General features: G+C 54.1%; 1 protein-coding gene across 5 annotated transcripts; it reads left to right on the forward strand.

Annotated features, from left to right (window-relative positions):
• Positions 1-6,068: 6,068 nt before the first annotated feature.
• GOLGA3 (golgin A3) lies at positions 6,069-49,603 on the forward strand. Of its 5 annotated transcripts, none has more exons than XM_053901848.1 (24): positions 6,069-6,230; positions 11,962-12,250; positions 15,069-15,347; positions 17,928-18,040; positions 21,071-21,732; positions 22,113-22,224; positions 23,835-24,141; positions 26,093-26,295; positions 29,142-29,279; positions 30,641-30,802; positions 31,066-31,434; positions 32,413-32,490; positions 33,244-33,507; positions 34,574-34,668; positions 35,353-35,569; positions 37,604-37,747; positions 38,347-38,544; positions 39,382-39,498; positions 41,769-41,908; positions 42,453-42,585; positions 42,875-42,997; positions 43,761-43,925; positions 44,745-44,908; positions 45,814-49,603. In XM_053901848.1, the coding sequence occupies exons 2-24, from the start codon at positions 12,142-12,144 to the stop codon at positions 46,031-46,033; spliced, it is 4,512 nt and encodes a 1,503-aa protein (XP_053757823.1). In that variant the 5' UTR covers positions 6,069-6,230; positions 11,962-12,141; the 3' UTR covers positions 46,034-49,603. The 5 variants fall into 5 exon arrangements, with proteins under 5 accessions (XP_053757823.1, XP_053757821.1, XP_053757825.1 ...); XM_053901846.1 differs by lacking the exon at positions 6,069-6,230 and adding an exon at positions 6,255-6,384; XM_053901850.1 differs by lacking the exon at positions 6,069-6,230 and adding an exon at positions 6,255-6,384 and having other exon boundaries at positions 15,069-15,227.
• The last annotated feature ends 2,076 nt before the right edge of the window (positions 49,604-51,679 follow it).

Genomic DNA, 51,679 nt, shown 5'->3' on the forward strand with positions numbered 1-51,679 from the left:
CAAGAATCCAGCAGAGCTGACGGGGTCAGAGTCACGGGCCCAGATGTGAGAGCAGCAGAGGGATGTTGGCAGATTGCACCCCGGGAAGCGACCAAACCAAAGAGGAGGTGGAGAAGGTTGGCATGCAGCCCGCAGAGAGGAGGCCCCGAGAAGCCCAGCTCTGAACCCAGACGGCCGTGAGGAACACCAGCAGCAGGAAGCCAGCCTCCAGGCTGGAGGGAGAAAATGAATTGGGGGCTGACCGGATTTAGAAAGCCCAGCATAGATCTGGCTTCAAGTGTGGCTGGATGCAGGAAACAGAACGCCACGCGGGAACCCTCGTCTCCCTCTGTTTATGGCAGCAGCTCAGACCTCAGCCTCCAGCAAGCAGAAGCGGGTGAACTTCCCCACTGGTTCAAATGGAAACCCACCCCTGACCTAATCACTGTGGGCCAGACCAGAGCCTCTCGCCCACCTGGCAGTCAGCACTCCATAGGCAGGTGGGGTGGCCTCAGGCAAGAGAAGGGGAGCATCGAGGCTTGTCACCGGGAAGGACTGGATGCTGGACAGCAGCTCTGGGGCTTAGACCCAGCAGGCCAGACCTCAGCCTGCCCAAGCCTGTCCCTAATGGGAATCGGGCTGGGTGGGTCTCAGTTACTCCCCCTGGAGATGCCAGCTTGTTGGGTTGGGGGGGGGGGGGGAGGTACATGGAGGAGCCCAGGCACACTTGTGCTGATATTCACGGCTCCCTACAGAATTAATTCCAAGGTCCCTGATGCACTAGAGTCTAGCCCAGTCGGGCCTGTGTCGCTCTGTCCTCACAGGGCGTTAGCAAAAGCACAGCACAGCTAAGCCATGTGCATTCCCTTCCTGCTGTCAGCCCCTGTCCCAGCTATTGAGAGGAGCATGAGGGGGACTCCATTCTGAAGGGCGGCCAGCCACACCACGAGCCTCAGTGACCTACAGAAGAGCTGCCTCGCCAGCTCCCAGGAGATAATCGTTCTGGCCTCGGCAATGTCGTGAGCTAGTAACCTAAACACAGCCATTTAAAAATCATACCAGTTTGGAATTCATAAGATCTGTTAGAAACAAAGGTAATGAGCGCTCAGGACTCCCCCCTTCCCAGTGGATTTCCTCTGCCTGACCATCGTGTCTCTTGTGGGTGTTTGCATCGGTGTATCTGCATGGCGTAGGTTCTCTGCAATGGTGCACATCCCTGCCCGCCTGCCCATTTGTGGACCTCACATTGGTAGCTGGAAATTTGCCCTGTTGGGAGAGGATTCACACCGTGGAAACTGGTAAATGCTACAAATCAAGGTCATGTCATTTTTGTTAGAACACCAGCACACCGCTGCACCCAACCAGTGTAACTGTGAGAACTAATATAGTTGTTTAAAGCCACTATGTTTTGGGGTGGCTTGTTACACAGCAAAGAATAACAATCTCGTGGCCCAGGAAGGCCTGGCGCTGGGTGGCCCCGCCCCACCCCCAGAAAATCTCCCCTTCTGCCCACCCCACCTACAGGGCCTTCCTATACCCAGACCCTCTAAGAGGGACCCTGGCTGCAGAGCGCAGACGGTGACCTCTTCCCATCCCTCAGTTCAGATGCACTTCTCAGAGGGTGCTCCCTGGACACCCCACCGCACGCAGCCCTCTGGCCGGCCGTTCTGGTATTAGCCTGCTGGGTGTCCTTCCTGGTCCCTGCATTACCGAAAAGTAAACGTTTGCTTACTGTCTGTCTCCCCCTCCGAGAGTCCAGGGCAGGGATCTTCCCGTCTTTTTCACCGTTGTATACTTGGCCAAAACATGTGACGTGGGCAAGCATCTGATGGTTGCCGGCTGCCTGGTAGACTGGTGGTTGAGTGCACGGTCAAAGACAAAGACATCACTTTACTGGGCATCTTCCCTGAGGCACGGGGCACGCTCCTTACTGTCTCTCTGTTAAGCCTTGTGTGTGCACTTCTCATTTTTTCTTATGTGTTTGTCTTCTTCTGAAGACGGTGAGCTTGAAACCCACCAGTGTCTTCCCACTTCTCTGGCAGACCCTATGCAGCTTGCTCCCTCAGCCCCGACACAGACCCCCTCCCACTCTGGATGCGCCGATTCCTCTCCGGGGAAAGCTCTTCTCCAGACCCTTCCATGCCTGCCTCCTTGTCATGCAAGTTCGGCTCAACTATGAACATGCGGCTCTCCTTGCTGTTCCCTCGCCCGAAATACTTCCCACGGTGACCTGCGTGTCTCCTTACTTCATTCATGTGTTTGCTCAAACTCATCTGGGGGCCTTCCTAAACCATCCATCTAGAAATAGCATGCCTCCACACTGTCCCTTCACCTTGCCCTTTTCTGAACTCCTCACTTCCTGTCTTGTATTTCTGTTGTCCGGTTCTCTGATAGGACGTAAGTGCCCGTGAGAGCGGGGATTGTGTACAGTGTCTAGAATAGCGCTTGGAATACAGTAGGCCACTTATTAAGTGAATGAACGAACGAATGAATGAATGACGTGATTAAATGGCAGCCCCTCCCACTGACACACACCGTTTCCTTCACAGGAATTGTGCTATGAAGGGCTGGTCCTCCCCACACAAATAAAGCTGGGCTGGAGCAGGGATCCTGTCTCTCCTCCCCAGCTAACCCCTACGCTTAGAACATTGACCAGCACACTCAGGCACTAGACTGTATCCATCGGCGGCTGGATGACAAAATACGGTATACCCAGACAGTCCAATAGTATTCATCCGTAAAAAGGAGCAAAGCTCTGATGCATGCTGAAACATGAATAAACCTCAAAACCTTATGCTAAGTAAAAGAGAAGGCAGTCACAAAAAGTCACATATCGTGCGATTCTTTTTATATCAAATGCTCAGAATAGGCCAATCCATAGAGACAGAAAGTGGTTAGTTGTTGTCAGGGAAAGGAGGATTGGGGGGGAGGGACTGCATGTATATGGACTAGAGGGATCCTTTGGGGGTTATGGAAATGTTTTATAACTGCATTGCAGTAAATTCAATTTTATTTAAAATTTAATAGGGGCGCCGGGGTGGCTCAGTCGGTTGAGCGTCCAGCTTTGGCTCAGGTCACGATCTCATGGTTTGTGAGTTCGAGCCCTGCATCGGGCTCTGTGCTGACAGCTCGGAGCCTGGGGCCTGTTTCAGATTCTGTGTCTCCCTCTCTCTCTGCTCCTCCCCTGCTTGTGCGCGCTCTCTCTCTCTCAAAAATAAATAAACATTAAAATAAAATAAAATTTAGTAAATGTAACTGTAAACTTAAAAATTGAATTGTATACATAAAATGGGTAAATTATATTGTAAGTAAATAGTACCTTAATAAAACTTAAAATTTTTTACTTAGATTAGCATTTTTTTCCCCTGCGCAGATATGCCAGCTATATAGGCTCATTTGTATTTACATTTCGTGTCGTTACATGTTACTTGCTGATTTGTTTCTCCAGTTTCCCCCATTGGCTGCACCTTGCATAGCTGTAGTATAATCTCAAAACCAGGAAACATGTTAGCCCAAAGTTTGTACGCCTCAGGATGCAGAACTGCTCTCACCACAAAGACCTCTCACCACAAAGACCTCTCCCCTGCCTCGCTTTAGCCACCCCCACCCCCACCATTCCTTGGCAACCACTAATCTGCTTTCCATCTCTATAGTCATTATCATTTCACAAATGTTATGGATGCGAAAGCATGTAATAAAGTATACTTCTTTTGAGATTTTTTCCACTCAGCATGATGCCTTGGTGATTCATCTAAGTGGTCGCAATGTATCAGTCAGTAGTCCTTTTTTATTGAGGAAGAGGCCCCATGATTGGATGCACCACAATTTAACCATTTATCCATTGTAGGATTGGTTGAATTTTGGTTGTTTCCAGTTTGAGCTTTGATTACAAATAAAACTGTGGTGAACAATAGTGTCCAGGTTTTTGTGTGGACTTAAGTTTCCTTTGTCTGAGCTAAATATCCAGGAGTGCAGTTGCTGGGTCACACAATTAAGTTATAAGGAAAATTGCCAAACTGTATTACAGAGTGTCTGTACCATTTTATAGTCCCACCAGCAATTATAGTGTATGGTGTATAGCGTGTAGTTTCTCCACATCATTGCCAGCATTTGGTACTGCTACTATTTGTTTTAGCCGCTTTGATAGATGTGTGTAGTCTTGAGGCGGTGTTAATTTGCATTTTATAATGGCTAGTGATGTTGAACATCTTTCACAAGTTTATTTACCATCTATATATCCTTGTTGGTGAAATGCTGCTTCATATATTGGCCTACCTTCTAACTGCATTTTTTTTTTTTAAGTTTTGGGAATTCTAATATATTCTAGGTACCAGTCCTTTATCAAATACATGGTTTGCAAATATTTTTAATTATCTGTAGTTTGTTTTTTCATCCTTTTAGTGGGATTTTTCTCAAAACGAATGTTTTTAATTTGGGTGAAATTCAATTTATTCTTTTTGTTCTTTTGTGGATTGTGCTTTTATGGTATCATGTCTAAGAACTCTTCACCAAGCCCTTAGTCCTGAAGTTTTTCTTCTGTTTTCTTATAAAAGTTTTATAGTTTCACACATTTCTGCATGTAAGTCCATGATCATTTTGAGTTAAATTTTGCATTTGCAGATGACATGATGGTCTATGTAGAAGATTCCGAGGAATTTATAGAAAAAAAAAAAAACCCTCCTAGAACTAAAAAGTGAGTTCAGCAAGTTCTCAGGATACAAGATCAACACACACAGAATTTAATCACATTCTATACACTAACAATGTGCATGTGGAAACTAAACTTTAAAGCAATACCATTTACAATTACTACAAAGAAAATTAAGCACTTCGGCATAAATTTAACAAAATACATACAGGAGCTGTATGCTGAAAATTACAAAATGTTGATGGAAGATATCAGAAAAGACCTAAAAAAACATAGAGATATACCATGTTCATGGATTGAAAGCCTCAACATAGTTCCACAGCTGGGGAACCTGGCTGGCTCAGTGGGTAGAGCGTGTGACTCTTAATCTCAAGGTTGTGATTTCAAGCCCCACATTGGGTGTGAAGCCTACTTAAAGAAGAAACATAGCAAAGATGTCAATTCTCCCCTAATTGATCTATAATTTCAATGCATTTCCTATCAAAATCCCAAGATGGATTTTTATAGACATAGACAAGTTTATACTAAAATTTATGTGGAAGGGTATGATTTCCCAAATACCTAGAACAACCATGAAAAAGAGCAAATCAGGAGGATTCCCCTACCCAGTATCAGGGCTTGCTGTAAGACTAGTGGTGGAGACCGTCATGTAGGCAGAGGGATCAACAGAGATCAACGGAAAAGAGCAGAGAACCCAGAAACACCCACAAAAGCAGCTAATTGATTTTTGACAAGTGTGCAAAAGCAAGTTTTAAAAAAAAATATTTATTTTTGAGAGAGAGAGTGCAAGCAGTGGAGGGGCAGAGAGAGAGGGAGACACAGAATCTGAAACAGGCTCCAGGCTCTAAGCTGTCCCACAGAACTGGATGCAGGGCTCAAAACCCATGAACCATGAGATCATGACCTGAGCCGAAGCCTGACACTTAACGGACTGAGCCACCCAGGCATCCCTGCAAAAGCAAGTTAATGGACGAGAGAGATTTTTTTTTCTTCAATAAACGATGCTGAAACAAAGTTTTGGGTTTTTTTTTTTTTCAATAAACGGTGCTGAAACAATTTTCCCAGAGGCAAAATGAATGAATGAATGAATGAATGAATGAATAGGAGAAAACCTTCATTTATACACCAACGATGTTTGTTTTGAACGGGTAAGACATTGCTATGGCTCCAAAGCAGGAGTCACTTGCATTGGCACCTGAAAGACAAATAAGTACTTGCGCGTGGGAGGTGGGGGTTCGCCCTTCGTGGGCTCTGCGGAGAGCAGCCTCAGCGCCCACCCCACCTGGCGGCTGGGCCCTTTGCCCCGCTTGGGCCTCCTAGCCACGCCCCCAGCGGGGCCGGGGCGGGGTGAGGGTGACCACGCCCGCAGCCTGACAGATTGGGCGGGACAGGGCGGGGACCGGAGTCTTGGCCACGCCACTTCCGTCGGAAGTTCGTTTGTCTAGCTTCCGGTCGGAGGTTGTCTTGCAAATCCCGAACGTGTGTTTCCACAAGGGAGACAGCCCCAAACTCACTTTCTGAAACCTGCCTCGCGTCGGTTGTGAGTGGGCTCGAGTCCGACGCTGCGGTCGGGGCAGCCGGGCCCGAGGGCAGCTGTTGGCAAGTACGGGACGGTGTGTCTTCCGGAACGGAGGCGGCGGGCACAGGCTGTTTCCGGAGGGTCCTAGCCCGTCGCTGCGCCGCGCCCCGCCCCTCGCGCGGCCACGTCTCCGTCGGAGCAGCCCGGCTGGCGGCCGCCTAGGCTTCCGCAGCGCCGGGTGAGGGTCGCGGGGAGGCGCCCGGCCCGGGAGCCCGGCCCGGGAAGGGCGCAGGAGCGCCGGGGGGCCGCGGCACGGTCGGGCGGAGGCCAGGCGGCGGGCGAGGGGTGACGGGGCCCGGGCGGCCGCGGAGGGTGACCGCGGCTCCACCTGGAGCGGCTCCGCCCCGCGTTGGTCCTGCAACTCACCGTTGGTAGCCTCGGGGCCTGGAAGCCGGCCTGTGCGGCTGTTAGCGGTACTGGCTTCGGAGATGGGCGCACAGCAAGCCGTTCGGAAGCGCTGTCTGCGCGTAACGGGGCGAGATCTAGTGGAGCTACCCACAGCTGCCCAGCAGCTGCACCAGAGTGTCAGCCTCTGGCCTTTTGCAGTTCTGCCAGGATGACAGACGTGACACGGGGTCGGGACATTCGTGCGGAGTTGGGTTTAGAGTCCGCGTAGCTGCTTGCCTCTCCTTCCGCCTCGATTCCATTTAGCTTCTGGGTGCCTAGAGGGGCTTCACCCTTGCAGTGAGATTTCCTAGAGGAGCCGGGCCAGGCACGGTCACTAGTGTGGAGCAGGTGAACAGCTCGGCCTCATCCAACAGATAGTTGCTGAGTGTGAGTCGTGTGACAGGCACTGTTGATTGCAGGTTCTGGGACACGTGGGTGGAGTTGTGCGGGATCCCTGCCCTCCCTGAACTCACATTCTAGTGGAGCGACGGGGACAGTAAATGAAGAAGTAGTATGGGGTGCTGCTTGGCGTGGGTCTGTGGGAAGGCCCGTGGGGAGTGGTGACTTTTGGGCCAAGGCCTCTATGACCAGCAGCCAGTCAGGGAAAACTGTGGGATGAGAGTGTTTCAGGCAGAGTGAGCAGCAGTGTGATGACCCTGAGGGACGACGAGTGACTTTGGTAAAGAAGTAGTGTGTCAAGGGCGTAAGGAAAGAGGAGGAAAGTGGCGGGGTCGAGGATGCAGTGTAGGGAGGAGCCGGATGGTACGCGGCTTCCTAGTTCATGGTAAGAGGTTTGGGTTCTTGACAGTGTGATTGAAAACTGAGACCTAGTGAAGCATGTACAGGTGACTCATGCGTTTGATTTTTTTTTTTTAATTGTTCCTTTACTATTGCCAGCATAACCCTTTCCTGGAGAAGTAGCTTTCAGTTAACATACCTCGAATGGCAAGAAAAGAGAAGAAAACTCATCTGACATTACTCAGATTCAAAAGTAGCTTTTTTTTCTTTTCTTTTTCTTTTTTTTTTTTTTTTTGGCCAGTTGCCTTTAGCGGTGTGCATTCTGCTAAGTGTGAGAATATCTTCTAATTGACTTTACTATCAATTTTGACGAGCAACAACTGAAGGGAAAAGAACACATAACAGCTACCATTTATTGAGGGCATGGGACAGACCCTGTGCCTTGTTGCATTTAATCCTGGCAAAACTTTGTATTCTGTTTCTCATCATGTTCCTGATGAGGAAACTGGCTAAGAGTGGTTATGAAACATGCCCATGACCTTACTGCCGGGGGTGGAGGAGTCAGGACTGATGCGGGAGCCTACGCTTTACGTGGCATTGCTGTACAGGGACAGAGGCCTGCCGGCTTTTCACTTTGTGTGTCAGTCCCTGTTTACTTGTGTACTTGTGGTTACTAGCGTGGCCTCAACTAGATGCTGTCTTCTTAAGGAAATCCTGTTTTATGTTTGGCCTTGCTGTTTGTTTCCAATTGCCAGTAGAAACAAACAAGGTGGGGTAGATGGAGCTGTTCGCGTGTATATCGCAATCATGGGAAGTTGAAGTCCTAGAAGTGCCTGAGACGATTTTCTTGGCATGAAGTCCTTTGATGCAGATGGCGTGAATTTAGAGTTATGAGCATTTTGTGAAGTTGTGATAACTGTCTCTTCCCTCCAGGAAACACAGCAGAATGCAGGTAGTCAAAAATGGTAATGTGATAAAACTGATATTAAAAAAATTTTTTTTTTAATCACGAATTGGGGGGCACCTGGGTGGCTCAGTCGGTTAAGCATCCAGCTCTTAAAATGTATGTGTATGTATGTATGTATGTGAAAAAAAAATTTTAATGTTTATTTTTTAATGCTTTTTTATTTATTTTTTGAAGGAGAGAGAGAGAGAGAGAGACAGAGCTTGAGCGGGGGAGGAGCAGAGAGAGAAGGAGACAGAATCCGAAGCAGGCTCCAGGCTCTGAGCTGTCAGCACAGAGCCCGATGCGAGGCTCAAACTCAACAAACCGTGAGATTAGACCTGAGCCTAAGTCAGACGCTTAACCAACTGAGCCACCCAGGCGCCCCCCTATATATATATTTTAATGTTTGTTTATTTTTGAGAGGGAGACAGAGAGCAAGCAGGGAAGGGGCAGAGAGAGAGGGAGACACAGAATCCAAAGCAGACTCCAGGCTCTGAGCTGTCGGCGCAGAGCCTGACATGGAGCTCGAGGTCACCACCCTTGAGATAATGACCTGAGCTGAAGTAGCATCCGACTGCTGATCTCAGCTTAGGTCTTGACCCTGAGGTCATGCGTTTGATCCCCATGTTGGGCTCCACACTGGGCATGAAGCCTACTTAAAAAAAAAATCACGAATTGGAATTCATGTTCCTAATAACCGCTTCCTTGGGATGTGCCCCTAGAAGTCTGACCCTTCTCTCTGCCCTGTTTTTGTGAGCACTGAGGTAGTGAGACCCTGACCGACTGAGTCCTGCTAAGTAAAGTATACTGGAGCCTGAGGACAGACACAGATGCCAGCTTATTACCTACAGGGAGATGTCACTTCAGCGGAGGCTGCTCTGGGCCTTCAGTGAGTTGTGCTGTCCGGCTCCAGGAGGAGCTGCGTGTGCATGGGAGCCATGTTTATGAGTTGCCAGAACGTGTCACAGTCCCAGGGTCTCATGCTGTGGAGGGCTGCGTCGTCCACCTCTGGAGCGGCGTAGGACCTCTTGGGACTCAGCAGGGTTTTTGTTTAGCAAGAAGTTCACATAAAGGGCGTTAAGTGAGTGGAGTACGTGATGGCACTGGGCTCAGACAGCCTGGCGCGTTCGTCTCCGCGTTTGCTTCATCAGTGGAACGAGCATCTCAGCAGACCTCCTCTTGCCCGGGTCCGGCATCGTCACGGCCTCAGGCCATTCTCCTCAGCAGCTGCTGGGCTGCCCCTGTGCCTTCCCTGCTCTGCCGGGCCGTGTTGTGTGTCCAGCAGATGAGGGAAGTCCGGCTAGCTGCCTGCTTGGGTTCTCACCCAGGGGACATTGCTTATCTGGGGTGTGGCCACTACCTGCTGCTCTCCCAGGGGCATTCTTTGTCTCACTGGAACGGTAGCTTCCGAGGGGTTTCAGTTGGAATAGTCAGAGTTGTTCTGTATTTGAAGAGGCAGTGTTGATGCTCAGGATGCAAACACTGTATTGTTCTGGAACCACTAGCTTGGTTGCTAAGGGGTGGAACTTGGCAGCGCCAAAGATTGAAGTTACTAGCCCGTGTCGAGCGTCACTCGGAGTGGGGGATGTTCGAGGGGGAAGGGCCGACTGGGAGCGGTCGTTTCTGCTTCCGGGGCTCTTGCTGCGTGGAGGAGATGCACACACGCCCTTCTGCAGTGAGCTTGCACACGGGGTGTCTTGGTGGCAGAAGGGAGTGGGCCAGGCACTTTACCTGAGGCCCCGCAGGACTTCGGAGCAATGTGTAATGGTGGATGTGGAAGGGCCCTTGGGCATTTGCCTGGTGGTCAAGGGGACGGGGCCCCCACGGCAGAGGGGCCAGCTTCTGCCTGAGCAGCACTCACCTGTCATTGTTGCCCTTGCAGGCACCACGGGGCGGGGGCAAAGACATTGCAGAGCAAAATGCAAACGTTTTCTTCTGTTAAGGAACTTGCGAAGAGGGCCAGCACGTACAGCGTGCCCTGGCAGTGACCTCTGATCCCACGTTCCACTGTATGTGTTGGTACCCATTCTTGCAGCGGCGAGCCTGTGATGAAGGGGACGGCCTGGCTGGCCTTTTGCTGACGTGCCTCGCCTTGCTTCGTGGGCGTCTTACCTAAGGATCAGCTGTCTGCAGTAGCCAGGGGAAGGCCTGGTGGACAGTATTTGCCATGGAGCCAGGACCCTGTGGAACAGTGATTTTTGGAGGGGCCTGTAGGATGTGCAGGGACAGGTGTGGAGCCTCCAAGAGCTCGTGTGTCTATCCCCCTGCCCTGGGAGGTCTTTGAGGGTGAAAGAGGGTACTGATTACTGCAGAGACAAAAACAGCATTGAGAACTCATTGCAGACAGGATCGTCGGCCAGCCTCAGTAGCTCCCTTCATTTCTGTGATCCGGAATTTGGTTCAGTCTTCAAATATGTGCACAAACGAGCCACGGAGCCACACTGGCAGCCAGCGCTTTTCAGTTAGCTGGTTGGTACGCATTCTATCAGTGGTCCTTTCTAGTACAACCCTCGTGCTGGTTCTACGCGTGGCGCTAGACTGACCTTTTCATCTTCTTACCGCGCGATTACTCAGCCATAGCATCTTTGGCCTGTAGGTGCCAGACGGCAGAGTGGAACGTGTCGTTCTTAGAGCTGCTAGCCAGACACTCGTGGGTTTACACGGGGGATGCTGCCGTCACTAGTCACTCGATGCCTGGGTGTGCCAGGCTGTGTCGACCACCAGTGAGTGGGTGCCTCTTCCTGGGGGACGGCAGGAGAGGACTGTGGCAAGAGAGGCACACCTGCCTTCTGCTGTCGAGTCAGCACCAGCCCCTCCATGTGTGGGCCACTGCTCAGGCTCTTGTCTGAGATGTCTGTGTGGGATTTGGAAGCTGGAGAGGGAAGTCACGTCACTTTTTGTCCTGAAACTTGTGAGACTCAGAACAGTATGTAGGATGACGTGAAACTTACCATGTAGGGAGTAAATGCCAGCATCTCTGCAGAATGGATAGTGGCTCACACCTTCCCTGCTGACGAGGAACAGGTTATGAATATCCTCAGTACACTTCAAAAATGGTAACCAGTTGCCAAACCTGGGGCAAAGTTTTGCCCCCTTGAACTTAGCCTAGCAGGTTGAGCTAAAAGCTAATCCTGACAGAAATGAAGGACGAAACTGATCACCTGCCCCGAGATGCCTTCTCTGGACCCCGATTCCACGTCCTCATCTCTCTGTGCTTCCCCTGACACAGCCTAGGGTTGCCATGTTCCGTGAACTCCGCCACCATGCCAGGCCTGGGAGGGGAGCTTGCCCCGTGAGTGCTCGGGCCCACGGGTCCAGGGCAGAAGTCACTGGCCACGCGTGGCTATTTAACTCAGATTTCTTAAATTTAAACAAGTAGCTTAATTCCTCAGCCTCCCAAGGCCTGTCCCTGCGAGGGGCTATACGTGGGGCTCAGGTCCGGTTACAGAGTGGCTCTGCCCTGGCGCCAGCTGGTTCCCTTCGGGAATGGGCCCCGGTGTGGTGGGTCAGCACTTTACCCTCAAACCTAGCATATTGTAGGTACTCAGGAGTTATCTGTTGAATGAATAAACCTGTTTATTACATGGATGTGAATCGGGAGCCAAATGTTAGTCTTGCAATTGTTACTTCAAATCTGACAAATGAGGTTTCATGATGCCTTCTTTCTCTTTTCCCTCCTGTCAGGTATCATGATGTTATTGGGTTTGATTTCAAGCCACTTATGAGACTGGACGTCTTCCCAAAATGGACGGCCTAGTGCGGGTCTTCCCAGGAGCCCCGGGCTGCTGCTAATGGCCGAGACCGAACCCGCCCGCAGCCCGCTTGCAGCCCCCGAGTGTCGGTCCAGCCTGTGCCGTCCTGACCATGGACAGAGTGCCGGCCGGACCCAGCAGTGGCACCCCAGCTCACCCCGAGGCCCTCCCAGAGCCCCCAGGGTCACCGGTGCCACCTGACCAGTGGGCTGACGCCCCGTGTAAGTCGCCGGTTACTCTGTGCTGCTGACGCTTTGCCTTTAGACAGGAGGCGGCGGATCACCTTGCATTTTGGAACAAGACTGTGGTGCTTCAGACCGTAATGAACTTTTCGTCCAGAGTTTGTTTTTACTGATCCTGTGAGCGCTTTTTCTTAGTTGATGCCAACTTTAAATCACGTGCCGGGCGTGTCAGACCGAGAGCTGCCCGCTCTCTGCTCCGGCAGACGCGCCAGCACCGGTCTCCGTAAGGGTTCTGTAGTGGTACCTGCCTGGCATCTACCTTTAGGATACACAAACGGTGCGGGAGTGATCCAAGGTTATTGGATCACATTGGCAGGTTAGCTAATGGGTTCTTCATTCATCAGAAGTACAGGGTGAATAATTTACTCGGTTGTGAGGCCCCTTCCTGTTTAGGGGGGTCAGTGCAATGTGTCAGTGCAAAGTTGTAGGTATTGATGTACTCATTCGCTAGGAGAAATTGCATTTTCCTCTTGCAAAATGATGTTCGGGCACCCGCTCCTTCAACAGCAGGCAAGGCTGCTAACAGCAGGGGCCCGAGACCAAGGATCCAACGGTGGGACAGACAGGGAGCCGGCTCTTAGATCCGTCACTGAGACAGTGAACCCTCGAGCAGGGCCTTGTTCGATCTCGTTTCACTTTCTTCTCGTGTAAGTGGAAGATTACTGGTGCCTGCACCCTTGGGTGGTCACGAGGGCTGAAAGAAATGGTACACAGGTCCTCAGACACAGTAGGAAGTGCTAGTGGCCCTTGTTTGTTATTGTTTCATCATCTTTGTTATCTATCTGCAGTTTGGCTTGTGTTTGGGAACAATGGTCTTTTTTTGGCCTTTTAGATTTTTCTTTTTTAATGTTTGTTTATTTTTGAGAGAAAGAGAACATGGGAGAGGGGCAGAGAGGGGGCACGGAGGATCCAAAGTGGGCTCTGCACTGACAGCAGAGAGCCCAACAGGGGGCTTGAACTCACAAACCAAAAGATCGTGACCTGAGCTGAAGTCGGATGCTTAACCGACTGAACCCTCCAGGCGCCCCTCTGTTAGGTTTTTTTAAAAGTGTTGGGGCGCCTGGGTGGCTCAGTCGGTTAAGCGTCCGACTTCAGCTCAGGTCACGATCTCACGGTCTGTGAGTTCGAGCCCCGCGTCGGGCTCTGGGCTGATGGCTCAGAGCCTGGAGCCTGCTTCCGATTCTGTGTCTCCCTCTCTCTCTGCCCCTCCCCCGTTCATGCTCTGTCTCTCTCTGTCTCAAAAATAAATAAACATTAAAAAAAAAATAAAAGTGCAATATAATGCTTAAAAAACTACTTTGTCATATAAACAGGAAGATGTAGAGACTCTTCCAGGTCTGTAAGCTCCTCAGAATGATAATCTAGTATCTGAAATGCAGGCTCCCCTTCCCCCTCACCCAGCATGGACCCAAAGGGTTGTTTGAGTAAGAATTGAGGTCAGGTCAGGATTGTGGTCCGGTCTCCTCACTGTTGCTTTGAGCCTGTGGTGCCCCATTTGTATTCTGTTTTTCCTCTTGGGGAGGCATGACAGTGAGTAGCTGTATTGGTTGGGCCTCACATTTCAAGTATCAGAAACCCATTTTGAATTTGCTTGGGTAAAGGGGAGTTCCCTGGATTCATACCGGGTACATCGTGGGATCCAAGTGATGTGGATCCCCATAGGAGGCTGAGGCCTTGCTGCACTTAGGTACCTTTGGAACCACACCCAGAGACCCCTGGATCCTCCTTCCCTCCCTCCAGGCGCCATCTTGGTTCTTGACTGCCGACTGGCTCCCCCACCAGGGTGAGGGGGCAAGGAAGGTAAAAATCATTTAATTGTAAGAAGTCTTTTTTTTTTTTTCCTTTTGACAAGGAAATAGATTTTAGTTAGTGTATGACAAATCCACATGTAATAATGTTAGCGGTGAAACTGAGCTTGCTATGTGCATGTATGGTCATCACTGGTTAAACTTGGGTGTTTATCTAACAACTGTCGATCAAACAGTAGCACAGTCTCTTTGTCCTCAGATTCTGACTCTGTGCTCAGCTTTGCCATAAGTGTTCTGATCAGTTAATCTACGTCTTTACCTTAGATTTCTCGTTTTGGAGGATACGCTTATGCTTTGAAATGACTTTGGAATTATTCCTTTGTAAATGTGAGGCATGACTAATCAGCCCTGTGTCACCGGTGTCTGTTAGAAACATTATCAGCTGTGTTTTCAGCATTTATTTTCCTTTGCTGTTTTTTAAAAGCAGACTTCCATAAGATTTCTCATTGGTCTTGTTTAAAAAATTTTTTTTCAAGTTTATTTATTTATTTGGAGAGAGAGAGAGAGAGAGAGAGAAAACGAGTGGGGAGGGGAGGGGCAGAGAAAGAGGGGGAGACACAGAATCCGAAGCAGGCTCCAGGCTCCGAGCTGTCAGCACAGAGCCCGACACGGGGCTCAAACCCACAAACCATGAGATCATAACCTGAGCCAAAGTCAGATGGTTAACCGACTGAGCCACCCAGGTGTCCCTCATTGTTTACATGAGAAGGAAGATTACTACTTAAATTCCACAAGCACTGGGCGGAGGGTGAGGGTGGTCCACGGATGAGGGTGTCTGGCCCTGGCAGGCGAGCAGCTGTCCGATCCCCACACCCACGTGAGGAGAGCCCGGCCTGCTCTGCCGCCAGAGTGAACGGTCTCTTAGGACATTGGAGATGGCTCGTGCTCGCACGTCTGGAGTCTCTTCTGTCCCGTCTTCTCTGCATGTCTGAAATGCAGCTGCGTCTCGTGGTTGACACTGTGATGGCTCAGCACACTCTCTCTTGCAGGTGCCAGTGTCGAGGCCCATAGAGCCGCAGATGGAGGGCGAGGCCTGGATGGACCTGGCAAGGGGGACACCTGTCAGAACGGGCCGACGCCACTCTTCCCAGACCCTGCATCGCCTCTTGGTCCCGCCACGAGCCCACTGGGTCCCGAGGCCTCTGCAGGTGTGGCTGATTTCCATGACAACCTAAGGAAGTCTCAGGGGACTGGTGCTGAGGGCAGTGTTAGAAAAGAAGCTTTGCAGTCCCTCAGACTCAGTCTTCCTATGCAAGAAACACAACTGTGTAAGCATCCGTTCCCGCCGGCTCCTCCCTGCCCTCCCCTTCCTCCTGCGGCGCCCCCGTCGCTCCCCACCCTCCAGACACGCTCACTGCTCGTCCCTCTGTCTTCACCGGTCTGTCGCTGTGGTGGGTTGTGCGTGTTGCGTGCAGCTCCATTTTGGAGAGAAGCGGCGTTCCCTCGTGGTCACGCTGAGGGTGCGGCTCAGGGTCTGGGCTCGAGGGACTGTGCACGGCATGTCTTACGCTGGACGGTGAGCAGACAGTGGGGAGTTAAACTTCAAAATCTTTCTTCTATGAATCATTTTAATGAGCGCTTACCCCTGGGGACCCAGGGGCAAACAGGTCACAAACTGGCAGACTGTGAACCCTAGAAACGTCCAGGCCTCTTTCCAACACGTTTTTCCTCCACAGACATACATAATTTTACATAAAGGGATCGTACCACACACGCTGTTTTTCCTCTCCTTCCCCTTCAGTACCTCGTTCCCTCCCCTCCAAGTAAGCCACATTCTCACATGACCCTTCACGGGCCTCTAAACAGCCAGGTTTCGGGTGTTTTTGGTCGTTTTTTACAAAGGGAGTCAATTGTAGCATCCTGTGTTTTCCGTAGTGCTATGTGGAGGTCGCCCCAGGTTGTCTGATGCGACTCCATGTTCTTGCTTTTGAGGCTGGTCGGGGCCCCGTGCGTGGCCGGGTGGGTCTCCACTTCTGTTCGTTGGCCGGAACCCCTGGCGCTGGCAAGAGCGCCCTGGCGCCCGTGGGCACGGTGTCGCCGCTGTAGTTTCTGTAGGCTCTGTCCCAGGAGTGCAATTCCTGGTCAGAGGTGGGGGCGTCTTTACCTCCGTCATGCAGAGGCCTGTGGCCGCTGAGATGTGACCGTGAGATGACGTGGCCCCCCCTGCACGCACAGGCCCTACTGTCACTCTCGCCACCGGCTGGGCGGCTGTGCCCGGAGGCGCTGTGCTCCTTATGCTTCCCTGATCACTTGGGCACTCTTCACCTGCTGGCCATTGGGTCGTTTCTCTGAATTGTCTGCTGATTTGTTTAGCCCATTTTTCTTTTGGATTGTTTGCCCTTTTCTCCACAGACGTTATTCTGCTAGGGCTGCAGCGTCTTTATACAAATTCTGTACATTTAGGGCAGGCGCCTGGCTGACTCAGTCTGCAAAGTGTGCAACTCTTGATCTTGGGATTGTGAGTTCCAGCCCCACGTTGGCCATAGAGCTTACTTAAAATAAATTTTAACTGTCAACACTAAAGTCCAGAGATGCCATATAAAAGTGTGGATTCTTGACCGTAGGGATTTGTGAGCCCTAATGCCAGGTGCTCACTTGGTGAGTGTGTACCCGACCCTCAGTCTGCTGACTTGGGGGCTCCCTGCTTGAGGCCATAGACACCTAGGGTTTTCCCACATGGACCCCTGAGCCTTGTGAAAACTACTAGATCTTTTCGGTGATAAGCACACACATTAGTGGTAACTCGGTGAGTTCCTAGCGATGCTCTTGGCCTGTGCTCAGGTCTGAGGGATTATGGAAGACAACGGCTGCTGATCTCCTCAGAATCCACATCTGAAGATGATGCGGTCTATAAAGTGGTTAAATTGTGACATTTTCCTGCTCTCAGCGCAGCAGCCGACCCTGCCTGTGTGCGTGGCGGCGTGCTGTGTACACGTCTACACGTCTGCTGTGTGTGAAAGAACCCTGGGGCCATTGTGCCTTTTGCTTTCTATTCAGCCCTTTTATTACCCAAAATACAGATTGGGGTTTTGAGATATTTTAAAATCTGTTGTTGGCCCCAAAAGTTGTCATTTCCCCTTCTGTCCTCGAGCACGGCCCCTGCCCTGGAGCCGCCTCTGTCAGGAAACTGAGGTAACCAGCCCCAGGCCTCGCGGGGACACCTGCGTGGCCTTCACTTTCAGGTGAGTCCCGAATGCGTCCCTGTGACAGTGCTTTTCCCTAGTGAGTAACCTCCGAGCACTGCTTGTATGAGAACCTTCTGATTTTGCAAAGCTGTACTGTAACATGACTCACTGTAGGGACTGAGACGAGCTGTGGGTCAGATTGTGTCCCTAGATGGAACCATGTGAAGAAGGCGTGTCTGGTGACCGTGGCCACATGCCAGGGTGGCTCACGTCCCCCGTCCCTGGGCCCCCTCCGTCGGCACTGCTCTCTGTGTGCGCCTATGTTTAGTCACAAGCGTGGTCGGAGCCAAGTGGGAGCTGAGGGTCCCTGAACCTCAGAACATCGGCTCTGGCACTGACTTCAGATTTACTTCTCTTGTTACTACAAGTCCACGGGTGACCTGTGTCCGTTTTCCCAGCTGGACACCTCTAGGGAACTGTGAGCACAGACCCTGTGCTCGACCGGTGAGTCTTTGACCGGGCACGTCTGGTCTGCGGTCGGTGTCCGAAGCTCACGATTGTCTCCATCTGGAAATAGCTCTTTCAAACTGGACGGCTGTGTGTTGTTTGGAGCTAAATCATATTTAATTGGTAGTTGAATGGGAAGAGCCAAGCCACTGTTCTGGTTTGTCCTCTGTGCCCTCGTGCGTCACGAGTCACTAAGTGGTCGTTCCTCCACGGCAGGTTCAACAGAGGCTTCCCTGCCCCTGGAGAAGGAGGAGCAGGTCCGGCTTCAGGCTCGGAGACGGCTCGAAGAACAGCTCAAACAGTACCGGGTGAAGCGCCAGCAGGAAAGAGTGAGTCTCCTTGTGTGTGTGTGTGTGAGAGCATGAGCGGGGGAGGAGCAGAGGGAGACAGAGAATCCTAAGTAGGCTCTGTGCCCAGCACAGAGCCTGACGCGGGGCTCTATCCCACGACCCTGGGATCATCCACACTCCCCTTCTCAAGGGCCTGTCCACACTCTATCTTCTAGAGGCCTGTGTGGTTTCATGCAACATTAGGTGATTAATATGTCAGGAGTTCAGTGTAGGATTCTAAATGTGAAATTTAGCATCACTCTTTGTCTTAAAAAATTATATAATATACACATAACACGGGTGGTTTAAAAGTTTTTTTTTTTTTTTTTGACACACACACACACACACACACACACACGAGTGAAGGGGGAGGGGCAGAGAGGGAGAGAGAGACTCCCAAGCAGGCTCCAGGCTCTGAGCTGTCAGCACAGAGCCCAACATGCGGTTTGAGCCACAAACTGTGAGATCATGACCTGAGCCGAAACCAAGGATCAGATGGCTGAACCGGCTGAGCCACCCAGGTGCCTCATAACTGGTGGTTTAAATGGAAGGATACTTTTGGGGGCTTCTGGCTGGCTCAGTCAGAAGAGCATGTGATTCTTGATCTCAGGGTCATGAGTTTGAGTCCCATGTTGGGTGTAGAGATTACTTAAATAAATAATAACTTTACATGGAAGGATACTTTCTTAGCCCTCAGTAACATACCCGCTCTCAAAGTGATGGAAACAGGCACTGTGTCTGTCACACGCTGGTCTGACCAAGTTATGATCCCTGCTTGCTCAGAAGCGAGGAAGGCAGGGTGGCCGCAAGATGCTGGGGCAGGGCCAGCTGGGGCAGAATGCAGCCTGGGGAGGCGCGGTCCGGTGTGAGGACCGGAGTCTCAGTCAGTCCCCACGGCCTGGCGCCGCACGGCTGTCACCGAAGCTTAGAGCTGAACGTCTGGCTGCACTGGGGTCCGCGGCTGCCTGTGTGAGTGCAGAGGCCCGTGTGTGCGGCGTGTGACGTGCTCACGGCCAGTCAGCACCACCTGTCTGCGTATCCATGACTGCAGGAGAGGTGTTTTGAGGTTGGTTCAGACTGGGAGAATCTGCCAGACCTCATCGTGGGTTATGGGGGGAGGTCCACGTGAAGGGGCCTAGGATCATCTCAGTAGCTGCTGAAAAGGTGTTTGTGAAAAGTCAAAATACGCAAAACAGGTGAACAAAAACTACTGGAGGAGAAACAGAAGGGTATTTCTTTAGGAATATTTCGTTTACGTGAGGAGCGTAGTTCAGACGTCATCCTCACATGGCGTAGATGATGAGAAGCTCTCCATGCTGCCTTCCTCCCTGTGTCCTGAGTGCAGAGTGGGGGCCGCCTCGCCCTATGCAGTAGTCTACCCGCATTTCCTTAACCAACCTCGTGGTCAGCATTCCGGTTGTTGCTACATTTTTGAAATTGCAAACAATGCCGCAGTGAACGTTTTGCGTCTTGGTTATATTCTCGTGGGCAAATCGTTGACTTTCACATTATCGGGAGAAGGCTTTATGTATTTGTTAGTTGGATATTCAGTGTGCTCTGGCTAGGCTGGACTGGTTTATACCCCCGTTAGCAGGGATGAGACTGTGAGTGTTGGCCATCCTTGGCAACGTTAAAACAACAAACACTGAGCTTTTGTCCTCCGACGGGTGAAAACAACAGTACCTCCTGTCGGGGAGCACCTTTTACGTGTTAGTTGTTTGCGTGTTTGTGTCAGTCTTTGTTCATTTTTCTTTTTTTTTTTTAAAGTTCATTTATTTTTGAGAGAGTGAGAAAGCATGGGTGGGGGAGGGGCAGAGAGAGAGGAGTGAGAGAGAATCCCAAGCAGGCTCCACATTGCCAGCACAGGGCCCGACACGGGCTCGAGCCCGCGAGCTGTGAGATTAAGACCTGAGCGGAGGTTGTATGCTTAACCGACTGAACCGCCAGGCGCCCCGTCTTTTTTAGCTATTTTTGCTCACTAGTTGGTATTCTTCTCGTCACATCCCAGGATCATTTTGAGATGGTTCCCTTTCTCCTCCTTGACCCCCTGCCCTGTTGGGATAGCACTGACTTTGTGGAGTAAACCTAGGATTGGCTACGTCTCTAAGAGAAAGTCATTTTGAAATAGCATCAAGGAACACTATCTTCTGTCATCCTTTGTCTCATTCAAAGCCGTTAGGGAAGTTCTAGCTGAAGTAATAATGTAAGAAAAAGAAATAAGAGATATAAATATTGAAAAAGAGGAGAAATGTTATTTGCAGGTATTGATAATGCCTTGGAAAACTCTAGAGAATCAAGTGAAAAAAATTATAATATATTAAAATATTATAAAATAAGGGCACCTGGGTGGTTCAGTAGGTTGAGCATCTGACTTCGGCTCAGGTCATGATCTCACAGTTGGTGAGTTCGAGCCCCGTGTCGGGATCTGTGCTGACAGCGTGTGCTTTCTCTCTCTCTCTCTCTCTCTCTCTCTCTCTCTCCCCCCCCCTTCTCAAAAATAAAATAAACCTTAAAATGTATTTTAAATTATTAAAATAATGAGGGTTCAGAAAATCGTCAGTTGAAAATACAAGTATAAAAAATCGACAGTTAGCCTAATACGGCTAGTTATAAAATTAGTGGGAAAAGCGAATATTTACGGCAACAGCATGATGAAATACCTAAGAATTACATTGAAACGGCAATGGTTTGGAGTCTCAAGCGGTCCGGCGCGAGCAGGCGTGCATACCTGGAAGCGCGGCTCCTCAGCCCCTGAGTGATCGTACGTCTCAGGTGGCTGTGACCCAGCAGGGCCGCTTTGGATGTGGACGTGGTTGAGCCTGTCGAGAAGAGTGCGTGCGCGGGGCTGACGGGACAGCTTTGTGAGGCCCTGCCTGCCGGACACGTGGGAATGCCGTGCGGTCCTGGTCGTGCGGGGCGCGTGCCCGGGGCTGGCGCGGGGAGGGTGGCCGGTGCAGCCTTTCGGGCCGCGAGGTTTGAACGCTGCCGTCACTCGTAGACGTGATTTCTGTACTTTGGTTTCCTCCCCAGTGCAGTCAGCCTGCGGCCAGAGCACGACTGTCCAGCACGCTCGACCCGGAGCTCATGCTGAACCCGGAGGCCCTGCCCCGTGCCAGCCCGGTGGCTCTGACAAAGGAGTACTCCTTCCTGCGCACCAGTGTCCCCCGAGGGCCGAAGGTGGGCAGCCTGGGGCTCCTGGCGCATCCCAAGGGGAAAAGAAGTTCCAAACCAAGCAAAATCCGGTCTCTGGCCGATTACAAAACCGAAGACGACTCCAGTGCCGGGAGCTGTGGTGGGAACGCTCCGGCCGCAGACGCTGCCGGGGGCGCCCTGAAGCAGAGCCGGAGCAGCGTGACGTCAGTAGTGTCCGAGGTCAGCCCGTGTCCTGAGGCCGAGGACCACCTGGAGAACGCGTCCCTGACGGGCGACAACACGTCCGAGGCTGACGGGAACGAGAGCGACAGTTCCTCCCTCAGCAGCGTGTCTACCCGTGGGACGCGCGGGCTTCTGGTGGACCCCGTGGGCACTCGCGACGCTTCCTATGTGGTCAACGGCCGGGAGATCGCCGCCGCCGCCCTGGGCCAGTTCCCCTCCATCACGGATGTCCTCCAGGCCGCGGCGGCCGAGCACCAGGACCAGGGACGGGAGGTCAACGGGGAGACGCGGAGCCGGACAGACAGCATCTGCAGCAGGTGGGTGCTCCCTCCACCGCCAGAGCCGACCGGCGGTGCTGGGTTTCTCCTCGTCACGTCCTGAGTGTGTAACGTCTCTGTATACACAACTCTGTCGTTCCGTAAGACGCGGGAGCAGGTCAGGAACCGCGTCCAGTGTTGAGGGATGCTGTTTCCAGTACTTACGTAGACTCGTGTCTAAAGCTGCACGGATACTTCCCTGGGCTGACCAGCTCCCCAGAGGGTTTCTTGGGAGCGTTTGTAAGAGCGTCAGTGGTCCACTGAAACCTGCCAACTGTATTTATCACGTGGCGGGGACTGGAGCGGCGGTGTGGGGAGCCCAGAGACTCTGGATGCGTGAGGAGAGCTGGCGCCTGATGCTCTGTGCCTTTGTCCCCCAGCGTGTCCCTGGAGAGCTCCGCCGCGGAGAGCCACGACGCGGTGCTGCAGGCCCTGAAAGACAAGATGAGACTCGAGGGTCAGCTGGAGGCGTTGTCTTTAGAGGCCAGTCAGGTAACGGACGCTGGAGGCCGGCCAGGCGCCACGGCTTCGGGGCGCGTGTGCGCGCCTGCGGGCTGGGTGCTCAGTCCTCTGTGTCCTCACCCTTTGTCCGCCTGCGTGGCTCGGTGTCTCCCTGTATGTCGGTCCTGACTCTGGGATGCGGGCCCGACGGTCCCGTTGGCGGGTCTCGCCGTAAAAGACACTGGTGAAAGTGTCCTCTTTGCCCCTTGAACACTTTCTGCTGCGGGTTCTGCCTTTTCTGACGTGAGCTTTGCTGTATCTGTTCAGTCTACTCCTGAAAACCATTTCTGCCCCTTAATTTTCAGTTTTCCTTGGCAAGTGGGGTAAATCTGTTGAGTTGAATTCAGCCGTGTCCATTTGGTGTGGGGAGCAGGGGACACACGGGCACAGAGGCAGTGTCGCGGCAGCATGGGTGTCCTTCAGGAGCGCGTCCCAGCACAGGGTGTGGGGCAGCGGCTCGTGGCGGGAATAGCTTCCTCTCCAGCCTGGTGTGGTTTGTTGAATGACGTGGTCCAGGGACGCAGACCGACCCCTCTGTGCACGTAAACCTGGTGGTGGTCGCTGCGATTTCAAGGTGAATTGTGGTGGCACGTGGTTGTCACTGTCCCTGTAGAACCTCATCCAGCGCATTTCTGCTTCATTTGCACCTCCGGCCCGTGAGTGATGTAGGAACCTTTGGTTGTGTTTATTTTACTTTACCTTCTTGCCCTCCTAGGATACTGACTTGCTCTTGAGTTGTGTGGATTGTGGCGGGTGTGATCCTTTCTGGCCGCCCTGTTAAAATCCAAGTTGTTATTATTGCAGAATCTCATTGTGTTTGCTCACCTAACTGCATTTTTGGGGTATTTGTCATCCCGTTTGCTGAATTTGATGTTCGTCTTCCTCGTGTTGGTTCTCCCCTCACGCGTGTTGACGTGCGTTTGTCTGCCCGTCTTTGCACCTTGGGATTCCCGTCCACACGTCTCACAGATGGATTTTTGGGTGGGCGGGAGATGCTGATGGCAGACAGGGCACGTGCCTTCCCGCCGTCTCTCAGACGTTCTCTGCTGCCCGAAGGCCTCTGCTCGTGGAGGCCCCACCTCCCGCTCGTGTCCCTGCGGTGCCGCCACCCAGCGCCGGGCCGGGCCTCGGGCTGCCCCATGCCCAGCGGCTCCGGCTGGAGCCCCTCAGAGCCCCTCGTGCGCAGTAGCAGGGGGCCTTTCCCGGGAGGCACGGTCCCAGATCTGAATCTGACGGCACTTGTCGTGGGGCTCCCTCAGCATGCCTGGTGTTCTTTCTTGGGGTGTGTGCGTGTGCGCCGTGCTGCACTCGTTTCTTTTTTGAACAAATGTGTTTTCCAACGTCCTCACGGGCGAGCGGGTGCTCGCACAGCTCGCGCGCTGCTGCGCAGAGCGTGAGCGGCTCTGGTCACCCCTCCTGCCCCTCAGGCCTGTGTGGAGGACCGGCCTCCTCCCGGGAGAGCGGTTGGTGCGAGAGCAGCTGCGAGCCCAGGAGACACGGTGCTTCCCTCTGAGTCTCCCCGGTGCCTCTCGGTGGCGCTCTTAACGCACAGGTGGCAGTGACTCGTCTGAGAGTCGCTTTCCGGTCGGGGGTCTGTCCAGGCACTTAAAGAGAAGGCGGAGCTCCAGGCGCAGCTGGCCGCCCTGAGCACGAGGCTGCAGGCACAGGTGGAGCAGAGCCACAGCAGCCAGCAGAAGCAGGACTCGCTCAGTTCGGAGGTGGACACCTTGAAGCAGTCTTGCTGGGACCTGGAGCGAGCCATGACTGACCTGCAGAACATGCTGGAAGCCAAGAACGCCAGCCTGGCATCGTCCAACAGCGACCTGCAGCTGGCCGAGGAGCAGTACCAGCGACTCGTGGCCAAGGTGGAAGAGATGCAGAGGAGCATCCTCAGCAAGGACAACACAGGTGAGCGCGGCAGGTGGGGGGCGGAGCGGACTCAGGTCTTGGAGGCGAACCCTAGACCCTTGCTAGTTGGTAGTAACGTTGCTTACCTTGCTCCGCCTTCAAAGCCTGTCGTGCGGGGGCTGGCGCTGCTCGCTTTTTCCTCAGAACGGCAGGTTGTGCTTAAAAGATTGAAAACCGACGCTGCTGATGAGTAAACCTTTGTGTTTCCTACTTTAAGCGCAGCTTTTGGCGGTGGTGGATCCCTGTGGGAGTCCCCTCTGGAGGGAGAGACAAGTGGGACGCTGGTGTCGGAGGGACGTGGCGGCAGGCTGTGCACAGAGAACCTGTGGTAGCCCTGTCCTCGCGCCGTCTTCTCATCCTGGGGCGTGTGCCGCACACCCCGCTGGGTGCCCAGCACCGCCCGCGTGCTCGCAGCACCTCCGTGCTGGCTGACGGGAGGAGGAGGGGCAGGGCAGGGGGCAGCGGAGAGCCACGGTTGGCCCAGACCTCACAGCCTCTGGTGCAGGCCGGGCAGACGAGGTTCCCCTCGCAGAACAGAGGGGTGGCTTGGGGGGCTGCTCTGGAGGGCCACAAGGCCGTGAGACGGGGCTTCAGATGTGATGACAGAAAACAAAGAGTGACGGACTGCTGTGACAGAGACTTTTCTGGCACCAGAAAGAAGAAACTGCTTGGCTGAGAAACACGCCATAGACTGTTTTCAGTCTTCGGGCATTTCCTGATACGCAGTCCCTTAAGAAAATTATAAAATCCGGGAAGTGCTGAGCACCAAGATAATCGTTAAGTCTGGGTTGCGAGGCCTGATGACCAAAGCCCGTCGGGCAGCGGCACTGACCGCACTCACACAGGACCGCAGTGCGGTGTGGACGCCCTCGTGGAGCTGACGGCGTGTCTCCTGTGGTTCTCGCTGGGGTCGCCTTTCTGAGGTGCTGGCAGTCTGAACTCTGAAACACATCAGGCCCCAAGAATTTCAGACAAGAGGTCGTGGATCCTCTTAAACTGAGATGGTTTCTTGTCTGTTTTTTAATTTTTGGGAACTGTCTTTAGAATGGTAGGTGTTTTTCTTAATATTTGGCCACTTTGGTTTGCACTGTGATTTAGGTCATCCGTGACTTCCTGCCCCCTTTCCTCCCGCTCTGCCCTCATCAGTGGCAAGAGTTGACCACGTCAGTGAGCCAGGTTTTGGTGCAATTAGCACTTAGCACGATACCAGGTGCCGCCTGGGCACCCGCAGTGGCTTTGCGGGCACGCAGTTGGCCCTCGGTACCCACAGGTCTGTAGTTACGCGTTCACGGGCACACTCAGATTTGTCGGTAACCCTGGAGCAGGACAGTCCGTCGCAGGCAGGTGCAGCGCTGAGCACGGCTGGTGCCGCTTGACATTCACGCTTCCCGCTGAGGGGGTGAGGCGGTGCTCTGCTCTCCTGTGTGAGCGGGTGCCCTTGTCCGGTCTAGTGTCAGAGCCTCTGCGTCTTTGTGCTTTGTAGGGAGGTTTTGTATTTAAAGTGAAGTCCAAGCACTATCTTGTGCTCTTAAGTGTGAGACGTCTGTGACGTGTCTCGCGGAGGAAGTTCCGTGCGTTCGGTGAGCTTCCTTGGGGCGTGAATTACGGTGCCGTTGGCTGTGAGTTCAGTATCGATGGGCCAAAAGTACAGATTAGGTAAAGTGCCTTTGTACACAAGCTCACGAGACAAGGTTGTATATTGATCCGTTCACTCCTGTATTTCTCCGGGAGCCACGGTTCAGCATCCACAACTGCAGTGTGACCTCTGCAGAGACACTGAGTCTGCGTGGGGCGTCCGCGTGGAGAGACGGACACGGTGTGGGGCGTCCGCGTGGAGACACCGAGTCTGTGTGGGGCGTCCGCGGGGAGACACCGAGTCTGCGTGGGGCGTCGGTGCGGAGCTGCGGGCTCCTGAGGAGTGGGTGCCCTGAGCTGCTGTGCTTGCCTTCAGTGCACGACCTGCGACAGCAGATGACGGGCCTGCAGAGCCAGCTACAGCAGGTGCAGCTGGAGCGGACCACGCTGAGCAGCAAGTTGAAGGCGTCCCAGGCCGAGATCGCGTCTCTGCAGCACGTGCGGCAGTGGTACCAGCAGCAGCTCGCCCTGGCGCAGGAGGCCCGGGTCCGACTGCAGGGCGAGATGGCCCACATCCAGGTACGGCCCCGGACGTGTCTCGTGTGGGACCCTGGCCTTTTCCCTAAATTAAGTCCCTCTGTTTTCAGGTCTCACGGTTGCCTTTAGGGAAAGTCTGCTCGCCGCTCATTTAGCTTCTTCTCCAGCCTGCGGAGCAGCCGCCGTCCGTGACCTTCTGACACAAGGGGTCTTACGGCTTCTGCCGCATCATTTTTCGTTCTGTGACGAGCCCCCCCTGGGGGGCGCCTGTCGTGGTTTGAACCCAGCTCTCAGACCCACGTCTGCCCGGGTCTGGGGACTCTGGCACCAGCTCTGGGCCCTGGTCGCTGCCCTCCTGGGACGTGGTTTCTGACACACAAGGGGCACAGTGTGCATCCCCTTCCTGGTTGGAGCTGGTCTCTGCTCCAGCTCCTTGACCACCAGGTCTTCGCGGCGTGAGCTCTCCCACTGCCCTCCGTTTTGTTGGGGTGCAGGCGTGTCAGCCTCGGATTCTGGGGGGTGGGGAGGGCAGGTGTCTGTCCAGGCTGCAGAGGAATGCTGGTCTCTGCACTTTCCCTCAAGGCCCCTTGCTCTGGGCTCATCGTGCTCCAGAGGCGGTCAGGATGACAGGCAAGTGGCTGAAAGGCACTTTGCTCCAAGTCTTGGGACCTTGGACTAATTAGGTTGATTAGGAGGGTGCTGAGTGGTGCTTTGGTCAGCCTCTGTCTTCTTCTTGAATGCAGACATGGGTTTTGCTCTCTCTCCCTTTGGTTTTCTTTGTTCGGATGAAATATTATAGACTAACTAAAACTTTAATTCTCAGGTAGAAGATATAAAATACTAACTCCACTAAATGCTCTTTTAAAACATAAAACCTAGGGGCGCTGGGGTGGTTCAGTTGGTTGAGCGTCCGACTTTGGCTCAGGTCATGATCTCACAGTCCGTGAGTTTGAGCCCCGCGTCAGGCTCTGTGCTGACAGCTCGGAGCCTGGAGCCTGCTTTGGATTCTGTGTCTTCCTCTCTCTCTGCCCCTCCCCTGCTTCGCTATCTCAAAATAAATAAATAAACATAAAAAACAAAATCTAGGGGCACCTGGGTGGCTCAGCGGTTGAGCGTACAACTTCAGCTCTGGTCATGATGTCATGGTCTTTGAGTTTGAGCCCTGCATCAGGCTCCACACTCACCTGACCATGCAGAGCCTGCTTCGGATTCTTTCTCTCTCTCTCTCTCTCTCTCTCTCTCTCTCTCTCTCTCTTTCTGTCTGCCCCTCTCCAACTTGCACACTCTCTCTCCTTCTCCAAATGAGTAAATAAACTTAAAAAAATCTACAGGGGGCCACCTGGGTGGCTCAGTAATTTGAACGTCCAACTTCGGCTTAGGTCATGATCTCGTGGTTTATGGGTTTGAGCCCCACGTTGGGCTTTGTGCTGACAGCTTGGAGTCTGGAGCCTGCTTTGGATTCTGTGTCTCCCTCTCTCTCTGCCCGCTGCCCCCCCCCCCCACCCCCAACTCACACTCTGTCTCTCTCCTTCAAAAAGGAATAAACATTAAAAAAAAAATCTACAGTCTACAAATATATGAATTAGAAATGTTCTTAAATTTGTTACGTATGTTTCAAGGTAAAGGACCCCGCAGGTACATATTTGTTCTACTTCCAACATACTTGGAAATAAATCACCATGCACGTTAACGCAAGCTTGCAGTGATGGTGCCTTTACATGAGACACGAAACAGTTAAGGAAGCTACATTTGTGTGTCTTGCCCTGAGTCAGAAATGAAGTTGGAGGGCAGAGTGGAGGAGGGGCTCCGGGGAGGAGAGTCAGCTGTACCTGACTTTCTTAGGCACCTCCAGATTCCAGGATCCGCCTTCCTGATTGGGTGAGGGCGTTTTCTCCCTCTTTCCCTGGTAACACGGAAGTATTGCCAGGCACATTCAGGAGGCAGCACAGAGCAGAGTGGCTTTTATTCTTTCATTGCCTTAAAACACAAGTCCCAGCAGGGGCACCCGACCAGCTCGGCTGGAAGAGCATGTGACTGTTGATTTTGGAGTTACGTGTTGAGCCCCACGTGTGGTGTAGGGATGCCTTGAAATAAGGAAACTAACAAAACAAAACACAGTCCCAGCAAATGGTACCTTTTCCTGTTCTGGGTAGCTTCCATTGAGACCCCAAAATTCACAACTTGTGGTCACATGTGGCATCTCACAGTGTCAACGAGTGTTCACCTTGTATCTGGAAGTAATGTGCTCGAAGGTCCGGTCACAGAGCCGTGTCCCCTGGCTTCTCTTTACCGAGCCCCGTCTTGGGGCTGGCACGCTGTGCTGTAAAGCTGGGCACCTTCTCTGTAAGAGGTGGTGGGTCAAAGGAGGTCTAATAGTCTGTGACAGCCAGGGTCTGACCCCAGGCTGGATTGCTTCCTGGGAATGGCCAGGGTCAGCCTGGTGAGTATCTCGGGCAGTTAGGCACTGAGAGGCCAAGGCGTGAGATGTGGCCGGTCATAGTTGGACAGGTCATTTTTGGGGCAAATTCCAGCCGCTGCTGTCCCTGCCATCCAGGTGAGAGCCCTCACCTTGAGGGTCCTCAGATAATCCCTTCAGCAGGAACTTCTGTGTAGGTTTTGCTACAAAGTGCGTATGTAGCCTTGGGGGTATTGACCACTGGCCCCCGGGCTGCCAGCCTGCCCCTCTTCGGCACACACAGACAGCCCCAGTGTCAGGATGGGTGACAGGAGGGTGGGCAGTGAGCCCTGTGTAGTAGGGTCCTGGGGAACAGTTTCCCCTGCGGTTGTCACTGGATAGGACCCTCACTTTCATGGCCTCTGGGGTGGGCCGGGCTGTGCTTGTGTCTGGAATCTAGCCACTTTCTACCTTGTGGAATTTTTCTCTGAAGGTTGGACAGATGACCCAGGCAGGCCTCCTGGAGCACCTGAAACTTGAGAACGTGTCCCTGTCCCACCAGCTGACGGAAACCCAGCACAGATCCATCAAGGAGAAGGAGCGCATTGCCATTCAGCTCCAGGGCATCGAGGTGAGGGCCAGGCAGCTCTGGGGCTTGCTCTTTTCACGCTGCGACACTCGTCAAGGTTGAGAAAACTTACGGATGGGTGTGCGTAAACAGTAATACTCTATCCATTCAGATGTCTATTAAACTAACCTTTTGGACAAGTGACAGCGATTCAGGGTTCGGCAGTTCTGTTCCTCACGTCACTGGAAACTCATCCGTCTGTCTGATCTGAGTTGCCGGCGGTGACTTATCTTCCACTAACTGTGTGGGCCTGGAGCCCTGCACTCGGCCCCGCGGTTGGGAAGGTGCTGGCTAGCAGGTGGGCAGGAGGAGGGTAGTGCGTGTGTCTCTGAGATGCCGTGTCTCTGACAGCCTCGCAGTGGTAAGCATTTCCTGTCTCTGAGCACTCAGCTTGTGTTTCTGTTGGCCCCCCAGCAAGCACACGAGCGACTTAGGATGTGGCCAGTTGCACCTGCAGATTGTTTCCCGGGCAGTGGGGGCAGTAGCTCTGGCCTGTTCTCCTTAGCTGTGAGCCCCTGTACCATTCCTTACCCTCTCTGAGCCTTGTTCCCTTGATTTATGAGATGAGGACGGTGACACCTGCTCAGCAGGCTTGTTGGGAAGAAGGAAGGAAGGTGCACAAGGTCTGGGCAGCGTGTGGCCTGGCGCTTCTGTGCTGAGGATGTGGAAAGTCAGCGTCCCGTGACTGGCGCTCGCCCCTCTCCTGCTTCTCCGCACGTGCCCCCGTGTCCTCACGGGTGAGGCGGGTGACAGAAGAGAATCGCGTCATGGCAGGGGCCTGGTGCCAAAGACCTGGAAACATTTAAGTTAGAAGCTGACATTTTTCCTCGGGAAACACACGTAGGCGTTGGATCTTATCTGCGTGAGCAAATTGTAAAGAACTCCATCCGTACTTGTCCCCCAGCCTCGGTCTGGTTTTACCAGCTCAGTGACAGTGTTCCCAGTGGCACATCCCCAAAGCAGGGACACCTTGCAGCCTGTCTTCACGGCAGAGGCAGCCATGGGGGTGTCGTTCAGCACTCTATCCCATTTCTTTTTCTTTTTCTTTTTCTTTTTTTTTTCTTTAAGCTTTAAGTCATCTCAACACCCAACCCAGGGCTCAAACGCACAACCCTGGGGTCAAGAGTCAGCCGGGCACCCCGGTTCGTCCCATTTTTTAAACCTGGGTTGCCTGCTGGCTTCTCCCTCAGCCGGTCCCAAGGGTCAGCAGAGTGGACTGGACGGCCGGAGGTCACCGGCCTTTGGCCCCTCTGGCCCCGGGCTCCTCTGCCTGCGGGTTGGGGACGTGATGGTGACAGACAAGGGCCTCTCCCCAGGGTGGCGGGTCTTCCTGCTCTTTAAACAGCACGGTTTCCTGTGCTCAGGCCGACATGTTGGACCAGGAGGCTGCCTTTGCGCAGATCCAAGAGGCCAAGACGATGGTGGAGGAGGATCTGCAGCGGAGGCTGGAGGAGTTCGAGGGCGAGAAGGAGCAGCTGCAGAAGGTGGCGGCCGCGGCCGCGTCCCTCGAGCAGCAGCTGGAGCAGGCAAGCCCTCCGTGGCCTCGTGGGGACGCCCCGGTGCCACACACGGCCGTCCTCGTGCGGCCGTCCTCGCGGTGCCTGTCTGTGCGCTGTGTCCTTCGGACTCGTCGCGACGTCACATCAGAGCGGCCGCCGTCGCCGTGCCGGCCGGGTGTCCCCCGCACGTGCCAGCACTTCGTGTCCGTGCGCTGGGCGGCGGGGGGGAGGGGGCCGGGTGGCGTTCTCATTCCGGGGGCAGGACGCCGACCCTGGTTCCTGTCTTCCAGGTGAAGCTGGCGCTGCAGCAGCGAGACCAGCAGCTTGAGGCCCTGCGGCAGGAGCACCTCGACCTGCTGAAGCAGCTCACCTGTGCGCAGGAGGCGCTGCAGGCCCGGGAGCGCGCCCTGGGTGACGTGCAGGTGCGCTACGACGAGCTGCAGGCCCGGCTGGAGGAGCTGCAGGAGGAGGCCGCCTCCAGGGACGACGCGATCCGCTCCCTGCAGAACGAGAAGATTGTCTTAGAGGTGGCCCTGCAGGCGGCCCGGAGCGGCGGGGAGGGGCTGGACAGGGGAGCGCAGCGCCTGGCAGAGGGCGCCGAGGAGACGTCGCAGGTTCTGGAGCAGCTGAGACAGGAGTTGGCCGTCAAGTCCAGCCAGGTACCGCGCTCGCTGTCGTTTCGTTGGGAGCGGAGGCCACACGTGTGAGAGCCAGGGCAGTTGTCCCGTCCCGTCTTTGATCTCCTGGTTGTGGAAACGCGGGAGAGCGCTTGCCGGGGAGGGACCCACGCCTGCAGGTCACGTGCTTCCCATCCCGTTGACTGCGGGCAGCGTAGACGCCCGGGGCTGGGAAAGCGAGTCACGTGTGGGGTGTGGACAGTAAGCTACCGAGAAACCCCAGCGTCTGTCTGCAGATGACGTAGAGCTCAGACGCGGGAAAAGTTATGTAGAACGTTTGGATCTTCCCCGCTGTATGCCTGCGGTGGGGCCTGCTGGACACGTGGTGGGACGGTCGTGTGTCAGTGGGCGAGGGCGGGAGACAGAGGGGCGCGTGTGGACACGAGCCGGCTCGCCGCTTTGGGGGCCATTGTGCTGACAGCGTGACGTTGCGACGTGACCCGACCCAGGCAGACGTTCACACACGGAACAGGAGGACTGCGGGGTGTACGGCGATAGTTAGTGGCCGGGAACGGTTTGCCTTCAGACCACCACCCCCGAGCGTCCGGCGCGAGGAAACTGGTGTAGGTTTTCCTCTGGGAAGTAGAGTGAAAGGAGTCCGTGTTTCCCCTGCGAACACTACCCTAGGCCAGTCTCTTGTCAGGGACCTTCTGGGTGGGTCTGAATGTGGTTTTACTGTTGGCTCAGTAAGAGGGACGCCAGCGGACCCCGGAGGCACTCCGCGTCCCATTTGAGCTTTGCCTGTATTGTTGTGGGGTCTCTGGTGGCAACCCTGTGGACAGAGACACTGTCCTGAAAACAGGGAGGTGGGAGGTGGGTTGGTGGCTGGCCTCCCCGTCCCCCGGGAGGCTGTCTCTCCAGCCTTGGAGGTGGGTCTCCTGACACACGGACCCAGAGTCAAGCCAGCGCGGGGGACGGAGCTCCCACAGCGTAACGTGTGGGCACGCGTGTCCTTTGTAGGTGGGGCACCTGCAGCAGGAAGCTGCCACTCTGAGGAAGCAGACGCAGAAAGTCAAGGAGCAGTTTCTTCAACAAAAGGTAAAAACGTGTTGTCGGTTTTCTTCATGTGCAGTAAGTGTGGAGAAAGGTCCCGTGTGGTTCAATCACTTGCGTAGAACAAGACCGGTCAAGGAGAAGGCGACACCTAGGCCTCTGCCATGCTGTTTAAAGACACTGATTCCAAGCGACGGCCTCACCTCTTGTATTTCAATGTCTCAGGTCGGGATGTGGCTTCAGAGTGGGGTCGGCATCTGTGACACGATCCCACTCTGCCGTCACATCGGAGGGCGTGTGCTTTGCTGCAGCACAGACGGACTCTTCTGTTAACGTGTCTGTGAGAAAGTTCCGCCCTGATGTGGCGCCGAAGGGAGCCCTGGTTCGCGCAGAGGGTGGGGACGCACGTTCTGTGTCCACAAAGCTGATGGAGGCTGTCGGAGGATGAGTGCGAAGTGTGGCCGACACCAAGGGTTTGGGGAAGGGCGACCCGAGGGACAGTTAGAAGTGGTGCCGGATGTTGTGCCGAGATGCAGGTGGGGGGAGGGCCCGTCAGGAGCCTGGGGCCCGAGGAAGGTGAAGCCGCCGGGCGACACCTGCTGTGCACATCACCCAGATGTGTTTAGGCGCGTGACCTGATGCTGTGCCTCAGTTGGTGGTGTCCTGGACTTGGTGGGATGTGTTCTCTGTGGTCCAAGAGGCGTTATGCTGTGGACGAGTGGTGAGCACTTTGGTCGAAGCCGCGTGAGCCCCAAGACCCTGCCTTGTCCCGGCTGCAGCTTCTGTCTCATCGGGCAGGTGATGGTGGAGGCCTACCGGCGGGATGCCACCTCCAAGGACCAGCTCATTGGTGAGCTCAAGGCCACGAAGAAGAGGCTGGACTCGGAGCTGAAGGAGCTGAGGCAAGAGTTAATTAAAGTTCAAGGGGAGAAGAAGTCCGTGGACGTGGAGCATGTGCGCCTGCAGAAGGAAGCGTCCCACGTCCGTCAGCAGATGGCCGACCTCGAGGGGCATCTGCAGGCGGTGCAGAGGGAGCGCGACGAGATGGAGACGCACTTACAGGTCCGGAAATTCAGCCAGATGTGCCCAGGGGTGTGTTGCGTCCGGGTAGAGGGCAGGACGGCCTGGAACCAGTCCCGCCTGGAGCCCCTGTCCTGGAGGGATAGATGGACAGAAGAAGGGACGGGCGAGGCCCGGCCTCTGGGAACTGGCATTGGGAGAGCTGAGGGAGAGTCTGAGGCGGGCAGGAAGCCGGGAGCCCTGTGGGGGGGACACGATGTGGGAGGAGGCGCTGGGCTGGCTGGTGACGCCACAGCAGCTCTGTGAGCTCTAGGCCCTCGGGGGAGGGGGCTGGCGACATGTGAGGGGCCCTGTGGTCCGCGGGAGGTGAGTGTGGAGGCAAAAGGACCCCGGTCCAGACTCCTGTCCTGCGGATGAGTGTTTCCTGAGATGAGAGGGTGACAGAACAGCCGGGGGAGACCAAGGGCTCCGTCCTGTGGGATGTCTCCCAGGTCCCACTGGATGGCCAGGTGGGACCCAGGTGGGCAGACTGGGTGAGGCTGCAGGCTGGGCCTGGGAGGTGCAGATGGGAGAAGGGGGCACGAGAGGAGCTACCAGGAGCCGGGGACCTGGGGGGTAACACCTGCAGCACCCAGGTCACGTGTTCCTTGAGGTGCTCGGGGCTGTGGGGAACCCAGCCCGTCCCGGGAGGCGGTCCTCACCGTACAGAAAGAAATGAGGAAGGGCAGCCAGTGAGGTGGGAGGCAGCGCGGGGCTGGAGGCCATCATCCGTCTGTAGTTCAGTCCTGCGGGTGCTGGGGGGCCTAGAGGAGCCTGGGGGGCTCGGGCAGCAGTGGTCCTTGGGGACTGTGGGTGAGGGCTGCATCCCAGGGGGTTCCACCCCAGCCTTCGGTCCTTCCCAGGCACTCCCTCCAGCACCCTGGACCTTTCTAAAGAAGTCATTTATACGAAGGGCAAGCCTGTCTGTCAGGGTCCTCGTCAGGGCCCTTGTCCTTGAGGGTGGCCCTGAAACGGCACCATTTGCCCTCAAGGAGGCTGGTCCCGAGAGTCAGGCCGCCCAGGGAAGGTTTGGTCTCCTCACTTTGTCTTTTCCTCTCTTCTTCTGAAGTCTTTGCAGTTTGATAAAGAGCAGATCGTAGCTCTTACGGAGGCCAACGAGGTGCTCAAGAAGCAAATTGAGGAGCTCCAGCAAGAAGCCACCAAGTGAGTGGACTTTGAGGCATGTGCGGGCGGGAGGGGTGGGCGTGAGCGGCTTTGAGCTCTGCTGGGGCCTACTCACAGGCAGCCAAGGAAGTCAGACTCCAAAGTTACCGCTGGAGAGCAGATCGCACCACAGTTCCGTGGCTGCATAGTTTCACGGTTAACACGCGCTCCCCTTGTGTGTCTGTTACATGCCAGCGGCGTGTGGCAACGCCTTTCCCCCTGCTGGGTCCCCAGGCAGGGCCAACGTTTGCGTGTATCCCTCTTGCCGTGTATACGCACGCCGGGTAGCCTTCAGGGGCCTGTAACCCTGTGGCATATCCCGTGTCCTGCCCTGCTCTGCCTTCGTCCCTTGGAGGTTGCTTGTAAGCAGGTTTGTTAAGATGTTTACCGCTATCTGAGAAGAGTTTGTTTGGGAGGACAGACGTGTTCTCTGCCCTCACAAGAGCACCCCCTCCAGGAGGGGAGCAGGGCAGACGTGAGCGCTGTGCTGGTCTCTGTGGGGGCAGCCAACACAGGCCCCCGCTACGGGATCGGGCCTGACAGGTGCAGCAGCCAGCTGGGGCGGGGCTGGGGTGGGGCGGCGGGGGGGGGGGGGGGGGGATGCGAGAGCCTGTCCTTCGGAGGACTCAGGACTCGTGGGAAGGGAGTTCAGATTGCCTTCTCTGTGCGCCCGTCACGCCCTAGGGCCATCATGGAACAGAAGCAGAGGATGAAGCGGCTGGGCTCAGACCTGAGCAGCGCCCAGAAGGAGATGAAGACCAAGCACAAGGCTTATGAGAGCGCTGTGGGCATCCTGAGCCGCCGCCTGCAGGAGGCCCTCGCGGCCAAGGAGTCGGCAGAGGCGGAGCTGAGCCAGCTGAGAGCCCAGGGCTCTGGCGGCGGCAGCGACCTCACTCTGCAAGTGGGTAACCCGTCCGCTCCCACCAGTCAGCCGGTCGTGCACTCGGTTCTGGGGACTTGATGTCTTAACAAACGTTTGCTTGGAACACCTTGAGAAAGAGTCTGGAGAGACGGGGCGGAGCTAGCGTGTAGGCGGCATTTCTGTGAAGTGTCGCATGCCAGCAGCGTGACTGCACAGATCAGCCCCCGGCGGTCCTTCGAGGAGCCCGCCGTTGCCTGCTCCCTCAGTGCGGGCCCTCGGTCTCCCCACCCCTGTCCTTTCCCGCACCCCTTCAGCGTCTGTGGAGGAATTTCCTGGGCGGGTAAAGTGCTGTGAGCAGCCTGCGTGCCAGTGTAGGGGGGTCGGGGCGTATTTGGAGAGTCCAGAGAAGCTTCTTGAAGGATGTAACATTTGAACTGGTCTTGAGTAAACAGGAGGCATTAGAGTAGATGGGGGTGCATCTCTGCAGGGGAATGTTCCTGTGCAGGGCGTGCAGGAAGATCTGTGCTGTGCATCTAAGGGGTGCAGTGGGTCGGGCAGGGGTCCTGCTGCAGGGGTGTGGGTGTGTGCAGGTGGGCAGGCGTTGGCTCTGAGCTGGGGCTGGCATGGGATGGAGGGCTGACCGGCGACTCGGGCAGGGTGAGATCTCACTCTTCTGTGGTGGGCATTGACGGGCGGTGGTCGAGGACATCTGGGGTCAGGCGAGGCTGTAACAGGGAGACCGCGTGGACTCCTGCAGTAGCTGAGAGATGACAGGTCCAGACGAAGGTTGCGGAACAGCCAGAAGGAGGGGCCACTGAAGCACGTTGCTCCCTTGGGAGGGAGAGCCCGTGTGTCGAAGGCGCAGGCCAGGGGCTAGCGAGGGGGCGGCCCCCGGTGTCCGGGTTGCGGGCGACTGAGTGGCTCTGCTGACAGGAGAAGAGGGACCCTGGAGAGGGGCACCTGCCTGCTCTTCCTGCTGGAAGGAAGGCAAAAGCCTTTTGCTCCGGATGGTTTTTTAGGGTAAATGGATGGAGGTTGTCCTGGAGGAGGACAGAGGATGGGGCCAGCAGGGCAGGGGCTCTGGGCTTGCGGGGGATTTTTTTTTTTTTTTTTTAACGTTTATTTATTTTTGAGACAGGGAGAGACAGAGCATGAACAGGGAAGGGTCAGAGAGAGGGAGACACAGAATCTGAAACAGGCTCCAGGCTCTGAGCTGTCAGCACAGAGCCCGACGCGGGGCTTGAACTCACAGAGTGTGAGATCACGACCTGAGCTGAAGTCAGACGCCTAACCGACTGAGCCACGTAGGCGCCCCTTGGGGGGCATTTTTATTCCTGTGATGCAGGCTGTCAGAGTGCCCCGAGCGTCCCCCGTGTCTGTGAGTCCGACGCGGTCTTGGGTGTCACACACCCTGCCAGCTTCGGCCAGTGTGAAGTTTTACCTGACTAGTTGACGTGCCTCTGTTTGTTCCTATCCAACATCCTTTTAGGGATTGTTTCTTCTTAAATGAAGTTTGTTATGGTCTCCTCCCCACTGAAGAATTTGAGCGGGAAGACACTGTGTCACAGCACGCTGTTTTCTTACCAAACCGAGAATATCACATGCTGCTTTTACCTGTTTACTTTCTAAAACGGGAGGGGGAAATGTATTAAGTTGCAGCTTTCCTTTAAGTTGAAAATCTTTCGCTGCCTGATTTTTAATTTTGGGGCTTACACGTGTCAGGGGCAGGCCGTAAAGTGCCACGTGGAGCCTGCCGTCCCCCACGCACAGCGTCTGTGTTTATACTTATCAGACGGGACCTTCGGCAGGTTACTCACCGTGGATTATCGGTACGGTGAGGCCGGAGCGAGATGGACAGTAGACCGTCCTTCAGTATAACGGCTAAGAAACCCACATCACGTGTGGAGACGAGGGCGAGTGTGTGCAGTGCACCGGGTGGTAGTTCCGTTCTGCCTGGTGCAGCTTCCCTGCCACAGGTCGTAGGTCCCTCTCCTGCGGGGAGTGAGGGGGGGCGCCTGTCACACGCCACGTTGAAACCCGTGAGCAAATCCACCTTCCTGTCCTGGCTGTTAGGAGAGAATCCAGGCTCTGGAGGCAGAGCTGCAGGCCGTCGGCCACAGCAAGACGATGCTGGAGAAGGAGCTCCAGGAGATCATCTCACTGACCAGCCAGGAGTTGGAGGAGTACCGGGAGAAGGTGCTGGAGCTGGAGGATGAGGTAGGCCAGGTTTCATCCTCACACAGCCGGGCAGGCCCTGCTGCCCCCATGCAGCTCTGCTGCAGGCAGAGAGGTGCCTTACAGAGGCAGGAGCCGGCCCGCGGCTCACATCCACACCATGCTTCTGTGTGCCATCGGCCCGTTTGTCTGGGTCCTGGACGGACACACACACACACACACACACACACACACACACACACACACCTTACTGCTTGGACTCCCCACAGGCGTGGTCACCCAGCATTCTCTCAGGCACCCCTCCAGCATAGGGGTTGTTAGACCACGAAGGCTAAAATGTCCCCAGTTTGAATGCTCAGGTTGCAGGTAACGAGAAGATCTATTCTGGTAAAGAACTTCCCGTGACTCTCCGGCCCAGAGACGGCGTGGCTTTGGGTGATGCTGCACGTGGCAGTTGGTGATGTCACCAAGGGCTCTCCATAGCGTCCCGGGCTCCCAGGAGAAAGCTGGGCTGGCCGCGGTTCTTTGTGGCCGGGGGTGGCTGTCTAGCGCCGGGCACTCGGTTTCTGGTGTACAGGAACCTAGCTCATCAGCCAGCACATGTGATTAGGTGACTTCCCCGCGCCTTCCGTCTGTTTCAGCTGCAAGAGTCCAGAGGCTTCAGGAGGAAGATAAAGCGCCTGGAGGAGTCGAATAAGAAGTTGGCCCTTGAGTTGGAGCACGAAAGAGGGAAGCTTACGGGCCTGGGGCAGTCCAACGCGGCCCTGCGGGAACACAACAGCATCTTAGAAACCGCGTTAGCCAAGAGGGAGGCCGACCTGGTCCAGCTGAACCTCCAGGTGCTCAGACTCCTCTGTCGGAGGCAGGGCCTTGCCGCAGGGCAGGGAGCTCTGTGTCCGGCGTGGCCTCACGCATGCGTCCCAGCCCCTGAAGCAGAACGCTGCCCCACCGCAGAGATGCGGAAACGGGGGAGGGGGTCTGGTGGAGTCAGAAACCCGCCTCGCGGCTCTGGGGTGTGGGGCAGAGCTGGGGGCTCCTGACGCCGCCCCCGACTGAGGTGTGAATGCTGTGACCAGTCCGTTAGCTTCCCTGCTCGAGGGGTCCCGCCGGTCATGAGGGGTCCTTCCCTCTGTGAGTCACAGATGGGACTTGAACCCTGGGTGGGGCGGGGGGGGCTCCCTCTCCAGACTCTGTTCTCAGCCCCTCTGGCTCTGCAGCCTCTCTGAGACTGGCGAGAAGGCCTGGCGCTCCGGTGCCATCCCCACGGGGCCGTCAGCAGCCCGGTCCAGCTCCCGCCTCAAAGTACCCAGCGATCAGAGAGCTTGTCGACTTTTATTCGGCACCGGTTCCCACCCCTGCCGTACCCGGTTGCCTCACGGTGACGGTATTTGCGTTTATAGCCCCTGACTCACAGGCACGCTTTGGGTTCCTCGCTGCGTGCTCGAGTGCGGCTGCACGGTTTTGCTGCGGTCTCAGGTTTCACGTTCTCCAGAGACGGAATTCTCCCGACTCTGCCGCCTTGTGCACTTGCTGGCAGCGCATCGTGACGCTGCGTGTCACCATGCTGCCAGGTTCCCCGCGTGGCCCTGACACAGTGGCCCTGCTTCCTCCTGGGGCTCCGCTGGCCTCTGAAGTTTGAGTCCCTTCTCACGTGCCGCATCGGCAATGTGCTGTAGGTACAGGCGGTCTTGCAGCGGAAGGAGGAGGAGGACCGCCAGACGAAGCAGCTCGTCCACGCCTTAGAAGCCGCGCTGGAGCAGGAGAAGGCCAAAGTGCACAGCCTCAAGGAACAGGTGTGTGAAGCTTCCCGCCGGTTCCAAATTGTCACCTCAGAGCCAATTGGAATGCGGTTTTTCAGTGTCTAAAAACTGAGCATGTGAACCCTTGACACCTCAGTTCCCTGTCAGGAATTTACAAGTGTCTTTGTACAAGTGTCTTTGATTTTACAAGTGTCTTTGATGTGTTCTGAGAGCAAAGCATCATCAGAGCATTGGTGACAGTGAGCGGCCGGGGGGAGCCCTGACGGCCATCCACGGAAGAGTAGCCCTGGATTAACCCAGAGGCAGCCGTACGGGCCTGAGACGCGCACACAGAGCCCCACAGAGGGTATTTGCTGGGGGAAAATGTCCCACATGTACTGTTGGGTTAAAAAAAGCAAACTGCAGAACAGCGTATGGCTCCGTTAGTGTTCGGAGCGCAATTGAGGAAGGTGGTTGCGTAGACCCTTTGCCATTTCCTGGCTGCTCGTCTCCATGCTGAGGTGCCCACCAGTGCGTCAGGGCAGTCTTCCTGCAGAGGGCCTGCCCCTCCCACCCCTGTGAGCTAGAGTCAACCTCAGTCCCCCGTGCTCCCCACCAGGTGCCGGTCTGTTATTCCTCATGAGAACGTAAGCGTCAGGGATGCCTGGCGGGGCCCGGTTGGTTAAGCGTCTGACTCTTGATTTCAGCTCAGGTCGTGATCTCACGGTTCATGAGATTGAGCCGCAGGCGGGCTGTACACTGTCAGCGCGGAGCCTGCTTGGGGTTCTCTCTCTCCCTCTGTCTCTGCCCCTCCTTTGCTCACACGCACACACGCTCTCTCTCTCAAAAAAAATTATAAATTCTTGAAAAAAGAAAAAAAAAGAACGTAAGCTTGATGGCTTCAGGGCCGTGGCTCATTTACCCTCACGGGCCCCGTGCCTGGCACAGAATGTGTTTGCCGTGCGCACATGGGTGCGAGGGTGCGTGTGACCTGGGTTTTGCCGCGTCCTTTAAAAATCTCTCTGTGGTGATATAGCAGAGATAGAAATAAGTAGTTCTTCATTTTTTCGGGTGAGACAGTAAAATATTCTTTCAAATAGGACAGCTTTAAGGTCTGTTAGGACTGTATTACCATGACCCCATCAGCCTCTCCTGCAGTCGGTCTTTGTCCCTTGCATGAAGGTGAATGGAGTCAGCCGTCCTCCCTACTTTCCTGCCCCCAGTTTCCATATTTTGCTCACTTACTAATTTTATTCTCCTTTTAATGAAGTTGAAACTAGGAAACTTGTGAATAAAAGTGCTAGGGAAAGTGATGGATACGCGACATTGGCTTAACTGTGAATGATTGTCAATTGTTTCTCTAAATGCATTTAGTGTAATTGTCCTGATTGTATGAACAGTACATGCTGGCAAAAAGTTAAAAAAAAAAAAAGAGGTCTTAAAGATTGAAGCAGAGATCATCTTGAATGTGCTCCTAGTGATAAGCCACTGTTGACATTTTCTACTGGAGTTTTTTTTACTTACTTATGTGAGTTAGATTTTGTATGTTCAACTGTCATATATTGTAAGTATTTTTATTAAACTTTTAAAAAATGAAGTGCTGCTAGTACAATTAGACAAGAAGACTAAGTCATTAGAAGGAAAATGGGAGATTTTCTTACATTCTTAGAATTTGCTGGTCTCAGAAACCTTGGGAGGCTCATTGTTTACCGAGAAAAGGCTACTGTGTCATGAATGCGTAGTAATTAGTGGCTCTACTGGAGTTACTTGGTCTGGTGGAAAAATGTATTCCTCCCAGAAAACATGAACTATGACTGAATTTAACAAGAAATCTGGAGATGTGCTTGAAGAGGACTGTCAAAACCACTTAGATCAAAGGGTGCCTGGGTGCTCCGTCGGTTGAGCGTCCAACTCTTGATTTCGGCTCAGGTCACGATCTCACGGTTCATGGGTTCAAGCCCCACGTTGGGTTCCATGCTGACAGCATGGAGCCTGCTTGGGATTCTCTCTCTCTCTCTCTCTCTCTCTCTCTCTGCCCCTCCCTCACTCGTACTCTCTCTCTCAAAATAAATAAATAAAATTAAAACAAAACCGCAGAAACTGTTTAGATGAAGACAGCCTGGAACGTGTTTGTCACCCGGCAGAAACTGGCGGCCGCACGCTGCACACCAGGCGCGTGTGTCACAGTGCTTCAGTCCTTTGGGACCTTGAGAAGCTTTGGGAGAAGCGGGAGCGGGTGGGGCTGGCGGTAGTCCTCGCGGACGCCACATGGCCACATTCTGTGTGGTTCTTGCCCTTGGTAATGCTGATATTGTTCTGGTTAGGTTGCTGCAGCCAAGGCGGAGGCAGGACATAACCGCCGCCACTTCAAGGCCGCCACCTTGGAGCTGAGTGAGGTGAAGAAGGAGCTTCAGGCCAAGGAGCACCTGGTGCAGAAGCTGCAGGCCGAGGCCGAAGGTCTTCAGTGAGTGCCGCGCGGCAGCGGGCTGGGCCACCGCCACACACACCCCATTCGTGCGCTCAGCACGTGAAGGTCACCCGTGTTCCGGCACGTCTCGGGCACGGGAGGCCCATCTAAGAAGAACGTACCAGATTCCTGTCTGAAGCCTGCAGCGCCACTTTGAGATGTCAGCGCTGACGTGGCTGTGCCCACCGTGTGCCTGCCGGTCCTCCACTGAGGACAGAGAGCCCTCCCTGTGTGTGGGGCACACATCCGAGGGCCGTCCCACCACCCGGGCCCGATGCAGCCTCCAGAAGAGCACACGCGGAGATCCGTGTCGAGCGCTTTTCTGCCACCACAGTCTGTCACGTGGGCGCACAGAGTGTCCTCCCCAGGGGCTTTGTGAGGATTAGTCAGGGCAGAGCGCGGCTGAGCTCCCAGAGCAGCCCCCGGCGGGGCGAGCAGCGTGCGAGTTTCCGTTGTCATGATGGAAAACGTTCGACTGACAACATTTTGTGGCGGGGTAAGCATGCTGTAATTTCGTTCTTCCTTGTTTTTTTTCTGCCAGGATCCAAGAGGGGAAACACTCCCAGGAAATAGGACTGTTCCAGGCGGAGCTGGAGGAGGCCCGGACCCAGCTCCAGCTCCTGCAGAAGCAGCTGGACGAGCAGCTGAACAGACAGCCTGCGGGAAACCAAGAGGTGACCTTCCGGGAGGCTTTGCGTCTCCAGGGGGCGGGGCCGATGGAGCCAGGGGGCGGGGCTGATGGGGCCAGGGGGCGGGGCCGATGGAGCCAGGGGCGGGGCCGACGAAGCTAGACTCTGTTGATGGACGGTTCACGCGCTCATTCCTTCGTTCCCTGTGTGCTTGGAAAAGATATTTGTTGTTTATAAGTATGATATTAACACACAGATGTAGTTAGAGCGGTTTTATAGTGCAAGAAAGCCACTGTAAAATTCTCTTGGTCATGTGACTTTTTCCCTCCTCTAGATGGAAAACCTCAAATGGGAGGTGGATCAGAAAGAAAGAGAAATCCAGTCCTTGAAGCAGCAGCTGGACTTGACTGAACAGCAGAGTAAAAAGGAACTGGATGGAATACAGCACTTACTGCAGGTATCTGCTGTGTCAAGGTCCTGGGGCAGAAGGTCAGAGGCAGCACTTCACGAGGCAGTTGATGATCATAGCACTAGTCCCAGGTACCGTGGCAGGCAGCGCGCTAAGCGCACGAGTTACCGGCGAACTCCGCGCTTCCACCAAGCCGTTTTGCAGACATCGCTTACGTTGGAGAGAAGCCCACACGGCCCAAGGAGGCCAAACCCCAGCGCTACGTACGGCCTGGGTGAGCTGTGTGACATGTTCCCGGAATGGGATCTGGCAAAGCACAGTCAATGAGGCGAAGCGTGTGAAACGTTCACTCTGACAGACTTCTCCACAAAGAGATCCGTGTACAGTCTCGACACAGCAGGGATCAGGAACGTAGCTCTTGCCGGGATTCCTGCTTGTGAGCGGAGGGCTTGAGTAACATTAGGCCTGATTTATATTCTTCTTTAGTAACGGTGAGGCTTATTCTAGTGGCTGACCTCGGAGTTTAAACAGGCGACTCGGGGTCCAGTGTAGATAGCAGGCACGAGAGTGTTGCTGGCTCCTTGGCAGAGGCTCTGAAATTTGGATAAAAACGCTGAGAACGTGAATGTGACAGGACACTGCTCGACCTAGACCCTGAGGAGGAAGCATGCTCACCACACCACGTACCTCATCACATAAAAATCAGCGTTACGTTTCTAGCCCCTTAGAATTGTGATGTACAAACTTAAGATCTCAGCGGCGTGTTGAAGCTTTTTTAGCTTTTAAAAACCTCCGACTTCCCTTTCCTTAGAATATCAAAGCTGAGTTGGAGACGGTGCGAGAAGATCTGTCCCTGACCCAGAAAGATAAATTTATGCTGCAAGCTAAAGTGTCCGAGCTGAAGAACAACATGAAGACTCTGCTCCAGCAAAACCAGCAGCTCAGGCTGGACCTGCGGCGTGGCGCGGCCAAGACGGTACTCGGGCTCTGTGCCCCTCGGTTCGCTGGGCCCACTGCAGGTCTGCTGGGCGGTGGCGGGCGCACCGTAGTTACTCAGACGTGAAGTTACGTGTAATCAACCAGGAGCAGGTACCGTGTGAAAATAAACGGTGCCGGAGTATTGTGCTTAGAAACAGGCCAAACCCTTTTATTTTGGTGCCTTTTCCAAGAGCGTGAGTTCAGGTACCATTTTGTTGTAATATACTTTATAAACCATATGAGGGCATCATTTGCTGTTGTTAACAAGAGTCCCGGGCCTGGTAGGCCAGCTAGCTGGGACACAGCGGCTGCCAGGATGGTCTTGGGGACCCAGGGACCCTGAAGCTGCCGTCGCAAGCCCGCTCAGATTCTCCACACGCCTGGCTTTTGTTTCTCTGCTCAGTCTACGTAAATATTGTCCAGGGGCAAAGAAATCACTCAGACTCAGGTTTATTTACCATTGTTTACCTGTCTGTGAAAAAGTTTGAAGTCCTAGAAAGGGGAATTGTATGAGTTGAAAATTGACTTAATTTCTTAGGGATGTGCAGAGTCAAAGCCGTGGTCTTTCATGGAAAGCCCCCCGCGAGGAGGGGTGTTCTCATCCTCCTGGGGAGCCAGCACGTGCTTAGTCGCGTGTGTGAGGCAGAAGGTTCATTGAACCCCGTGGCTGCCTGCTCTGCTGCCCGGGAAGCAGGGGCCGTGCCTTCCCGGGAGGCTCCTCTGGGATGACCTGTTGTGACCCCGGGCACTGATGAGGGGAACGTGCGGTGGGGTCCCCCTCTTAGTGACACCGCTAACCGTGTGCTTTCAAAAACAGAGAAAGGAACTGAAAGGCGAGGCCGGCTCTTCGGGCCCCGTGACGCCGGTGAAGATCCCCGACTGTCCCGTCCCGGCCTCCCTGCTGGAGGAGCTGCTGAGGCCCCCGCCTGCCGTGAGCAAGGAGCCCCTCAAGAACCTCAACAGCTGTCTCCAGCAGCTGAAGTACGAGCTGCGTTCTGTGTTCTGTGTCACTCGGTCTCGAAAGATAGACTGCAGGTTTAATTTGGAAGAATCTTTTCTGTTGGCAGGACCTCATGCCCAGCAGAGGCTGAGCAGGCCTGGGCCACGTGGGGTCACTTGGGCTGTCGGTCCCTGTCATCCGGGGAGGATGGCCTAGAACTAAGTGACCCTGAGAAGCCCTTGAGGAGCCAGGACCTGAGCCCTTAGAAACCCCACGGCTGGATGTTCTGCTCCCGCCAGCCCGAGGCCAGTGTTTGCAGGGTGTGGCCGTGTGGGGACATCTTCTGTTTTAATTTTAAAAAAATTTCGTTTACTCCTTTTTTTTTTTTTTGATGTTTATTTATTTTTGGAAGGGAGTGTGCAAGTGGGAAAGGGGCAGAGGAAGGGGGAGACACAGAATCCGAAGCAGACTCCAGGCTCTGAGCTGTCAGCACAGGGCCTGACGCGGGGCTCGAACCCACGAACCGTGAGATCGTGACCTGAACCCAAGTCAGACCCTTAACTGACCGAGCCACCCGGGCGCCCCAGGGGCTGTCTTTTTTGACCCTATGAGTGGAAGCCATGTGGCAGGCCCTCAGTGCGACTTATGCACCTCCCTGAGTAGAAGCCCCCGTGTGCAGAGTTGCACGGCCTATTGGCCTCCTCTGCACGTGCAGAGAAAAATGCTGAGTCCCATAAATCCTGTGACCCTGTCAGTGTTGCTGGTCCCAAACGGACAGGTTCTGTCAGCCCCCTGAAGGTGCCGCGGTACCTGAGGGGACTGCTGTCCGGGTCAGGCTTCTTAGGATCCATGTTTGAGAGAGCCGGTTGTCTCCAGGGAAAGTTACCGCATCTCGTCTGGCTCTCCTTTGACCGGCCTTCCTTCCCCCGTCCCCTCCTCTCTCCAGGCAGGAGATGGACAGCCTTCAGCGCCAGATGGAAGCGCACACCGTTACCGTGCACGAGTCGCTGTCCTCGTGGACTCAGGGGGACCCCTCTGCCAGCCCGGCTCCCCTGGGAGATCATGCCAACCCCCGGGGAGACACGGAGCAACTCGGCCAGTGCAGGGTCTCCAGAGAGGAGCTTGGAACAGCGGCTGCCGAGCGTCCACAGTCCGAGTGCGTGTGACCGCCCAAAGGAATATTCTTTTGTCAAGGTTATTTATTTGACTGTTTGCTCTGTTTTTCTAAGGGATGAGGTTTAAATTTTGCATTTGCCTTTACAAGGAGTAAAAGGACAGAACGAGAGCTGAGGACTAGAGAAATAGTCATTTGCAAATCACGACTAGCTTTTCCCACGAAATGACCAAGTCTTAACAACATAACCTAGATCTCAGCAAGAAGGTTTTGGATGTGTCCGAAGGGAATCTCTCACGAGTGACCATAGATGCTGCTGTCTGAGCACTGGCAGTGCTGCGTGGCCGGGTCCCATTTCTCTCTTTCCTGCCCAATTCAGTAAGAGCTTTACCTCTCTACAGAAACGAAAGTTTATTTGCACCTTTGGTTTTTATTTTATTTTTAATGGCTGTCTCACCATAGGATGTGTATATAAATACTGAAAATCAATCTAATCTTTAAAAAGGATGTCTGTATTATTTAAGAATGACCTGAATTGTCTTTTTGTTGATTGCCTTTTGAAAATGTGCTGTCAGGAATTAATGCACACGTAGGGTTTAGGGACGTCAGTCAGAAAATTATATTTTAAGAAATCATTATTTTATTTACTGTTCTAAAACCAAATATTCTTAGACAGAAAAGGGTCTTTATTTTAGTTTCACTTTATTTTTGAGGGCCTTGTTGTAAGTGCACAACACCCCCTGCCATCCAACCCTTGGCCCGGCACGACCTCACTCGCCTTAGCTGACCCCAGTCACTATGCGCCGGCCTGACGTGTGAGATGCTCGGGGAGAGGTTCCAGGAGAGGAGGGGAGGAGGGCCAGGGCTCCAAACCCAGGCTTCCGCAGGCCACCACCCCCCCAACCCCACGCCTGCACGAAAATGTCCGGCAGAGCCTGTGTGGTCATCAGAGGACACGCCAGACTCTTCAGAAAGTTTGGAAGGTCCTGCAGCCTCTCCGCTGGAGACACTGAGGTTTCTGGAAGGGGCAGGTCAGCTCCGTGGGGAGGCGGTGGTGGTGGCCTCCCCGGCTGTCCTGTAGGGGAGGAGCTGGATTTGGAGCTCCCTGAGCGTGGGAGGTTGCTCGTGGACATCTCTCCACCTGAAACACAGAGGCGCTGCAGAAACTGACTGGCCGTGACCCCCGACGGCTGTAACTTTGTCCCCTACTTGGCTGAGAAATCTAAACTAACCCTCACTGTTGTGAGTTAGAGCAGAGAGGCCTCTGGTGCGGATCTGCTGGTCTGGAGATGAACTCGGAGGGGTTACTGATGGGGCCACATCCGCCTGTGTCGACTCACTACTTTTGTCTCTCTTGAGGAGAAGACAGTTTGGTATTTGAAAGCTGTTTGTGTTCTCTCACGAGATGCTGTTAGAAGGTTCACTGATAAAGTAGCGTTAACCACAAAGATGTTTAGTGTTAAAAAAATTCCCTAGCAACTCTTGGGACTTCTGAAGCTCGTATATCACTTGTACAGGGTTAATCTTAAAGTAATACTTGAAGACTTCATTATAAATATATCCTATTTTTCATCTTGAGTTGGAAACCGTTTTTGACAAAATTGTTTTTGTACCATTAGAGAAGAAAAAAATCATAATTTACCTTCTTATTTATTTGGGGTGTATTAGCCTCAGTTTTAACTTTAAAACCAGCACGTGACACTCAGCCTCCTGCCGTGGCTGCTTCCTCACTGCTGCGTGCCGGCGGCCCCCCGGGGACGGTCACTGCGCGTCTTCTCTTAGGAAAGGGTCAGCTGGTTGTGAGCAAGTCTCTGTTCCTCACCTCCTTTCCTTCATGTCTTACCCTCTGTGTGCCGTGTGCCTGCGTGTGCGCCTGCACGCGCACATGCACGTGCGTGTGGCTGTGCCTACGTGTGTATGTGCACGTGGGTGTGTGTGCGCGCCACTGTGTGTGCATGTGCACGTGCGAGTGGACCTGTGTGGGTATGCACATGTGCGCGTGGGTGTGCCTACGTGTGTATGTGCACGTGTATCTGTGTGTGTGTGTCGGAGTGTGCGTGCGCATGTGCCAGTGTGTGCCTGTGTATGCGCGTGTGCCTGTCTGTCATTGTGTGTGCGTGCCTGCCTGTGTGCATGTGTGCACGTGCTCGTGCCTGCGTGTGTGTGCTTGTGCGTGTGTGAGTGCCTGTGCGTGAGTGTGCGCCTGTGTATGTGTATGCCTGTGCTCATGCCTGTATGTGCCTGTGTGTGTGCGTGTGAGTGTGCCTATGCGTGTGAGTATGCGCCTGTGTGTGCGTGTGAGTGTGCCCGTGTGTATACGTGTGTGCGTGTGTATGCATGCATGTGCTCGTGCCTGCGTGTGTGTACGTGTGTACACGTGCTCCTGTGGCGATGGCAGCAGCGCCTCCTGGTTTCCTGATGTCACCCTGTGCCTTTGTTGTCACCCTCTCCGGTTCCCGAACGCCCTGGCTGTCCCACCCGCCGTGCTGTTTCCCGTGTGGCCACAGCCCCGGATCTGGGGCCTTTCAGTCCAGCCTTTTGTTAGGCTTCCTTAACCAGCCACCTGAGAGAGAAAACTGGACGTGGAGGCCACCTGCTCCTGATCTGTTGAGGGTTTGTTGTTGTTTTTAGCCTCCGAGGGCCTCGACTGCTACCTCCCAGAGCCAGAGTCTGCAGTGAGTATCATTTGAAACGTTCTCCTGTTGTGCAGAAGTGGGAATTTGGAATTTACTCCTGGAAAACGACAGTCCAGTCTGGAGTGCTTAGAAACCTAGGTTTGCTGTTACGTTATGTTTGTGGATATTATTCATCCTGGGTCACGAATACTGTATGTCGTGTCCTCACTGCAGAGGACACTGGTTTGGACACTTCATCGTGTCATTTATTTTTTTCTTACGTTCCAAAAAAAATGTTACTGCGGCGTGGTTATCTGATCTGATCCACTGATCTTTCTGTGGAACACGGGATAGATGCCATTGGGTCTTATGGATTTATATGCTTTTGTTCTACTTTCTGGAAGGTCTAACAGGCAAAGTTCTGACAGGATGTGAAACTGGCTTTTACTGTGGCCTGGGGTCCGAGTAATGGGACAGGCCTGCTAAGAAGATTCTCACTAAACTCTTTCTCAGTTTACAGACTTTTCTTGGTGTAGATGCTGCCGAAGCCATGACAGGTGTTCCTACTCCCATGAGTAACTTGTCACATAGAAATGACGTGTCCTGTGTAAAGATTTCTAGTAGTGAAAGGGACCAGTGTATCTGAAAGACACATGTCCTGGAGCCTTCCGCAAGGACCCCTGTGACATGTGAGACATTCTGAGCCTTATTCGAACAAGTTCACTGACACACGTCCCAGGCAAATCTGGTTGTGTGATGGTCTCAGGTTATAATAGGATCCTGGAGGGTAACGTTTTAGAGGATCTAGAAAACTTGGTGGCTTTAAGTTACTCATTTCTGTTAAAAATTTCCTCATGAAAGGATGTCCTCAGGTTGGGGCTGTTCAGGGGAAAGGTGTCACCGTGCACAACGAATTGTAACTTTAAAAAGCATGTTGATTTTTTATAAATGTAAGTGTGCTGGGGAATTCCTTAAATTTTGTGCAATAAACTATTTTTTGTTAAAGATTTTCACATTTCATTGGGAGCCTTATTTAATCGACATATTTAGCCGTATTTGGGAGGAAGTTTTATCTTGTGTTTTATAACCTGTGTTGAAATACTCGTCTTCAAAGAGCACCTCGCCGTCCTGGCTGTCCTGCCAAAGATTCACGTGGTGTGAGATCTCACTTGTGCCGCTTCTGACTCCAGAGCAGCATGCTCCCTGCGCCCTGCCCCCCGCAGCCCACACCGCACCCACCTGCTGCCTCACGAGGACAGGGAGGGAGGCGGCTGCCCTCGGGGCCGCGGGCACATCCCCGAGCTTGTCCCTGCACTGACTGGGCACTGCTGTCATGACTGTCCGCAGCTGGACCACAAATAATTCTCTAAATCTCAGTGTCGTGGCTCCAGTCTCCCCTCTTCCGTTCGCTGTCTAATTGTGATCGATGAGAGTAAGCCAGACGCGGAAGTCTTTACTGACCAGCAGGAGAAAGCGTACAGAATGGAAGTGAACTGGTGATCACAGAATGTGGTTTTGCGGTGGGAGTTACGCATCTCGCAGACCCCACTTGACCAGCTTCCGTAACCAAGGGTCAGGTAATATGTGTGCTACACAGAGCTTAGGGGAAGCCTCCTGCCCACCTGCTTCTGTGGCCCTAACTTCCTGAAGTAGTGAGGATGTCATGTCTTTTTCTCTACGGCAATCAGGAAAGGGCTGGTTCTGTGTCCCTGAACTTTTTTCTTTTACCTATAAAGTTGCCAAACATTTGCAGGCACCGAACTGACACATCGATGGACTGACTTTTTAAGCACGCTGCGTCCTCTGGTCGTACAGTGGTGTCGAGGAGGGGCCTGGCTCGGCGGTGGCAGGTGAGCAGGGCCGGGTGCCGAGTGTGGGACCCAGGACTTCCTGCCGACGGGAAGCCTGGTGTTCAGGAATCACCGGGTTATTCAGAAATCTCTCATGCAGATTATGTGGGAAATAGGATTAGTTATGCCGCTACCATCCAGTTTGATGGACAAATGCAAGAGCTCTTGGAAGAATCTCCAAGCCTTTCCTAGAGAAAGAATTCTCGGCAATCAGCAACTTGTGAAACCAGAGGCATTTACTGGAATCCCTCTTGCCTTTATGCATGTGCTCAGTTGACAACAGACATCGCAGATTCTGGTAAAAAGTGTACTTCGGCAGTGCCTTTTCCTAGAAACAATGGGAGATACTAAACCGTGTTGCTCTCCCCTTGTTCTTGCTGTTTGGTGTGGGGCGGGCCTTCTCACATCCCGGCCCCCCTCCCGAAGGGCTCAGGAGCAGCACAACGACTTCCCTTGGGGACAGTGTACCTCCCCCGAGTTGAATGTGTGTGGACCAACCGCAGCACCGGGGCGGGAGGGCAGCGGCTCTGGGGAAGTACCTGGAGGTTCTCACCCGCTCAGCCCCCCACGTGGCCTGGGAACTGCTGGAGGAAATGGTCTGCCGGCTTTGCACGTAGTCTGGGCCCGAACTCCACAGGGTGGGAGATAGAGGCTAGCTTATGAAGTACCTCACAGGATGCTTCATTTTGACTGTGAGCTTTAAATGTGCATGTTATATATGTATATAATATATATAATATACATAATTTTTTTATGTTTATTTATTATTGAGAGACAGAGCATGAGCATGGGAGGGGCAGAGAGACAGGGAGACGCAGAATCCGAAGCAGGCTCCCTCCAGGCTCTGAGCTTTCAGCACAGAGCCCGACACGGGGCTCGAACTCACGAACTGTGAGATCATGACCTGAGCTGAAGTCGCAGGCTCAACCGACTGAGCCACCCAAGCGCCCTCTACCTTTTTAAATGTACGCAAAATTTACACTAAAACACGGACAGATTTGGGCAACCATCCAGCCTCCTGTGTGCACCTGTCATTATCGACCCAAGCAAGATGTGGAACATTTCCTTCACGGTAAAGGTTTTCACGTCCCTTCCCGGTTAACCACCCCACCCAGAGGCAACCACTGCCCTGAGTGACCACAAGCTTTGCTCGTTCTTGAGACCCCTACAAATGGAATTGTACTGTGTGCGCTTTTGTGTGGGGTCTTTGTGCTTAGCGTGGTTTTCAGAATC

This window comes from Panthera pardus, unplaced genomic scaffold (genome assembly GCF_024362965.1).
Source record: "Panthera pardus isolate Hobbes unplaced genomic scaffold, ASM2436296v1 HiC_scaffold_14, whole genome shotgun sequence".
In the NCBI taxonomy this organism is placed as follows: Eukaryota; Metazoa; Chordata; class Mammalia; order Carnivora; family Felidae; genus Panthera; species Panthera pardus.

What these genes read in the sequence shown, in the direction of transcription:
- GOLGA3 (XM_053901848.1), top strand. Translation starts at nt 12,142, where the DNA reads ATGGACAGAGTGCCGGCCGGACCCAGCAGTGGCACCCCAGCTCACCCC. An exon ending in AGCAGTTTCTTCAACAAAAG is followed by an intron (nt 32,491 to 33,243) that starts GTAAAAACGTGT and finishes CTCATCGGGCAG; the next exon opens with GTGATGGTGGAGGCCTACCG. An exon ending in TGCACAGCCTCAAGGAACAG is followed by an intron (nt 39,499 to 41,768) that starts GTGTGTGAAGCT and finishes TGTTCTGGTTAG; the next exon opens with GTTGCTGCAGCCAAGGCGGA.